General features: G+C 45.3%; 3 protein-coding genes and 1 non-coding gene across 8 annotated transcripts; 2 read left to right on the top strand and 2 right to left on the bottom strand.

Moving 5' to 3' along the window:
• Positions 1-5,146: 5,146 nt before the first annotated feature.
• ube2j2 (ubiquitin-conjugating enzyme E2, J2 (UBC6 homolog, yeast)) lies at positions 5,147-17,965 on the top strand. The gene is made up of 7 exons (XM_072451488.1): positions 5,147-5,301; positions 6,614-6,744; positions 9,437-9,477; positions 9,930-10,032; positions 13,861-13,999; positions 14,694-14,774; positions 15,280-17,965. The coding sequence occupies exons 2-7, from the start codon at positions 6,614-6,616 to the stop codon at positions 15,577-15,579; spliced, it is 795 nt and encodes a 264-aa protein (XP_072307589.1). The 5' UTR covers positions 5,147-5,301; the 3' UTR covers positions 15,580-17,965.
• Positions 17,966-23,686: 5,721 nt separating this feature from the next.
• LOC140366262 (uncharacterized) lies at positions 23,687-26,178 on the top strand. Its single transcript, XM_072452928.1, has 4 exons — positions 23,687-23,696; positions 23,817-24,706; positions 25,426-25,799; positions 25,984-26,178. Exons 1-4 carry the CDS (start codon positions 23,687-23,689, stop codon positions 26,057-26,059), a joined length of 1,350 nt encoding a protein of 449 aa, XP_072309029.1. The 3' UTR covers positions 26,060-26,178.
• A 21,556-nt stretch (positions 26,179-47,734) lies between these two features.
• On the bottom strand, positions 47,735-66,535 carry LOC140365197 (homeodomain-interacting protein kinase 1-like). Of its 5 annotated transcripts, XM_072451474.1 has the most exons (20): positions 66,185-66,535; positions 61,133-61,463; positions 59,886-60,261; positions 58,532-58,723; positions 57,768-57,949; positions 57,558-57,681; positions 57,364-57,483; positions 57,207-57,293; positions 56,456-56,640; positions 56,213-56,360; positions 55,582-55,765; positions 55,026-55,144; positions 52,541-52,654; positions 50,427-50,581; positions 49,882-49,950; positions 49,434-49,598; positions 49,166-49,291; positions 48,981-49,114; positions 48,794-48,897; positions 47,735-48,174 (listed from the first exon to the last, which is right to left on the bottom strand). In XM_072451474.1, exons 2-20 carry the CDS (start codon positions 61,459-61,461, stop codon positions 47,767-47,769), a joined length of 3,321 nt encoding a protein of 1,106 aa, XP_072307575.1. In that variant the 5' UTR covers positions 61,462-61,463; positions 66,185-66,535; the 3' UTR covers positions 47,735-47,766. The 5 variants fall into 5 exon arrangements, with proteins under 5 accessions (XP_072307575.1, XP_072307573.1, XP_072307574.1 ...); XM_072451472.1 differs by having other exon boundaries at positions 48,981-49,291; XM_072451473.1 differs by having other exon boundaries at positions 48,981-49,291; positions 50,427-50,578.
• Positions 55,280-55,407, bottom strand: LOC140366503 (small nucleolar RNA SNORA17). The gene has a single exon (XR_011928050.1). It is a non-coding gene; the product is annotated as a small nucleolar RNA SNORA17 (small nucleolar RNA).
• Positions 66,536-72,089: the final 5,554 nt, after the last annotated feature.

The raw sequence follows: 72,089 nt of genomic DNA, 5'->3' as shown, positions 1-72,089 counted from the left end.
TCTGTCCTGTACACTGAGAGAACTATATTATGATAGATCAATGTGCTTAGACACAGGGAAACGTAGACACAGGGAAACGTGCTGCTCTCATGGGGACGAGCCAGAACGAGGCTGCAGGTGAGCAGCCTCGTTCCATGATTGATATGTGGCAGGACTAATCGGCAGTCCACGCCACGAGGAAATGAGACTCAGATTTGGGCCAAAAAAATCATCCATTCCACCTTTAAACAAAAATATTGATCTGTAATTGAATAAAAATAATCTGTAATTTCATAAAATGAAAGAAAAAATCTGTAATTAAATAAAAATATTTAAAATTTGTAATTAAATTTAAAAAAAATAATTAAAAACACTGATTAAATGCAAATAATGTACGTTGAAAGGACGTTTGTGGAAGGATCCAGAGAAAAAGAGGTTTGAATTCTGTCAACTGGACTAAAGTGTTTAAGAGAGAACACGTTTCGACACTAATTTCTTAATTTTTACACAGATGTGGTTCCGACTTAAACAACTTGTATGTAGACGATGTGGCTAATGCTAAACTGTTGGCTAAAGTTGTGCTTAAAGTCCATGTAACACATTAAACGACTTTACAGTAAAACAAAGGGAAACGCGATAATGTTTATAATGTCACTTCCTGGTTTGACATGAGCACAAACATGACATAAAGATAATTCCACTGTTTGCAGTCTGGTTGCTAAATGTTACTTAGCAACCAGACTGTAAACACGGGCCAAAGACCATAGAAATCCAACAAGATTTATGATTTGATTAGACCTGACAATTTGATTATCACTGTCTTAATTACCTGTGTGGGAGGAGCTAACATCATGTGATCATCAGTGTAGTGAAAACAACACACGGGTGAACTTCCTGACCCCTGTGTGAACTTAGCCTGCTGACCACTCCAGGACAGTGACGGGTCAGATCCTGCGTTTTGAGAAGCAAGCGTTCAGTCAAGCTGCTCCCACAGCTTGGAATACTTTTCCGTCTGAACTGAAACTTTGTGAGCTGTTTTTTTGGTTTATATATTTGAAAACATATATAAACCAGCTAACTGAGCTGGTGGGCACAACTTGAGCTCTGTGTTGTAAGGTTCTGATCACACCCAGCTTGTGCTGTAGTGGGTGGTTGGAACCAAAGAGCAGATACTGGTATCTGCTCAATCTTCCTGGTATCTATACTGGTATACTGAACCCCTGGAAAGGTAGAGGACCAGGACCAGGACATTTAGATGCTAATCAGGTACTCAGGGTGGTTGAGCCAGGGTCTCACAAAGACAAAGAGGATTCTAATAGCCCATTAAAAATTCTGAATATGCTAGCTCGGTAGATACAAGGGGGGAGTTTCTGTTGAAACAAACAACTCTTTCTACTTCAGGAAGGCTCCGCCCAATGGGCGGGTCTTACCACAGAATAGTACAAATATCGGAGTTCCCAACCTAAATTCTGTTATTGACAATGACTCTTGGATGAGAGTCGTATAAAGGTTAATAAATAAATTGGGGTGTAAAATGTGACTGTGTAGTTTCGACAACTTTACGGACAAGAGGGTGTATTTTGAGTATCGCTTGAGTTTCATTAGCCCCTCCTTAAGGTCAGGGCCGGCCCAGCCTATAAGCGAACTAAGCAGCCGCGTAGGGCCCCGAGGCGTTAATAGGGCCCCCAATCTGGCAACCCGTCTTATGCGAAGTGCAAGCGCAGCGTGCGCCACTAGTGTAGTGGCGCTGCTGGCGCGGCAGCGCACACAGCGGTAACATAACGCACAAACCGCGTTTATTTGTAATGACAATCTGGCAACCAAGACACCAAACCTGCGCTGATTGGGCAACTTCATTGTGCGCGAGCAGAACGAGAGCAAAACATAAACACAACAGAACGTGGTCCTCATGTCCAGAGGAATATATCCCCTCGATGCCGAAAAACGAAAGAAGAAACTTCTTGACGATGTAAAGAAACTGCAAACTCAACAACACTCTCCAGGTATTGAACTTCTCTTACAAAGAGACAGTTAATGCTGCTGTTTGAAACAACACGATTCTGTCACGTTCGCTCAGGCTGGAGGCGACGAGACCTCTGCCCCGCGCATAATAATATGTCTGAATGAAAGATAATAAGCTTAACATTTACACCAGCCCCGTAGTGTTAGCTGCAGGTGAGGCCGGGGAGGGGCGTCTATGGCCCGGGTCACTAAGAGGCGGAGATCCGGTCCGGACGAGCGCCGTCCAGAACCTCTGATGTGAGACTTTGGAGTGTACAGTGTGCGGCCCCTGTCCCCTGTCCCGGGCCCCTGTGCAGCCTCAGTTAGAGATGAGCTGGTTTGAGTTTGCGTCCCTCTCTCACACATCACCATGTGTGAGATCAATCGTGACTCGTGATGTCTGTTTGACTTCTTAAAGTGCAATGAGAGGAACGTAAAGGTTTATGCACGTAAGGTCCATCAGCCAATCACATCGCAGCATTGTTTCATGCAGGAGTCCAGTGTGTGATGTTCTGATCAGAACAAACATTTATATTGTAATTAACTTAATTGCAATAATACATTTAAATTTATTTAAAAAGCATCATTAGACTATTTGTTATAAATTATAATAAATTGATAGTGAAAAATAACCAGACATATTAAAATTACGTCTGTTATAGAATAATACTATATATTTTTATACAAAAGTGGCAAAGTTGCAGAAACGCAGTCTCTTCACTAAAGCGAGGTTTGGACCTTCACTTCTCGTTCTGTTCATTCTCTGGGAATAACATGTTTGCACTGTTTTATCAGTGTTAATTGTTAATCAAGCAACGCTTATGCCATTTGTTTAATTTAATATAACTTGTTTTGTCACTTTGGCAAGAAGGAACAGTTGGGAGCTGTAAAAGATAAATTAGTAAGGATAACTATTACTTTTACATTTTCAGTTAAAATGAATCAATTTGACCATAATTATTTTTCATAGCCAATATTGTATTGAGTAATAAAGTACACTAATGTATTAATAACTGGCTTCAGTCATTTTCTCCTGGCACACTTTCATCACATCATCATTTTATAGCATTACAACCTCAACATTTTACTCTTACTTTAGCCGGTTGGACCACATTAAAATGCACCAGAAGACCCAAAAAAGGTCTGAAAATTTCTGGGGGAGGGCCCCCAGACCCCCCTGTTTATTAATTTAAACTAATACTAATGTGCTAATGTGGCTGTCGACCCTTAACGCCCACAAATACACCCAAAAACATAACTGGGACGTGTGTTATTTGTACAGGGAGTAGAGGTGATGTCAGCGGAATACCAAGTTGCATTGTGGGATTTAAGTTATCAATATTTGAGTTTGTGAGGTGTTGAGAATAAACTAACTGGCAAACGGATGCCCTGGAGTTTTGGTGCGCTTTGTTTGCGTTGAAGAAAGTTCCCAAATGTGAATTGTTTACTGACAATGGCAATAAAACTGATTCTGATGACGTGGTGAGGGGCCCCCAAAAATGTTTTCGCTTAGGGCCCCCTGAAGGCTTGGGCCGGCCCTGCTTAAGGTATAAAGCACTGACTCACTTTCTCTGGAATTGAGTGTCGAAACAGAATTAATTTCCGTTAATCATCCATAAGAGTCACGTTGTGCAAAGAGGGAGGGAGCTCAAGGTGATTGTTTGTGCGTTTCCGACTGTAAATGTCAAGTTTTCACTCCTCTTCACGTCAAACGTTTTAAATGTGTTTTTCCTCACATTTAGGGCCGACTTCTCCCACCGGAAGAGTCAAAGTCAAGGATCGAGTGAGTTTGCTTTTGGGAACAAGCGTTTTTATGGCGTTTTTTTTGGAGTGTTTCTGTTTCTCTTTTATTAAGTTTGTGGATTGCGGATTTTCTGATGGTTTTCTGATGGTTTTTCTGATGTTTTTTTCTGATGGTGCCTGGGTTTTACACTCTGAAACTCCGGATTGGGGGAATCCCTTGGGTCCTGTCCATTGAAAATAGTGAATATGTCAAGCTTTTAGACGTTTATTCAAAGTGATTCATTTCAACTTTCTAACCACATCAGTGCAAGTCACTTTCAATCTAAAGGAAGTGGAGTTGTATCTGTCCAAAGCGCTTCTTTTGTCCCGTCGTCTCTTAATATGGTACAAACCTTTCTGTTCCTTCCTTGTCCTTGTCCGTCTGTCGTTTGTGAACATCTTAAACTCCAGTTGTGTTTGTTGCAGACGACTTCTCCCGTCCTGACGACTTTCACCAGTTTCCTGTCCAATCGACTGTCCAGCCATAAAAACTGACCTTAACATTCAAATAAACTCATAAATAAATAAATAATTATGATGTGTAATAAAGCTGCTGCACTTTCAACATCGCCGTGACGACCTGTCCTTGACCGTGGTTTGGGGCGTCTTGTTCTTTTGCACTAAATAGTCTGTTATTGCCTGTGAAATGTTGAAAGGAGCACTTAATTACGTGTTGATTGAAATTATTTGTTTTTTTAATTGCTTTATGGATGGTTGGGGGGGAAAAGAACATTAAAAGCAATTCTGAATCCAGTGTATGGTGTTTTCATTTAGTTGGATGTTTCTGAATCTTTTCCTTTTAAAGCCGCTCTAAATAAAAATACACCTCTCGAATAATAATGTGTGATTAAAATGTAATTGCGACTGTAATTAGTATTAATATTACATGTCATTGATGTGATTATGAGCTTTTGTGTCGTGTTCGTTAGTGGTTTATTTTAGCGAGACTGCTAATTCCCTGTGGATGAAACAGGAAGTGGAGCTCCGCATTTTTAAGGAAACAGGAACTATACCGTATCAAATGCACGAAAACGCAAAATAAACCAAAATAAAATCTACACCAACTTAAATAGCTTTTAATTCATGTTTTTCATTGAGGTGATATTAAATGAAGATGACCTACTATCTACTACCCACTGTCCTCGCTGTGTAACCTGTCCTCTTGTGCGTCCCGTCCTTCATTGTGTCCTGTTCTCCCCGTGTGACCTGTCCTCCCGTGTGTCCTGTCCTCTTGCGTCACCTGTCCTCCCGTGTGTCCTTTCCTCCCTTGTGACCTGTCCTCCCGCATGTCCTGTCCTGCCAGTCCCGTCCTCCCGCATGTCCTGTCCTTCCGCGTGTCCTGTCCTCCCGTGTGACCTGTCCTGCTTTGACCCCGGCGCAGAGGAAGAGAAAGCGGAAGTGGCGCAGATCCGGCAACGAGGGCAGCTCATTCTCGGGGCTTCGAGTTGTTTTCTCTTCAGTTTTGGCCTTTAACATCCACGACATCTGCCCCACACCCACCCGCACGCGTGTATCCCCTCCTTTGTGATCTCCCCAGAGGTATTTATACACGTTTTGTGCTGTTTCATCGGCGTAGCGTTCTATTATGTAGCCAAACATAGCAGTTAGCCGTAGCATAGCCTGGGCTAGCATCCGGTTGCTAGCGGCTTTGCACAAAAACAAGCCACGAACAAAACGCTTAAACGTCATTTAAACGACATTAACGTTGAACTACAATCACGTGTCATCAGCCCAACCCGTCTGTTCATCACAAATACCGCAAAGTATTTGTCTATTTGTGACTTTTGAAACTGTGACCGCTCCGATGCTAAACGAGGATGCTAACGGAGATTAGCCACTGACGCTAACGCAGTTTGGCACGCGACCGGATTAGCCGCTGTTAAACGTGACGAAATCCAGTAATGCCAATTAGTCGCGGTCACCGAGGCCGTTTCTGCTAATTACGGACTTAATAATAATGTCACGTGATCGCTGCGGACGACGTGACATGGGCGTAAAACTGTACAAAGCCCCGGTGTTTTATGACGTGTTCCTGTGACTTTGAGCTCTGACGCGTTCTGTGGGAACAACGGGAGTCGAGCCCGGTTTGAAACGAGCGCGTGACGTTTCCCCCCCCACATCGACTGAAGACCCCCTAAAAATGTAAGGGTAAGACCCCCCAAGTCTGGCCCATTTTTACCCAGATTTCTAACTCGATTTACGGGTTTAAGAGGGAAAGATCCATCGTAAGTCGAGCTCAGGAGTGACACGATGATCACACTTTATCTACATTTTATTTTATTACGGCTCTTCTGAAATAACGTGTGTTTTTAAATGGACGACTTTGTGTTTTCTTGAGGTTTACGCCGAGACCGCTGAGACCGATTTGTAAACCGAGCCGGGCTGAAAAGATCCATTAAATCACAGTAAATCTTTATTCATTCACCTTTATCCATTTTTACACAGATTTAAAGTGATGCTACGTTTATCGGACGCGGCCGTTGCAGTTGGCCGTTAAATGCTGCGCTAACGACGACGTAACAAAGTGTTTTGACTTATATTTTGACAGGATCGTTTCAGCTCCGTGAAATTAAAACTCGAGAGACAAATCCGAGACTAAATCGAGGGTGATTAAGGCTTTAAAAGGACGTTTCGAACACAATCGCTCCCTCGGTTGTGATATCGGTCGATACTTTTGCGATATATCGTCCTGATGGTGTTGGCTGCGTGTCGTTTTCTGCGTGACTCTGTCTGGGGCCTAAACCCGTCGCTTGGCACGCGCACTGGCGGCAGTGTTTTTTTGGGTTTCGGGTTCCTCTGTGGTTCCCGCCTTACGAACGTCAAACACGAGCTCTGTTACTTGGTTTGTCAGATGAACAACGCCGGGAACAAGCGCGCTCCGACCACCGCCACCCAGAGACTGAAGCAGGACTATCTCCGGATCAAGAAAGACCCAGTGCCTTACATCTGCGCCGAGCCGCTGCCCTCCAACATCCTCGAATGGTAAGCTAACACTTAAAACGGAGGAAAGAGAGCTGTGCAAGCCCTGTCCTCTCTCACACACACATCAGGCCCCGCCCCCTCACACATACAGTAGCATCAGGTCCCGCCCCCTCACACGCGCAGGAGCATCAGGCCCCGCCCCCTCACACATACAGTAGCATCAGGCCCCGCCCCCTCACACACGCAGGAGCATCAGACCCCGCCAGGTTTTTAGCTAGGATTTGAAAACACCCCGTCCAACCGGGGGCTTAAAAAATGTTCGCTCGCGGGAAGACTATGGAAAGTCAATATGTGTATCACGACCTTTTTTCGGCTCTTTTACAAAATAAAACGGCGCTTTTAACGCGGAGGCGACTACACAGCGATCTAGAGCAGCGCCCGCACGCCTCTCGTATCATACTGACTTTCCGTACTCTCGCGCAGCCTGCGCCTCTCGGCCGTGCAGATCACACTCTGCCACTTAGGAGCGGCTATCGCGCCGTATTTTACATGGTATTTGGCCGTGAAGGTTCGGCAAACGTGGAGCTTCGGCATTTTCCAGACTACGGCTCGGCAGCCAATCAGAGCCAAGCACACAAACTTTGTCGACCAATTAGCGCGCAGCATGCAAATTTTCACTTGTAAAAAGTAAACTGTCATAGAGTGGACCGTGGCGGACTATCGTCAAACGCTTCCCGGCCCGATTTAATAATGATATTCCCTTTTCTAAAATGTATTAATAAAAATTACACCGTCCTTGCCCTCGAAAATGTCCACATGTCGAGATACCCCGTCCAAAAAATGGGAAGACGGCCCTCTAGCTAAAAGCCTGGGCCTCGCCCCATCACCTCACACACACACACTCACACCGGAGCAGCAGGCCCCGCCCCCTCACACACACGGGAGCAGCAGGCCCCGCCCCCCCTTAGCGCTTGTAACGATCAAATATATGACAAACGCAATCGACAAAATTAAGATCAGAATTGCACATTCATCCACACCTCAAATGTTTTGTCATGAGACATTTGTTATTTTAATGTCGGTATAAAAAGGTTTTGTCTTTGGCACCGACATCGAGTTGAAGCGCAGTTCAGAGCGCGTTTGTCGAGGCGGAAACTACCTGTTTTTTCCAGAGCTTCAAGAGCGACAGACGCAGGGCAAACGTACGAGTCAGATCTTAGTCTGTGGCTCTGGCCGGTCGACTCGTGTGGTCCGGATTCCCTCCCACGTTCTTGCCCCCCGCCCCACTGTGTAAAGTGTGCAGTGTTCTCACTGAGGGGTTTTAGCATGGCGGGCCGCCTTGCTTCGGCTGGCCACCACCATGCCCAAAAGATGCCGCCAGATATTAAAGGCGGTATGGACGATTTTTCGGCGATTTGAGAACACAGGCGGAAGTGCACATGCGCACTCCCCCGTGTGGACTGATACAACACACACGTGCGTTTGTTTATTAGCACAACGGAGCGCATCGCATCTCTCGTCTCCCGTAGATTTCTGTCCACTTCTGCGTCAGCTCGAACTGTCTTTCTCCATCTTCATTTTGCCCCGTACACTGAGGGAACTATATTATGATAGATTCATGCGCTTAGGCACGCGGAAACGTGGGCATGAACCGCACGCGGCTGCAGGTGAGCGATAGGTGTGTTTTATGATTGATACGTGGCAGGACAAATGATTTATCCACGCCACGAGGAAATATGATAAAGAAAATTTGCTGAAAAAAATCTTCCATACCACCTTTAAGATCACCACGCGACGCGAGCGAAAAGCACCACAGTCTCGCGCCGCTCCTAAATTGCGACGCCCGCACGGCGATCCCAGTACCATGTTAAGATGACCGAAAAAAATGTAAGCACTTCTCGCCCACGGCGCCGGCATGGTTTGTCCCACGGCCATCCTTCAACCTCAGCCCAGCGAGAACACGGAGTGTGTGCTCCTCATGCTCCTCACATCTTCGTCAATAGGATCACGACAGAAAATACCGTATATTGCAACGTATACTTACATTTATACTTATACTCCAGTGTGACTTATATGTGTTTTTTTTCTTCTCTATTATGCATTTTTTGACTGGTGCTACTTATACTCCGGAAAGTACGGTACTCTTTGACGGAGATGACGTGCAGGGAAATGTTCTGGCTCGAGTGAAGCCCTGGTCAAGAGAACGTTCTACACAGATAATACATAAATAAAGAATAGTACGTGGAGACTGGAGGGTTCAGAGGATGTTGGAGAACCTTCTTTTTTCTGTCCATATGATCTGTATCTACACTCTCTTCATCGTAGTTCCAAGAGGAGGTCGTTTCTCACGCAGAATACCAGTGTCACGTGGTCATTACCTCTGACATGTCTGATTCCTGTTGTGGTTTTGGCTCAGTCTCTGGTTTGTCGAGTCTTCTGTGTTTGAACAAGTCAAAACATTTTCTAGCTCTGACACGGTTCCTCGTGGTTCTACAGGTTTGAGTGACGGTTTCACTTCATTTCTACTGTACTTCTGTAGAAATATGTGCCTGGATCTTCTGGAGAGACGATATGTAAAGTGTTATCGAGGAAAATCATGTTTTTTATGTAATCTGCTGCTGTCTTTGTTATAGAAGGTGTTTTGAGTCTGTGAAATCCATAATTTACTTAAACAACGATGATCAGGATTAATCTTACACTTAATGTTCTTCTGTGTGTAAACTTAATCCATGTGCTGGTTTTGTCTCGTCAGGCATTATGTGGTCAGAGGCCCCGAGAAGACGCCGTACGAAGGTAAACGTGAAAAGATGCACTTTTCTGTCAAGGTCAATGTGAATATTAAAATCACCCGACAGCATCTGATTATCACAGAAACACCATAAACCAGAGAAAGATCTTTAAAACTTCACTTTGTATTATGATAAAAACCATGGTCACATGTTCACGGTCACATGCTACCACATGTTCACGGTCACATGCTACCACATGTTCACGGTCACATGCTACCATGCTCATGGTCACATGTTCACGGTCACATGCTACCACATGTTCACGGTCACATGCTACCACATGTTCACGGTCACATGCTACCATGTGGGTGACTAAAAAGTAGTCACCCACCAACAAAAAACAACACTAAAAGAATTTAAGAATGCACTTCCTTTAAAGGCTTTTGTTGTGCAGTGAAGCGTCTGGGGAGAGCTTCGAGTGAAGCCGAGTGACAGATCTGATCTTTGTTTGTACAGGAGGATATTATCACGGAAAACTCATCTTCCCACGAGAGTTCCCCTTTAAACCACCGAGTATCTACATGACCACACCTAATGGCAGGTTCAAGTGCAACACCAGGTCAGATGCTCACACACAGACTCGCACACACAGACTCGCGCACACAGACTCGCGCACACAGACTCGCGCACACACACACAGACTCGCGCACACACAGACTCGCGCGCGCGCACACACACACAGACTCGCGCGCGCACACACACACAGACTCGCACAGACTCGCACAGACACACACAGACTCGCACAGACACACACAGACACACACAGACTCGCACAGACACACACAGACTCGCGCACAGACACACAGACTCACGCACACACACACAGACTCGCGCACACACACACAGACTCGCACACACACACATAGACTCACACACACACAGACTCGCGCACACACACATAGACTCGCGCACACACAAGGACTCGCTCACACACACACACTCGCACACACACACAGACTCGCACACACACACACAGACTCGCACACACACACACAGACTCGCTCACACACACACAGACTCGCGCGCACACACACACAGACTCGCGCGCGCACACACACAGACTCGCGCGCGCACACACACAGACTCGCGCGCGCACACACACAGACTCGCGCGCACACACACACAGACTCGCGCGCGCACACACACAGACTCGCGCGCGCACACACACAGACTCGCGCGCGCACACACACAGACTCGCGCGCGCACACACACAGACTCGCGCGCGCACACACACAGACTCGCGCGCGCACACACACAGACTCGCGCGCGCACACACACAGACTCGCGCGCGCACACACACAGACTCGCGCGCACACACACACAGACTCGCGCGCACACACACACAGACTCGCGCGCACACACACACAGACTCGCACACACACACACACAGACTCACAGACTCGCACACACACACATAGACTCACACACACAAGGACTCGCGCACACACACACACAGACTCGCGCACACACACACAGACTCGCGCACACACACAGACTCGCGCACACACACACAGACCCGCGCACACACACACAGACTCGCGCACACACACACAGACTCGCACACACACAGACTCGCGCGCACACACACACAGACTCGCGCGCACACACACACAGACTCGCGCGCACACACACACAGACTCGCGCACACACACACAGACTCGCGCACACACACACAGACTCGCGCACACACACACAGACTCGCGCACACACACACAGACTCGCGCACACACACACAGACTCGCGCACACACACACAGACTCGCGCACACACACAGACTCGCTCACACACACACAGACTCGCACACACACACACAGACTCGCACATACACACAGACTTGCACACACACAGACTCGCGCACACACACACACACACACACACACACACACACACAGACTCACACACACAGACTCGCTCACACACACACAGACTTGCTCACACACACACAGACTTGCTCACACACACACAGACTTGCTCACACACACAAGGACTCGCGCGCGCACACACACACACACAGACTCGCGCGCACACACACACAGACTCGCGCGCACACACACACAGACTCACACACACACAGACTCACACACACACAAGGACTCGCGCACACACAAGGACTCGCGCACACACAAGGACTCGCGCACACACACACAGACTCGCGCACACACACACAGACTCGCACACACACACAGACTCGCACACACAGACTCGCGCACACACACATAGACTCGCGCACACACACATAGACTCGCGCACACACACAGACTCGCGCGCACACACACAGACTCGCGCGCACACACACACACTCGCGCGCACACACACACTCGCGCGCACACACACACAGACTCGCGCGCACACACACAGAGACTCGCGCGCACACACACAGAGACTCGCGCGCACACACACAGAGACTCGCGCGCACACACACAGAGACTCGCGCGCACACACACAGACTCGCGCGCACACACAGACTCGCGCGCGCACACACACAGACTTGCTCGCACACACACACAGACTTGCTCACACACACAAGGACTCGCGCACACACACAAGGACTCGCGCACACACACACACAGACTCGCGCACACACACACAGACTCGCACACACACACACAGACTCGCACACACACACATACTCACACACACAGACTCGCGCACACACACACAGACTCGCGCACACACACACAGACTCGCGCACACACACAGACTCGCTCACACACACACAGACTCGCTCACACACACACAGACTCGCACACACACAGACTCGCACACACACAGACTCGCACACACACACACAGACTCGCGCACACACACACAGACTCGCGCACACACACACAGACTCGCGCACACACACACAGACTCGCGCACACACACACAGACTCGCGCACACACACACAGACTCGCGCACACACACACAGACTCGCGCACACACACACAGACTCGCGCACACACACACAGACTCGCACACACACACATAGACTCACACACACAAGGACTCGCGCACACACACACACACAGACTCGCGCACACACACACAGACTCGCGCACACACACACAGACTCGCTCACACACACACAGACTCGCTCACACACACACAGACTCGCACACACACAGACTCGCTCACACACACACAGACTCGCGCGCACACACACACAGACTCGCACACACACACACATAGACTCACACACACAAGGACTCGCGCACACACACACACAGACTCGCGCACACACACACAGACTCGCTCACACACACACAGACTCGCGCACACACACACAGACTCGCGCACACACACACAGACTCGCGCACACACACACAGACTCGCGCACACACACACAGACTCGCTCACACACACACAGACTCGCGCGCGCGCACACACACACAGACTCGCGCGCGCGCACACAGACTCGCGCACACACACACAGACTTGCGCACACACACACAGACTCGCGCACACACACACAGACTCGCGCACACACACACAGACTCGCGCACACACACACAGACTCGCTCACACACACACAGACTCGCTCACACACACACAGACTCGCTCACACACACAGACTCGCACACACACACACAGACTCGCACACACACACACAGACTTGCACACACACAGACTCACACACACACACACAGACTCACACACACACACACACACAGACTCGCGCACACACACACACAGACTCGCGCACACACACACAGACTCGCTCACACACACACAGACTCGCGCGCGCTCACACACACACAGACTCGCGCGCGCGCACACACACACACAGACTCGCGCGCGCGCACACAGACTCGCGCACACACACACAGACTCGCGCACACACACACAGACTCGCGCACACACACACAGACTCGCTCACACACACACACAGACTCGCGCACACACACACAGACTTGCTCACACACACACAGACTCGCACACACACACACAGACTCGCACACACACACACAGACTTGCACACACACAGACTCACACACACACACACACACAGACTCGCGCACACACACACACACAGACTCGCTCACACACACACACAGACTTGCTCACACACACACAGACTTGCTCACACACACACAGACTTGCTCACACACACACAGACTCGCGCACACACACACACAGACTCGCGCGCACACACACACACAGACTCACACACACACACACAGACTCGCGCACACACACACAGACTCGCGCACACACACACACAGACTCGCGCGCACACACACACACAGACTCACACACACACAGACTCGCACACACACACACACAGACTTAAACACACAGACTTAAACACACACACACACAGACTCGCGCGCACACACACACACAGACTTAAACACACACACACACGCATTTAAGTTTCTAAAATGTGGTTTCTCTGTGTTGCAGGTTGTGTTTGTCCATCACAGACTTTCATCCCGACACGTGGAACCCGGCCTGGTCCGTGTCCACCATTCTGACAGGGCTCCTGAGCTTCATGGTGGAGAAGGGGCCCACTCTGGGGAGCATCGAGACCTCCGACTTCACTGTGAGCCCCTGACACTCCATAACACACAGTCATCATCATAATAATAAATATAGCCACAAGCGGCAATGATCGGCCCTCGCCCCCCGACAACGCAAGAGAATTTTCCTTTTATTACACCTCCTGCTGAATCCGAGACGCTATCGCGTCTTCTTCCCTTTGCCTTGAATATAAAGGGACTATTCCGTGACTCTCGGAATAAGGTTAATCGGGCGTTAGAGTGTCGGCATGTTCACATTTCAGAGATTTGGCGATTTCCCCATTGGAATAACATGGGAGGCTTCTGTCATCGCTACGGCAAAGCTGTAACAAATATGACATGAGTCTCATTGACTTTTTTGATCAGAATGTCAAAATGGAATTTTTTGTCAAATTTCATACAATTTTAAAAAATACCCAACTTTTTACTCACCATCACTCTATAGGGGGCGCTATCGTGCCAAATGAATTTGTTTCACTTGAAGTAGGTTCAGTGCAAAGGGCTTAACAATTGATTCAATATTTGACAATTCAAATACAATTTGGGAGTTTTCTTAAATTTTACCTAGTTTGTGGCTTCACCGCACAGAGACCATGAAAGTTATCAAAATAATTTGGATAACTTCTGAGCGCTTTTTTAGGCCATGTAAAGCGCTCGTTTACAACTGTGATGATGATGATGATGATGATGATGATGGTTTTGGTTTGTGTGTTGTAGAAACGACAGCTCTCGGCTCAGAGTCTGGCCTTCAACCTCAAGGACAAAGTGTTCTGTGAGCTGTTTCCAGACGTGGTTGAAGTGAGTTACACATCATCCTAGACTCATCCTAGTCTCACCCCAGTCTCATCCCAGTCTCACCCCAGTCTCACCCCAGTCTCACCCCAGTCTCACCCCAGTCTCACCCCAGTCTCACCCCAGTCTCACCCCAGTCTCACCCCAGTCTCACCCCAGTCTCACCCCAGTCTCGGAATCGGACGTCACCTCCCGTTCACTGATCGGATATAAATGACTCTGATATATTTTACTCTTATTTGTTTGATCAGCTCTAGGGTTCCCACATAGTAACATGAGATACTTTCATATATTTGAGTTCAGCCCAGTGGTGGAGTGGTTAAGGCGGCAGCACATGCGCCAGGCTCCATGCGCCAGGGCTCCATGCGCCAGGCTCCATGCGCCAGGCTCCATGCGCCAGGGCTCCATGCGCCAGGCTCCATGCGCCAGGCTCCATGCGCCAGGCTCCATGCGCCAGGCTCCATGCGCCAGGCTCCATGCGCCAGGCTCTAAGGCTGTGGTGTGTTTGCAGGAGATGAAGCAGAAGCAGAAGGCGCAGGAGGAGCTGACGTGTCGCGCTCAGCCTCTGCCGCTGCCCGACGTCGTCCCGGACGGCGACCCGCAGCAGGCGCACTACCTCCCGGCCCTCAACGGAGCGGCGGCGGCCCCTGTGCCCGGAGTCGCCAACAACAACAACCACGCGCTCCACAACCAGGCCAACCGCAACCACGGACTGCTCGGCGGCGCGCTGGCCAACCTCTTCGTCATCGTAGGCTTCGCCGCGTTCGCCTACACGGTCAAGTACGTCCTGCGGAGCATAGCACAGGAGTGAGTGACCACGAGCAACGAGACACGGACACTTCCTCCTTCAAACGCACCACTCGGACTTTGGAAAACGCCAACAGAAGCCGAGGAACGAGGGAGGAACAGGCTGTACTCGTGAGAGGACTTTGTGATCATGTTTGAAGGTCATTTCGGTTGTTTTGGGCTCATTTCCCGCTTCGCTTCCTGGTTCACTTCCTGGTTCACTTCTCAGATCACACGTCCAGGATCCAGAGGAACGAAGACAAAGTCCAGCTTTGGTTTAACGTCGCAGAGCACTTTTTTTATCCACGACTCGTTCGATCGCCTCACGAACTCCAGAACGGCGAGCGGACGAACCGAGCGCCGGCGGGCGGACGAACCGAGCGCCGGCGGGCGGACGAACCGAGCGCCGGCGGGCGGACGAACCGAGCGCCGGCGGGCGGACGAACCGAGCGCCGGCGGGCGGACGAACCGAGCGCCGGCGGGCGGACGAACCGAGCGCCGGCGGGCGGACGAACCGAGCGCCGGCGGGCGGACGAACCGAGCGCCGGCGGGCGGACGAACCGAGCGCCGGCGGGCGAGCGGACGAACCGAGCGCGGGCGAGCGGACGAACCGAGCGCCGGCGAGCGGACGAACCGAGCGCCGGCGAGCGGACGAACCGAGCGCCGGCGGGCGAGCGGACGAACCGAGCGCCGGCGGGCGAGCGGACGAACCGAGCGCCGGCGAGCGGACGAACCGAGCGCCGGCGAGCGGGCGGACGAACCGAGCGCCGGCGAGCGGGCGGACGAACCGAGCGCCGGCGAGCGGGCGGACGAACCGAGCGCCGGCGAGCGGGCGGACGAACCGAGCGCCGGCGGGCGGGCGGACGAACCGAGCGCCGGCGGGCGAGCGGACGAACCGAGCGCCGGCGAGCGGACGAACCGAGCGCCGGCGAGCGGACGGACGAACCGAGCACGTTCCTCTGCGTTTAAACCGTCGCCGCGTAACTTTCAACCGACGCGTTCGCTCAAACCTTGTGAACCTTTCAGATTTCTCTAAACGTTTTGCCCGTTTCCCCCAGTTTTGGTGAAGTTTATAATGTTACTTCCTGGCCGATCATAAGTCCACGACCGTTACCTAGCAACCAGACCTCAAACGATACCACAAATCTATAGAAATGACACCATATTATGATTAGACGCACAAAACTAACTGACGACGCCTCCAATTTAAACGGTCAGTAAACGGTGTCGGTCGCGCGTGAATCGCCTCCGGGGGCGTCGCTCGTCGATGACATCACAGAGGGATTCGGCCTCGGCTCAACTTCCTGTCATTTTCCGCTTTTGTTTTATCAGTTTTCCCCTTCTTCTTGACCGACGTAAAATCACGATAAACGGCGGGAGCGACTAAACAGAGTCGTAATCAGAGACGCCTCAGAACCCGTCGTTAATACTTGAATTAACGATCTGCCGCCGGTTTTATTTGTTTATTTCTACAAACGGAGGAACTCGCTTTGGTGATATATTCGCGCACACGTTACCGCAGCGACGAAACACTAAAACATGTCAAACTCTCCAGAGCTTTAAAATGTCAGTACTTGAAGTTTGTGTTCTGAAAATGGCTTAACAGAGTATCGGATCAGTATCGGTATCGGCGGACAGGGAGTCGATACTCTGAGTTTCTATCGTCATTGATTGATCTTGATTTGGTTTCGTCGGGTTCAAACAACATCGACTCAAACACAAACACGTCAGCGCCACCGAAGAGCAAAGGCGTCGCTCGGTCCGGCGCTCTACGGCGGGACGTTCCAGGCGAGCGCCAGGCGAGGGGAAAGTGACGCAGCGCTCGTTTAACGCAGCCGGATCCGACCAATCACAGCAAAGTGGGCGGGGCGAGACGCTAAAGACGCAAATGTGGAAAACATTTTTTTAAAATTGTGGAGGAAATATCCAAAATCGTGCATATTTGTGACGTTTAAATCTGGAAAAAGTGGAAAAAGACAGATTTATCAAAAATTCCAGAGGGAATTTTGGGACATTTTTTAGTATTCATACTAAATCTATCAAATCAAATTTGGCCTCATGTTTTTGGAGTTGAAAGGTTAATAATCCGTCTGCGCGTGACCTTTAGTGTCTTGTCTCTACTCGACGGCTTTGTGACATTTACTATGAATTCTGACAAACTACAGAAAAATATTTGCCTCGAGAATGATCCAAAAAGGGCGGGGCTTATGGACTGCTCTGGCTCTGATTGGCTGAAGCTCAGTGGATTGTTTCCTGGTTCATTCAGAAGTCGTCCTGATCAAAGCCTCTTCTTCTTTTATTATTATTATTATTATTATGACGGTTTTGAATTTGAAATTGTCGCTTCAAAATCATCACTTTTTGTGTTATAAATATAAAACATAACATTATTCAATAAATATTTTTAAAACAATTCAGAACGAGCAGTTTATTTTGTGGACGCTGAAGATGAAGGAAAATGTTCAATCTGAAGAAATAAAAGTTAAACTTGTGCGTTTGTTTTCAGTGGAGATGATCACGTGATCAGAAATCAGGCCCGATCACGTGGTTTTAGACTCTCTCGGAATCGGACGACACTTCCCGGTCACGATCACATATACATTTTACTCTTATTAGTTTGATCAGCTCTACATTTCAAGCTTATTATTAGTCTGCCGCCTCCGTATGCCGCATGAACGGATCGCGACATTTTAGTTTTGCGCCGCGCGTGCGGATCGTGTGTGCTGAGGTATTACTCGTGTACTTTAATTGATGAGAAATGGCTCCCACGGGACTCCGATGTAGAAATAGTTTAATCCAGTTTGGTGACACTTCTTACAGGAGTAATCAAATACAGCAATTCTCAAAAAATAGAATAAGAAAACCATTTGGCTCTGTATTTTGCGCCGTCTCTGCGCGTGTTCCTTGTACGCCCCGCCCCCTTAGCGCTATCGCTCTTAAAGTGACAGTAACATATTTACTTTATCAGAGGAGGCAGAAGACTACAAATAAACAAATGTAATCAACTTAATTTAACTTATTCAAACAACCAAATTATTTATACATGAAACATAAAATTACACATTTATAGCTAAATATTAACACTGTAGATTTCCATTCGAGCTTTTACATAAACTAAACTTGGCTCTCAAACAGATGGAAAATGCTCAAACTGTGGCATGTTTGAATGTGTTCTGAAAGTATCGGATCCGATGACTCAGAATCGCATCAAAGACAAAACAACCTGATCGGGACAAACCTAATTTTCAGGTTTATGTTTCTTGAGTCATTTTGTTGACGTATTTGATTAAAAAATATATGTTTTAAATGTCTTATTTTGTTGAGTAAACTTGATCTGGCAAAAATTCAAATTTGGCCAAATTGTCAAAACTTGAATAAATCAAGCTCAGAATTAGACGTCAACAAATCCTATAATTTATCAGAGTTTAAAGTTTGTAAGAACAATTGGACTAAACCAGGTCTAAACCAGGTCTAAACCTGGACTAAACCTGGACTAAACCAGGTCTAAACCTGGACTAAACCAGGTCTAAACCTGGACTAAACCTGGACTAAACCAGGTCTAAACCTGGACTAAACCAGGTCTAAACCAGGTCTAAACCTGGACTAAACCAGGTCTAAACCAGGTCTAAACCTGGACTAAACCAGGACTAAACCAGGACTAAACCAGGTCTAAACCAGGACTAAACCAAGACTAAACCAGGTCTAAACCAGGACTAAACCAAGACTAAACCAAGACTAAACCAGGACTAAACCAGATCTAAACAAGGACTAAACCAGGACTAAACCAGGACTAAACCAGGTCTAAACCAGGTCTAAACCAGGACTAAACCAGATCTAAACCAGATCTAAACCAGATCTAAACCAGGACTAAACCTGGACTAAACCAGGTCTAAACCAGGACTAAACCAGGACAAAACCAGGTCTTAACCAAGACTAAACCTGGACAAAACCAGATCTAAACCTGGACCAAACCAGGTCTAAACCAGGACTAAACCAGGACTAAACCAGGTCTAAACCAGGACTAAACCAGGTCTAAGCCAAGACTAAACCAGGACTAAACCTGGACCAAACCAGGTCTAAACCAGGACTAAACCAGGACTAAACCAGGACTAAACCAAGACTAAACCATGATTAAACCAAGACTAAACCAAGACTAAACCAAGACTAAACCAGGACTAAACCAGGACTAAACCAAGACTAAACCAAGACTAAACCAAGACTAAACCAAGACTAAACCAAGACTAAACCAAGACTACATCTGGACTAAACCTGGACTTCCTCCTTGTTTTATTCTTTAGCCCTGAACTCGTTTTTCTCGTTCCAGGTCTAAACCAGGACTAAACCAGGACTAAACCAGGACTAAACCAAGACTAAACCATGATTAAACCAAGACTAAACCAAGACTAAACCAAGACTAAACCAGGACTAAACCAGGACTAAACCAAGACTAAACCAAGACTAAACCAAGACTAAACCAAGACTAAACCAAGACTAAACCAAGACTACATCTGGACTAAACCTGGACTTCCTCCTTGTTTTATTCTTTAGCCCTGAACTCGTTTTTCTCGTTCGCTCTGTTAAACTTTGATCTGGTTCAACAGGCTTTTTACATAAAACACAAACGTTGGCCTGAATCCAAAAGATGTAATATGCAAATTTATGGCTCAAGAGTCAAGTTCAGCTTCAGGTTTGTTTCCACTGCACAAATATGTTTGAGTTTCATGTATTTACTGTTGAGTAAAGGTTTCTTAAGACGTCCATCTTTGAGAAACAAACATGTGAAATTATGTTTCAATCATTTAATGTGACACATTTTAATCTTTTTCAGGTTTAAAATTTTATTTTTTGTTTGAATTCTTATTTTTCCACGTTTTTTCCCCAGCTCCTAACCCTAAACCCCTAACCCCTAACCCTAAACCCCTAAACCCCTAACTCCTAAACCCTAAACCCCTAACCATAACCCCTAACTCCTAAACCCTAACCCTAACCCCTAACCCCTAACTCCTAAACCCTAACCCTAACCCCTAACCCTAAACCTAACCCCTAACCCTAAACCTAACCCCTAACCCTAAACCCCTAACCCATAACTCCTAAACCCTAACCCTAAACCCCTAATCCTAACCCTAACCCTAACCCTAAACCCCTAACCCCTAACTCCTAAACCCCTAACCATAACCCCTAACTCCTAAACCCTAACCCCTAACCCCTAAACCTAACCCCTAACCCATAACTCCTAAACCCTAACCCCTAACCCTAAACCCCTAACCCTAACCCCTAACCCTAACCCCTAACCCCTAAACCCTAACCCCTAACTCCTAAACCCTAACCCCTAACCCCTAACCCCTAACTCCTAAACCCTAACCCCTAAACCCTAACCCCTAACTCCTAAACCCTAACCCCTAACCCCTAACCCCTAAACCCTAAACCCTAACCCCTAACCCCTAACACCTAACACCTAAACCCTAACCTTAAGTCTTTGTAGTAGTTAGGAGACGAGGGGAGAAATTAACAAACTAGACTGTGCAATCTATAAGTTAAGACTTCCCTCTCTGCAGGACCTGAACGTCTCCAGGGCTCTGGGACGAGCAGGTCCGGATCAGTCCATCCGGACATGAACCCTCAGGCAGGAGGCCACTCCCCTCAGGCAGGAGGCCACTCCTCTCCAGCAGGAGGCCACTCCTCTCAAGCAGGAGGCCACTCCCCTCAGGCAGGAGGCCACTCCTCTCAAGCAGGAGGCCACTCCCCTCAGGCAGGAGGCCACTCCTCTCCGGCAGGAGGCCACTCCTCTCAGGCAGGAGGCCACTCCTCTCAGGCAGGAGGCCACTCCCCTCAGGCATGAGGCCACTCCTCTCCGGCAGGAGGCCACTCCTCTCAGGCAGGAGGCCACTCCCCTCAGGCAGGAGGCCACTCCTCTCCGGCTGGAGGCCACTCCTCTCAGGCAGGAGGCCACTCCCCTCAGGCAGGAGGCCACTCCTCTCAAGCAGGAGGCCACTCCTCTCAAGCAGGAGGCCACTCCCCTCAGGCAGGAGGCCACTCCCCTCAGGCAGGAGGCCACTCCTCTCAGGCAGGAGGCCACTCCTCTCCGGCAGGAGGCCACTCCTTTCAGGCAGAAGGCCACTCCTTTCAGGCAGGAGGCCACTCCCCTCAGGCAGGAGGCCACTCCTCTCAGGCAGGAGGCCACTCCTCTCAGGCAGAAGGCCACTCCCCTCAGGCAGGAGGCCACTCCTTTCAGGCAGGAGGCCACTCCCCTCAGGCAGGAGGCCACTCCTTTCAGGCAGGAGGCCACTCCTTTCAGGCAGGAGGCTACTCCCCTCAGGCAGGAGGCCACTCCTCTCAGGCAGGAGGCCACTCCTTTCAGGCACAAGGCCACTCCTCTCAGGCAGGAGGCCACTCCTCTCAGGCAGAAGGCCACTCCCCTCAGGCAGGAGGCCACTCCTTTCAGGCAGGAGGCCACTCCCCTCAGGCAGGAGGCCACTCCTTTCAGGCAGGAGGCCACTCCTTTCAGGCACAAGGCCACTCCTCTCAGGCAGGAGGCCACTCCCCTCAGGCAGGAGGCCACTCCCCTCAGGCAGGAGGCATCCGGACCAGAACCTCCCGCCACAAGAACAGTTTATTTCCTGGGCTGTGCTCTGGACTCGGTGCAGGAGGTGGGGGACAGAAGGGTCCTGGCTAAACTCACATCTATGCTGGACCATGAGTGCCACCCCCTGCAGGACACTCTGTCCCCTGCAGGACACTCTGTCCCCTGCAGGACAGTCCCCTGCAGGACACTGTCCGCTCTGGAGAGCAGCTTCAATGAGAGACTGATCCACCCTCGCTGTGTGAAGGAGACGTTTCACAGGTCTGCTGCTGTCAGACTCTATAAAAAAACACTATCATACCCATGTGCAATACTGACTTAATCATGTGCAATACTGACTTAATCATATGCAATACTGACTTAATCATGTGCAATACTGTCATACCCATGTGCAATACCGACTCAATCATGTGCAATACTGACAATCATGTGCAATACTGTCATACCCATGTGCAATACCGACTCAATCATGTGCAATACTGACAATCATGTGCAATACTGACATACCCATGTGCAATACTGACTTAATCATGTGCAATACTGTCATACCCATGTGCAATACTGACATACCCATGTGCAATACTGACTTAATCATGTGCAATACTGTCATACCCATGTGCAATACTGACTTAATCATGTGCAATACTGACTTAATCATGAACAATACTGACTTAATCATGTGCAATACTGACATTCATGTGCATATAACTGCTGTAAATAAGAGTGTTATTTTTTATTTAATTGAATTGAATTTTCTTTCTATTCCTTATTAAGAATATAAGAGGTTTTGTCTATAAGAGTTTTCTTTATAAGAGCTTTTCTATTAGAGTGTTTTTTTTAAAGCTTTTTATAAGTTATCTGTTCTTTTACTTCTGAACCTACTTTGTGTTGCAACACTGACATTTCCCCATTGTGGGACAAATAAAGGCTAATTATCTTTTCCTCTGTGTTGGACTCATGAACACTTCTTAAACACTGTCACTTTAACCATCATTTAATCACTCTAAATTCACTGTACATTTGTGAACATAATAAGGCCATTTTTATTTATTTTTTAATCTATAGCCTTTTTTTTTATCCTATTGCATATTCAAATTGTTTCTATTTTTGGCTTATACATGTTGTTTTAACTTTGTTCATTGTTCAATGTTTAATCAACAAAACAGGTTTTTATGTTTGTGAATCATGTTCAATAACAATGGCAATAAATATTTTGTGATTCTCAAGTATAAATAACACGCATAACTTCCTTGTCAGTGAGACTTGTTTTTTGCAGCGGAAATAACAGCTCGCGCTTCCACAGAACGCGCTTTCATCTCTTTTACAGACGGAAGGAGTTAAACACTTTGAACAGTATTTAAACACTTTGAACAGTATTTAAACACTTTGAACAGTATTTAAACACTTTGAACAGTTGGCACCAAAACCCCAATAAAAGCAACGCCGCAAACACCATTGTTCTTGTGATAAGCGCCATTAATGATGTTTTTCTTGCACATCATAATTTTCCTTATCATTACCTTCTGAGGAAGCGCGAACTTCCACAAAACTCATGACGTCAGGTGAGGCCCGTCACGCGGCTTTAAGAGGCGCGCGCTCACCTGACGCTCTGCAGATCTCAGCGCGTTTATGAAGCTGCACCAGCCCCAGCCTGAGAGCACCGCCTGAGAGCACCGCCTGAGAGCACCGCCTGAGAGCACCGCACACTCGGCCTGAAAGCGGCTCCATCACACCGCGCTCTGCCTCCACTCTGAGCCCCGAAAACAGCGCTCTATCCCCGGGTCACGAACCAGCCGCGCACCGCTCCAGTCACCGGACACTCCACATCCCGGACCGGACGCTCCACATCCCGGGCCGGACGCTCCACATCCCGGACCGGACGCTCCACATCCCGGGCCAGACGCTCCACATCCCGGACCGGACGCTCCACATCCCGGACCGGACGCTCCACATCCCGGGCCAGACGCTCCACATCCCGGACACTCCACATCCCGGACCGGACGCTCCACATCCCGGGCCGGACGCTCCACATCCCGGACCGGACGCTCCACATCCCGGGCCAGACGCTCCACATCCCGGACACTCCACATCCCGGGCCGGACGCTCCACATCCCGGACAGTCCACATCCCGGACACTCCACATCCCGGACCGGACGCTCCACATCCCGGGCCGGACGCTCCACATCCCGGGCCAGACGCTCCACATCCCGGACACTCCACATCCCGGACCGGACACTCCACATCCCGGACCGGACGCTCCACATCCCGGGCCGGACGCTCCACATCCCGGGCCAGACGCTCCACATCCCGGACCCTCCACATCCCGGGCCAGACGCTCCACATCCCGGACACTCCACATCCCGGGCCGGACGCTCCACATCCCGGACAGTCCACATCCCGGACGCTCCACATCCCGGACAGTCCACATCCCGGACACTCCACATCCCGGGCCGGACGCTCCACATCCCGGGCCGGACACGCTGCGTTTGGGGGAAGAGGACCTCCACGGACCCTCTTCACACGGACTCATTTCCCCGTAAATCGCGCTCGTTTCTCGGGTCTCTCGCTTCGCGTAAGTGGCACGTGGCATTTCAAACACTTGTATTATTTTTAATTTAGCAAAATCAAACACCATTTTCAGACTTGATGACATGTTTGGACTCTTCATTATAAACTTAATCTCAGAGTTACTTTCTGTCCAGGACTAAAACTGTTCAAACACGTCTTTCACTGAAGTGCAGAAATATCACAAAAACACCATCTGCATCTTCCAAAACAATATTATTATATTATCTGAATGTCACATATTTAACCGCTGCTCGTTCTCCCTGTTTTTTATTGCTCAAAAATACCTCAAATGCCTTAATTATTACTATAATTACAACAAGAAATGTCTGTGTTAAAAAGTACAGAATTCAAAAGTTCTTTACAAAAAACATGGACCGGCCTCCTGCTGGTGCCAGAGTCAGGACTGAACATGGACCGGCCTCGTGCTGGTGCCAGAGTCAGGACTAAACATGGACCAGCCTCCTGCTGGTGCCAGAGTCAGGACTAAACATGGACCGGCCTCCTGCTGGTGCCAGAGTCAGGACTAAACATGGACCAGCCTCCTGCTGGTGCCAGAGTCAGGACTAAACATGGACCAGCCTCCTGCTGGTGCCAGAGTCAGGACTAAACATGGACCAGCCTCCTGCTGGTGCCATATGACTGAAGGGATTTTCTTCTCCATTTATGTCTTAAACTGTTTTGTGATTTGAATGCATTTACATAATAAACCCTTTCCTCCTGCAGGTTCACACTCCGGGCCCCTGCGTCCCCCCTGCGTCCCCCTTTGGCCCCCGCACCATGGGCCCTCTGCCCTGTGAGGAGCTGGAGTGCGTGGTGTGCTGCTGCGTGTACTCGCGCTCACAGCGGGTCCCTCGGGTGCTTCACTGCAGTCACACCTTCTGCGCCATGTGTCTGGAGAAGCTGGCGTGTCTGAAGGGCGTGCTCAGGACGGTCACGTGCCCGCTCTGCCGCTGGATCACCTGCACTGACGCCGCCCTCAGCCTGCCGGGGGCGCTATGGGTCAACACCACCATCTGGGACCAGATCTCTGAGGAGCAGCTGAAGGAGCGCGGCATCGACCTAGAGCTGGACCAGCAGGAGACCATGAAGGCCGACAAGTAAGACCTGGTGTAGACCCGTGTAGACCCGGTTTAGACCTGTGTAGACCCGGTTTAGACCCGTGTAGACCCGTGTAGACCCGTGTAGACCCGGTTTAGACCCGTGTAGACCCGGTTTAGACCTGTGTAGACCCGGTTTAGACCCGTTTCAGTTCATAACAGTTTTGTGTCTTTTCTCTTTCAGACCGAGCCCTAAAGTTTCTTCGTTCAAATCGACTTTTGGCCAATTGTTCAGCTGCGTTCAGCACCAAATCTGCTGACACAACAATACTACAAATACTACAAATACTACTACACAACAATACTACAAATACTACAAATACTACTACACAACAATACTACAAATACTACAAATACTACTACACAACAATACTACAAATACTACAAATACTACTACACAACAATACTACAAATACTACAAATACTACTACACAACAATACTACAAATACTACAAATACTACTACACAACAATACTACAAATACTACTACACAACAATACTACAAATGCTACTACACAACTATACTACAAATACTACTACACAACAATACTACAAATACTACAAATACTGCTACACAACAATACTACAAATACTACAAATACTACTACACAACAATACTACAAATACTACTACACAACAATACTACAAATGCTACTACACAACAATACTACAAATACTACTACACAACAATACTACAAATACTACAAATACTGCTACACAACAATACTACAAATACTACTACACAACAATACTACAAATACTACTACACAACAATACTACAAATACTACTACAGAACAATACTACAAATACTACTACACAACAATACTACAAATACTACAAATACTACTACACAACAATACTACAAATACTACTACACAACAATACTACAAATACTACTACACAACAATACTACAAATACTACAAATACTACTACACAACAATACTACAAATACTACAAATACTACTACAGAACAATACTACAAATACTACTACACAACAATACTACAAATACTACTACACAACAATACTACAAATACTACTACACAACAATACTACAAATACTACTACAGAACAATACTACAAATACCACCACAGAACAATACTACAAATACTACACACTTGTATTTAGTTTTCAATGTTGATAAAATGATCTGTACTTTTAAATCAGAGTAGGATTAATCAATCACTTTAAACATAAAATATGTAGAATTTCACTGAATATTTCAGTGTACATTTCAGAATGTTGATAAATTCCATACGTTATAAGGAACATTCAGATGAAACTGGGACTAATGTGAAAACTTTTTATACTTTTGTGAACGTCGACTGTGAAATCAATGTTGAAATCACGCATTCTGATGAAACGTGTGAAGAACAGACTCTTTCAAATGTGTTCGTTGTATATTATTTGTACAAATGTATTTATCAAATTTCTGTCACTTTTGATCATATTTAATCAAGTTTTTCAAAGTGAAAGTGTTACAGTCTTTGGAATCGCTGAGCGGCTTAAAGATGCACCATGTAACTTTTCCACTCGTCTCCATGGAGATATTGTTTTGGTTGGAAGGTTCCGCAGCGTGGCATTAAAGGAATAATAAGAGGATTTTTTGCCGATTTGAGAACTCAAGCGACTGTTAGTCCCTTTTTGAAAAGCACACTTACCCTCGTGCAGAAGCACACAACAGCCCCGCCTCTACAGCCCCGCCTCTACACGTGTTTGTTTATTAGCTCGATCGCATCATCTGTCGTCTTCGCAGATTTCCGTCTCTTCTGAGCTCGTCTTTCTCTGTGTCATGTTTGTGCTGTAACTGAAGGAACTCACTAAACACACACACCGGCAGATCAACCACGCATGTGCAGCCATGGAAACGTCCTGCTATCCTGGGGACGAGGCTGCAGGTGTGCAGCAGCACGCAGGGAATGATTGACATGTGGGAGAACTACTGAGCTGTGCACGCCACCAGGAAATGAGACTCAGATTGCTCGCCAAAAATCCTCTATTATTCCTTTAAACCATCTTGTATTTAGTATATTACATGTTTTATTGCTCAAAAGTACATCGTCTCCACGGAGACCGATTTATGTTCACGAGAAATAAACGTCACAAATGAGATCAAACTGGCTCTTATTTTAATCTGGGTTTTTATGACGTCTGCAGCTTTTATCTCATCATAATAACTCTCATCATGACTCTCATCATCATGACTCATCATGACTCTCATCATCATAACTCATCATGACTCTCATCATAATAACTCTCATCATGACTCTCATCATGACTCATTATAATAACGCTCATCATGACTCTCATCATGACTCTCATTATAATAACGCTCATCATGACTCTCATCGTGACTCTCATCATAATAACTCTCATCATGACTCTCATTATAATAACGCTCATCATGACTCTCATCATAATAACTGTCATCATAATAACTCTCATCATGACTCTCATCATGACTCTCATCATAATAACTCTCATCATAATAACTCTCATCATGACTCTCATCATAATAACTCTCATCATGACTCTCATCATAATAACTCTCATCATGACTCTCATCGTGACTCTCATCATAATAACTCTCATCATGACTCTCATCGTGACTCTCGTCATAATAACTCATCATGACTCTCATCATGACTCTCGCCATAATAACTCTCATCATGACTCTCATCATAATAACTCTCATCATGACTCATCATGACTCTCGTCATAATAACTCTCATCATGACTCTCATCATAATAACTCTCATCATGACTCTCATCATAAAAACTCTCATCATGACTCTCATCGTGACTCTCATCATAATAACTCTCATCATGACTCTCATCATAACTCTCATCATGACTCTCATCATAATAACTCTCATCATGACTCTCATCGTGACTCTCATCATAATAACTCTCATCATGACTCTCATCATAATAACACTCATCATGACTCTCATCGTGACTCTCATCATAATAACTCTCATCATGACTCTCATCGTGACTCTCATCATAATAACTCTCATCATGACTCTCATCATGACTCTCGTCATAATAACTCATCATGACTCTCATCATGACTCTCGTCATAATAACTCTCATCATGACTCTCATCATAATAACTCTCATCATGACTCATCATGACTCTCGTCATAATAACTCTCATCATGACTCTCATCATAATAACTCTCATCATGACTCTCATCATAATAACTCTCATCATGACTCTCATCGTGACTCTCATCATAATAACTCTCATCATGACTCTCATCATAACTCTCATCATGACTCTCATCATAACTCTCATCATGACTCTCGTCATAATAACTCTCATCATGACTCTCATCATGACTCTCGTCATAATAACTCTCATCATAACTCTCATCATGACTCTCATCATGACTCTCGTCATAATAACTCTCATCATGACTCTCCTAATAACTCTCATCATAATAACTCATAACTCACATCATGACTCTCATCATCATGACTCATCATGACCCTCATCATAATAACTCTCATCATGACTCTCATCATAATAACTCTCATCATGACTCTCATCATAACTCATAACTCTCATAACTCACATAACAACTCTCATTATCATAACTTTCATCATGACTCATAACTCTCAACATAACTCTCCTAATAACTCTCATCATAATAACTCATAACTCACATCATGACTCTCATCATCATGACTCATCATGACCCTCATCATAATAACTCTCATCATGACTCTCATCATAATAACTCTCATCATGACTCTCATCATAATAACTCTCATCATAACTCTCATCATAATAACTCTCATCATGACTCTCATCATAATAACTCTCATCATGACTCTCATGACTCTCATCGTGACTCTCATCGTGACTCTCATCATAATAACTCTCATCATGACTCTCATCGTGACTCTCATCATAATAACTCTCATCGTGACTCTCATCATAACTCTCATCATGACTCTCATCATAATAACTCTCATCGTGACTCTCATCATAATAACTCTCATCATGACTCTCATCATAATAACTCTCATCGTGACTCTCATCATAACTCTCATCATGACTCTCATCATAATAACTCTCATCGTGACTCTCATCATAATAACTCTCATCATGACTCTCATAATAATAACTCTCATCATGACTCTCGTCATAATAACTCTCATCATGACTCTCGTCATAATAACTCTCATCATGACTCTCATCATAATAACTCTCATCATGACTCGTCATAATAACTCTCATCATGACTCTCGTCATAATAACTCTCATCATGACTCTCATCATAACTCATAACTCTCATAACAACTCTCATTATCATAACTTTCATCATGACTCATAACTCTCAACATAACTCTCCTAATAACTCTCATCATAATAACTCATAACTCACATCATGACTCTCATCATCATGACTCATCATGACCCTCATCATAATAACTCTCATCATGACTCTCATAATAACTCTCATCATGACTCTCATCATAATAACTCTCATCATAACTCTCATCATAATAACTCTCATCATGACTCTCATCATAATAACTCTCATCATGACTCTCATGACTCTCATCATAATAACTCTCATCATGACTCTCATCATAATAACTCTCATCATGACTCTCATGACTCTCATCGTGACTCTCATCATAATAACTCTCATCGTGACTCTCATCATAATAACTCTCATCATGACTCTCATCGTGACTCTCATCATAATAACTCTCATCATGACTCTCATCATAATAACTCTCATCGTGACTCTCATCATAATAACTCTCATCGTGACTCTCATCATAATAACTCTCATCATGACTCTCATAATAACTCTCATCATGACTCTCATCATAATAACTCTCATCATAATAACTCTCATCATGACTCTCATCATAATAACTCTCATCATAATAACTCTCATCATAATAACTCATAACTCACATCATGACTCTCATCATCATGACTCATCATGACCCTCATCATAATAACTCTCATCATGACTCTCATCATAACTCATAACTCTCATAACTCACATAACAACTCTCATTATCATAACTTTCATCATGACTCATAACTCTCAACATAACTCTCCTAATAACTCTCATCATAATAACTCATAACTCACATCATGACTCTCATCATCATGACTCATCATGACCCTCATCATAATAACTCTCATCATGACTCTCATCATAATAACTCTCATCATGACTCTCATCATAATAACTCTCATCATAACTCTCATCATAATAACTCTCATCATGACTCTCATCATAATAACTCTCATCATGACTCTCATGACTCTCATCATAATAACTCTCATCATGACTCTCATCGTGACTCTCATCATAATAACTCTCATCGTGACTCTCATCATAACTCTCATCATGACTCTCATCATAATAACTCTCATCGTGACTCTCATCATAATAACTCTCATCATGACTCTCATCATAATAACTCTCATCATAACTCTCATCATGACTCTCATCATAATAACTCTCATCGTGACTCTCATCATAATATCTCTCATCATGACTCTCATAATAATAACTCTCATCATGACTCTCGTCATAATAACTCTCATCATGACTCTCATCATAATAACTCTCATCATGACTCTCATCATAATAACTCTCATCATGACTCTCATCGTGACTCTCATCATAATAACTCTCATCATGACTCTCATCATAACTCTCATCATGACTCTCATCATAATAACTCTCATCATGACTCTCATCGTGACTCTCATCATAATAACTCTCATCATGACTCTCATCATAATAACTCTCATCATGACTCTCATCGTGACTCTCATCATAATAACTCTCATCATGACTCTCATCGTGACTCTCATCATAATAACTCTCATCATGACTCTCATCATGACTCTCGTCATAATAACTCATCATGACTCTCATCATGACTCTCATCATAATAACTCTCATCATGACTCATCATGACTCTCGTCATAATAACTCTCATCATGACTCTCATCATAATAACTCTCATCATGACTCTCATCATAATAACTCTCATCATGACTCTCATCGTGACTCTCATCATAATAACTCTCATCATGACTCTCATCATAACTCTCATCATGACTCTCATCATAACTCTCATCATGACTCTCGTCATAATAACTCTCATCATGACTCTCATCATGACTCTCGTCATAATAACTCTCATCATAACTCTCATCATGACTCTCATCATGACTCTCGTCATAATAACTCTCATCATGACTCTCCTAATAACTCTCATCATAATAACTCATAACTCACATCATGACTCTCATCATCATGACTCATCATGACCCTCATCATAATAACTCTCATCATGACTCTCATCATAATAACTCTCATCATGACTCTCATCATAACTCATAACTCTCATAACTCACATAACAACTCTCATTATCATAACTTTCATCATGACTCATAACTCTCAACATAACTCTCCTAATAACTCTCATCATAATAACTCATAACTCACATCATGACTCTCATCATCATGACTCATCATGACCCTCATCATAATAACTCTCATCATGACTCTCATCATAATAACTCTCATCATGACTCTCATCATAATAACTCTCATCATAACTCTCATCATAATAACTCTCATCATGACTCTCATCATAACAACTCTCATCATGACTCTCATGACTCTCATCGTGACTCTCATCGTGACTCTCATCATAATAACTCTCATCATGACTCTCATCGTGACTCTCATCATAATAACTCTCATCGTGACTCTCATCATAACTCTCATCATGACTCTCATCATAATAACTCTCATCGTGACTCTCATCATAATAACTCTCATCATGACTCTCATCATAATAACTCTCATCATAACTCTCATCATGACTCTCATCATAATAACTCTCATCGTGACTCTCATCATAATAACTCTCATCATGACTCTCATAATAATAACTCTCATCATGACTCTCGTCATAATAACTCTCATCATGACTCTCGTCATAATAACTCTCATCGTGACTCTCATCATAATAACTCTCATCATGACTCTCATAATAATAACTCTCATCATGACTCTCGTCATAATAACTCTCATCATGACTCTCATCATAATAACTCTCATCATGACTCTCATCATAATAACTCTCATCATGACTCTCATCGTGACTCTCATCATAATAACTCTCATCATGACTCTCATCATAACTCTCATCATGACTCTCATCATAATAACTCTCATCATGACTCTCATCGTGACTCTCATCATAATAACTCTCATCATGACTCTCATCATAATAACTCTCATCATGACTCTCATCGTGACTCTCATCATAATAACTCTCATCATGACTCTCATCGTGACTCTCATCATAATAACTCTCATCATGACTCTCATCATGACTCTCGTCATAATAACTCATCATGACTCTCATCATGACTCTCGTCATAATAACTCTCATCATGACTCTCATCATAATAACTCTCATCATGACTCATCATGACTCTCGTCATAATAACTCTCATCATGACTCTCATCATAATAACTCTCATCATGACTCTCATCATAATAACTCTCATCATGACTCTCATCGTGACTCTCATCATAATAACTCTCATCATGACTCTCATCATAACTCTCATCATGACTCTCATCATGACTCTCGTCATAATAACTCTCATCATAACTCTCATCATGACTCTCATCATGACTCTCGTCATAATAACTTTCATCATGACTCTCCTAATAACTCTCATCATAATAACTCATAACTCACATCATGACTCTCATCATCATGACTCATCATGACCCTCATCATAATAACTCTCATCATGACTCTCATCATAATAACTCTCATCATGACTCTCATCATAACTCATAACTCTCATAACTCACATAACAACTCTCATTATCATAACTTTCATCATGACTCATAACTCTCAACATAACTCTCCTAATAACTCTCATCATAATAACTCATAACTCACAACATGACTCTCATCATCATGACTCATCATGACCCTCATCATAATAACTCTCATCATGACTCTCATCATAATAACTCTCATCATGACTCTCATCGTGACTCTCATCATAATAACTCTCATCATGACTCTCATCATAACTCTCATCATGACTCTCATCATAATAACTCTCATCATGACTCTCATCGTGACTCTCATCATAATAACTCTCATCATGACTCTCATCATAATAACTCTCATCATGACTCTCATCGTGACTCTCATCATAATAACTCTCATCATGACTCTCATCGTGACTCTCATCATAATAACTCTCATCATGACTCTCATCATGACTCTCGTCATAATAACTCATCATGACTCTCATCATGACTCTCGTCTAATAACTCTCATCATGACTCTCATCATAATAACTCTCATCATGACTCATCATGACTCTCGTCATAATAACTCTCATCATGACTCTCATCATAATAACTCTCATCATGACTCTCATCATAATAACTCTCATCATGACTCTCATCGGGACTCTCATCATAATAACTCTCATCATGACTCTCATCATAACTCTCATCATGACTCTCATCATGACTCTCGTCATAATAACTCTCATCATAACTCTCATCATGACTCTCATCATGACTCTCGTCATAATAACTCTCATCATGACTCTCCTAATAACTCTCATCATAATAACTCATAACTCACATCATGACTCTCATCATCATGACTCATCATGACCCTCATCATAATAACTCTCATCATGACTCTCATCATAATAACTCTCATCATGACTCTCATCATAACTCATAACTCTCATAACTCACATAACAACTCTCATTATCATAACTTTCATCATGACTCATAACTCTCAACATAACTCTCCTAATAACTCTCATCATAATAACTCATAACTCACATCATGACTCTCATCATCATGACTCATCATGACCCTCATCATAATAACTCTCATCATGACTCTCATCATAATAACTCTCATCATGACTCTCATCATAATAACTCTCATCATAACTCTCATCATAATAACTCTCATCATGACTCTCATCATAATAACTCTCATCATGACTCTCATGACTCTCATCGTGACTCTCATCGTGACTCTCATCATAATAACTCTCATCATGACTCTCATCGTGACTCTCATCATAATAACTCTCATCGTGACTCTCATCATAACTCTCATCATGACTCTCATCATAATAACTCTCATCGTGACTCTCATCATAATAACTCTCATCATGACTCTCATCATAATAACTCTCATCATAACTCTCATCATGACTCTCATCATAATAACTCTCATCGTGACTCTCATCATAATAACTCTCATCATGACTCTCATAATAATAACTCTCATCATGACTCTCGTCATAATAACTCTCATCATGACTCTCGTCATAATAACTCTCATCGTGACTCTCATCATAATAACTCTCATCATGACTCGTCATAATAACTCTCATCATGACTCTCGTCATAATAACTCTCATCATGACTCTCATCATAATAACTCTCATCATGACTCTCATCATAATAACTCTCATCATGACTCTCATCGTGACTCTCATCATAATAACTCTCATCATGACTCTCATCATAACTCTCATCATGACTCTCATCATAATAACTCTCATCATGACTCTCATTGTGACTCTCATCATAATAACTCTCATCATGACTCTCATCATAATAACTCTCATCATGACTCTCATCGTGACTCTCATCATAATAACTCTCATCATGACTCTCATCGTGACTCTCATCATAATAACTCTCATCATGACTCTCATCATGACTCTCGTCATAATAACTCATCATGACTCTCATCATGACTCTCGTCATAATAACTCTCATCATGACTCTCATCATAATAACTCTCATCATGACTCATCATGACTCTCGTCATAATAACTCTCATCATGACTCTCATCATAATAACTCTCATCATGACTCTCATCATAATAACTCTCATCATGACTCTCATCGTGACTCTCATCATAATAACTCTCATCATGACTCTCATCATAACTCTCATCATGACTCTCATCATAACTCTCATCATGACTCTCGTCATAATAACTCTCATCATGACTCTCATCATGACTCTCATCATAATAACTCTCATCATAACTCTCATCATGACTCTCATCATGACTCTCGTCATAATAACTCTCATCATGACTCTCCTAATAACTCTCATCATAATAACTCATAACTCACATCATGACTCTCATCATCATGACTCATCATGACCCTCATCATAATAACTCTCATCATGACTCTCATCATAATAACTCTCATCATGACTCTCATCATAACTCATAACTCTCATAACTCACATAACAACTCTCATTATCATAACTTTCATCATGACTCATAACTCTCAACATAACTCTCCTAATAACTCTCATCATAATAACTCATAACTCACATCATGACTCTCATCATCATGACTCATCATGACCCTCATCATAATAACTCTCATCATGACTCTCATCATAATAACTCTCATCATGACTCTCATCATAATAACTCTCATCATAACTCTCATCATAATAACTCTCATCATGACTCTCATCATAATAACTCTCATCATGACTCTCATGACTCTCATCGTGACTCTCATCGTGACTCTCATCATAATAACTCTCATCATGACTCTCATCGTGACTCTCATCATAATAACTCTCATCGTGACTCTCATCATAACTCTCATCATGACTCTCATCATAATAACTCTCATCGTGACTCTCATCATAATAACTCTCATCATAACTCTCATCATGACTCTCATCATAATAACTCTCATCGTGACTCTCATCATAATAACTCTCATCATGACTCTCATAATAATAACTCTCATCATGACTCTCGTCATAATAACTCTCATCATGACTCTCGTCATAATAACTCTCATCATGACTCTCATCATAATAACTCTCATCATGACTCGTCATAATAACTCTCATCATGACTCTCGTCATAATAACTCTCATCATGACTCTCATCATAACTCATAACTCTCATAACAACTCTCATTATCATAACTTTCATCATGACTCATAACTCTCAACATAACTCTCCTAATAACTCTCATCATAATAACTCATAACTCACATCATGACTCTCATCATCATGACTCATCATGACCCTCATCATAATAACTCTCATCAAGACTCTCATAATAACTCTCATCATGACTCTCATCATAATAACTCTCATCATAACTCTCATCATAATAACTCTCATCATGACTCTCATCATAATAACTCTCATCATGACTCTCATGACTCTCATCATAATAACTCTCATCATGACTCTCATGACTCTCATCGTGACTCTCATCATAATAACTCTCATCGTGACTCTCATCATAATAACTCTCATCATGACTCTCATCGTGACTCTCATCATAATAACTCTCATCATGACTCTCATCATAATAACTCTCATCGTGACTCTCATCATAATAACTCTCATCGTGACTCTCATCATAATAACTCTCATCATGACTCTCATAATAACTCTCATCATAATAACTCTCATCATAATAACTCTCATCATGAGTCTCATCATAATAACTCTCATCATAATAACTCTCATCATAATAACTCATAACTCACATCATGACTCTCATCATCATGACTCATCATGAGTCTCATCATAATAACTCTCATCATAATAACTCTCATCATAATAACTCTCATCATGAGTCTCATCATAATAACTCTCATCATAATAACTCTCATCATAATAACTCTCATCATGAGTCTCATCATAATAACTCTCATCATAATAACTCTCATCATGTTATGAAAAACCAAAAAGGAGTTTTGTTCATAGTTATCTACCGACCTCCTGGTCCCTACTCAGAGTTTTTAACAGAGTTTTCTGACTTTATATCAAACTTAGTGTTAGCCTGGGATAAAATAGTTATAGTTGGAGACTTTAATATCCACATGAACATGAGTGATGACGCTCTCAGTAATGCCTTCAGCGCCTTGTTAGACAGCATTGGTTTCACTCAGAATGTAAATAAACCGACTCACACTCACAAGAACACTCTGGATCTTGTCCTAACGTATGGAACAGAGATTAGTGACCTCATTGTCCTCCCTCAAACCCCTATATTGTCAGATCATTTCCTAATTACCTTTCAGTTTATTCTTAAAGATCATCCAGTCCCACAAAATAAAGTTATAATGAAAAGGACAATATCTGAAAAATCTATCTCAAAATTCAAAGAAATAATAGAGCCAATATTCAGTGACATGTCATGTGATCCTGCTGAGAACAGCTTTAGTCCCAGTTTAAGTGATCAATGTGTCGACTTGACCATGAATTCTCTGAAGTCTGCTCTTGACGTTGTCGCGCCGTTAAAACAGAAGGACATTAGGCCAAAGCGCGCCTCCCCATGGTACAACCAAGAACTGCGTTCACATAAACAAAGAGTTAGAAAGTTAGAGGGATTATTTCGTCGCTCTCACACCGAAGAATCCCTAAAAGCATGGAAAAGTTGCCTGCTGTCCTATAAGCAGGCTCTGCGTAAGGCCCAAACCAGATATTATTCAAATCTAATAGAAGTCAACAAAAGTAACACTAAATTCCTTTTCAGCACTGTAGCTAGGCTAACAAACTGTCACAGTGCAGTAGAGCCCTCAATCCCAGCTACACTTAGCTCTGATGATTTCCTCCTATTTTTTAATAATAAAATAAAAACAATCAGAGATAAATTAGATGAAATTACCCCCGCTATTAGCCCTGAACTAGCCCAAGCTGTAAATCTAACGTCCCATATAAATCCACCTGTAAACCTAGAAAGGTTCACAGCTGTTGATCAAGCAGAGATAACTTCAGCCATTATGTCCTCTAAAAGCTCAACTTGTGTCCTAGACCCCATTCCAAGCAGACTCCTCAAAGACATTCTCCCCCTAATTATAGACCCTATTCTTAGTATAATAAATACTTCACTCGAAAGTGGCTATGTTCCACAGTCCTTCAAACATGCAGTCATTAAACCTCTTCTGAAAAAGCCTAATCTAGACCCCGACCTATTGGTAAACTACAGACCTATTTCAAATCTTCCCTTCGTCTCTAAAATCCTTGAAAAAGTTGTAGTAAAACAGCTTTGTCGCCACCTGCAGGACAATAACTTATTTGAAGTTTTCCAGTCAGGGTTCAGAGCCCACCACAGCACTGAAACTGCACTAGTTAAAGTCACAAATGATTTGTTATTAGCCGCTGACGATGGACTGGTCTCAATCCTGGTTCTGTTGGACCTCAGCGCAGCGTTTGACACCATTGACCACAACATTCTACTGCAGAGGTTAGAATGTGATGTAGGTGTTGGAGGAACAGCCCTCAGCTGGTTTAAATCCTATCTATCTGATAGGTTCCAATTTGTTAATGTAAACCAGAGCTCCTCACCAAGCTCTAAAGTAATTTACGGTGTGCCACAGGGTTCGGTACTCGGTCCAATTCTGTTTACTCTTTATATGCTACCATTAGGCAACATTATCAGAAAGCATGACATTAACTTCCACTGCTATGCAGACGACACTCAGCTGTATTTATCATTGAAACCTGATCAGAGCGATCAAGTAGACAGACTTAGTACTTGTGTGAAGGAGATAAAAACCTGGATGACACTAAACTACCTGCTTCTTAACCCTGAAAAAACCGAGGTCATTGTGCTTGGCCCTAAGCATCTACGAGACGCTCTATCTGAGCAGATAGTCACACTGGACAATGTCAGTGTAGCCTCCAGTTCTACTGTAAGAAACCTTGGAGTCTTATTTGACCAGGAGCTCTCATTTAAAGCTCATATAAATCAAGCTTGTAAAACAGCCTATTTCCATTTGCGCAACATCGCCAAAATCAGAAGAATCCTGCCTAAAAGTGATGCCGAAAAACTTATCCATGCATTTGTAACGACTAGATTAGACTACTGTAACTCCCTGCTTGCAGCGTGTCCTAAAAGCTCCATAAAAAGCTTTCAACTGGTTCAAAATGCAGCAGCAAGATTACTAACAGGAACAAAAAGAAGAGAGCACATTACGCCAGTGCTGAAGTCTCTTCACTGGCTCCCCGTCGAGTCCAGAATCAAATTCAAAATTCTACTCTTGACCTACAAAGCCATAAATGACATGGCCCCATCCTACCTCAAAGATGCTATAGAACCATATCATCCAAACAGAGCTCTTCACTCTCAGAATGCCGGCCTTCTGGTGGTGCCAAGAGTCTCTAAAAGTACTGTAGGAGGTAGAGCGTTTAGCTACCAAGCTCCTGTGTTATGGAATCAGCTCCCGACCCATGTTAAATATGCTGACACAGTCTCTTCATTTAAGTCCAGGCTTAAAACGTTCCTCTTCGAAATCGCTTATGGTCAGAGTAGTTAGGAACAGAAAGATAAACCCACAGCTTCAGCTACGCTGCCCTAGGAGTAACTGTGCTGGGGGAAGTATGACAGCTTGAGCACTATCCTCTTCTTCTTCTGACTACTTATGCTATCAAACAATATTTATTTTTTGATTCCACTTGCAAACTGTTCACCGCCTTCTTTTCTTTCTCTCACTCCTGAGGACCTGTGGACCCAGATGCCCCTCCCCTGGTGAAGTGGTCCCTGCCCTGTGTGGACGGTCCCTCATCTGCCTGAAGAGTGGCTCCAGTTCGCCTCAGTCGGTCCCTCATCTGCCTGAAGAGTGGCTCCAGTTCGCCTCAGTCGGTCCCTCTTCTGCCTGAAGAGTGGGTCCAGCTCGCCTCCGACGGTCCCTCTTCTGCCTGAAGAGTGGGTCCAGCTCGCCTCCGACGGTCCCTCTTCTGCCTGAAGAGTGGGTCCAGCTCGACTCAGACGGTCCCTCTTCTGCCTGAAGAGTGGGTCCAGCTCGACTCAGACGGTCCCTCTTCTGCCTGAAGAGTGGGTCCAGCTCGACTCAGACGGTCCCTCATCTGCCTGAAGAGTGGGTCCAGCTCGACTCAGACGGTCCCTCTTCTGCCTGAAGAGTGGGTCCAGCTCGACTCAGACGGTCCCTCATCTGCCTGAAGAGTGGGTCCAGCTCGACTCAGACGGTCCCTCTTCTGCCTGAAGAGTGGGTCCAGCTCCAGTCTCCTCGTGTCCGTCTGTCCGTCTGTGAGAGTCGGATCTCTCCTTCACTGGAACTCCTCCAGGTTTCTACGCTTTTTTCCCAAAGAGGTTTTTTTTTGTAGTTTTTCCTGGCCGAGAAGGAGAGTCTAAGGACAGAGGACCCTGGGACATCGTCCCTCGCCACCACAGACATTGTCTGACTTCATCGCCACCACAGACATTGTCTGACTCCATCGCCACCACAGACATTGTTGATTCATTTCTCCCTGTGGCCCTCAGAGGCAACTGTTGTTGTGATTTTGGGCCTTACAAAAATAAATTGATTTGATTTGATTTGATGACTCTCATCATAACTCATAACTCTCATAACTCACATAACAACTCTCATTATCATAACTTTCATCATGACTCATAACTCTCAACATAACTCTCCTAATAACTCTCATCATAATAACTCATAACTCACATCATGACTCTCATCATCATGACTCATCATGACCCTCATCATAATAACTCTCATCATGACTCTCATCATAATAACTCTCATCATGACTCTCATCATAATAACTCTCATCATGACTCTCATGACTCTCATCGTGACTCTCATCATGACTCTCATCATAATAACTCTCATCATGACTCTCATCGTGACTCTCATCATAATAACTCTCATCGTGACTCTCATCATAACTCTCATCATGACTCTCATCATAATAACTCTCATCGTGACTCTCATCATAATAACTCTCATCATGACTCTCATCATAATAACTCTCATCATAACTCTCATCATGACTCTCATCATAATAACTCTCATCGTGACTCTCATCATAATAACTCTCATCATGACTCTCATAATAATAACTCTCATCATGACTCTCGTCATAATAACTCTCATCATGACTCTCATCATAATAACTCTCATCATGACTCTCATCATAATAACTCTCATCATGACTCTCATCGTGACTCTCATCATAATAACTCTCATCATGACTCTCATCATAACTCTCATCATGACTCTCATCATAATAACTCTCATCATGACTCTCATCGTGACTCTCATCATAATAACTCTCATCATGACTCTCATCATAATAACTCTCATCATGACTCTCATCGTGACTCTCATCATAATAACTCTCATCATGACTCTCATCATGACTCTCGTCATAATAACTCATCATGACTCTCATCATGACTCTCGTCATAATAACTCTCATCATGACTCTCATCATAATAACTCTCATCATGACTCATCATGACTCTCGTCATAATAACTCTCATCATGACTCTCATCATAATAACTCTCATCATGACTCTCATCATAATAACTCTCATCATGACTCTCATCGTGACTCTCATCATAATAACTCTCATCATGACTCTCATCATAACTCTCATCATGACTCTCATCATAACTCTCATCATGACTCTCGTCATAATAACTCTCATCATGACTCTCATCATGACTCTCGTCATAATAACTCTCATCATAACTCTCATCATGACTCTCATCATGACTCTCGTCATAATAACTCTCATCATGACTCTCCTAATAACTCTCATCATAATAACTCATAACTCACATCATGACTCTCATCATCATGACTCATCATGACCCTCATCATAATAACTCTCATCATGACTCTCATCATAACTCATAACTCTCATAACTCACATAACAACTCTCATTATCATAACTTTCATCATGACTCATAACTCTCAACATAACTCTCCTAATAACTCTCATCATAATAACTCATAACTCACATCATGACTCTCATCATCATGACTCATCATGACCCTCATCATAATAACTCTCATCATAACTCTCATCATAATAACTCTCATCATGACTCTCATCATAATAACTCTCATCATGACTCTCATCATAATAACTCTCATCATGACTCTCATGACTCTCATCGTGACTCTCATCGTGACTCTCATCATAATAACTCTCATCATGACTCTCATCGTGACTCTCATCATAATAACTCTCATCATGACTCTCATCGTGACTCTCATCATAATAACTCTCATCGTGACTCTCATCATAATAACTCTCATCATGACTCTCATCATAATAACTCTCATCGTGACTCTCATCATAACTCTCATCATGACTCTCATCATAATAACTCTCATCGTGACTCTCATCATAATAACTCTCATCATGACTCGTCATAATAACTCTCATCATGACTCTCGTCATAATAACTCTCATCATAACTCATAACTCTCATAACAACTCTCATTATCATAACTTTCATCATGACTCATAACTCTCAACATAACTCTCCTAATAACTCTCATCATAATAACTCATAACTCACATCATGACTCTCATCATCATGACTCATCATGACCCTCATCATAATAACTCTCATCATAACTCTCATCATAATAACTCTCATCATAATAACTCTCATCATGACTCTCATGGTGACTCTCATCATAACTCTCATCATGACTCTCATCGTGACTCTCATCATAATAACTCTCATCATGACTCTCATCATAATAACTCTCATCATAACTCTCATCATAATAACTCTCATCATGACTCTCATCATAATAACTCTCATCATGACTCTCATGGTGACTCTCATCATAATAACTCTCATCATGACTCTCATCGTGACTCTCATCATAATAACTCTCATCGTGACTCTCATCATAACTCTCATCATGACTCTCATCATAATAACTCTCATCGTGACTCTCATCATAATAACTCTCATCGTGACTCTCATCATAATAACTCTCATCATGACTCTCATAACTCTCATCATAATAACTCTCATCATGACTCTCATCATAATAACTCTCATCATAATAACTCTCATCATGACTCTCGTCATAATAACTCATCAGGACTCTCATCATAACTCATAACTCTCAACATAACTCTCCTAATAACTCTCATCATAATAACTCATAACTCACATCATGACTCTCATAACTCATCATAAATCTCTCATCATAACGCTTCAGTTGTAGTCATCTGGACTCAGTTAGAAAAAATAGACGTTTCGACTCTCATCCAAGTCATTGTAAATAAAAGAATTTAGGTCGAGAACTCTGATATTTGTACTATTCTGTGGTAAGTCCAGCCCATTGGGAGGAGCCTTCCTGAAGTGGAAAGAGTTGTTTCAACAGAAACTTACCCTCTTTGTATCTACCGAGCCTATTCAACCCTTTAATGGGCTATTAGTCTCCCCTTTGTCCCCTTTGTCCCCCTGAGTACCTGATTAACATCTAAATGGCCTGGTCCTCTACCTCTCCAGGGGTTCAGAATACCATTGTAGATATCAGGAAATTGAATCTTAGCCCTCCAATCCTGTTAAAGGTCTTTTTTTAACAAAAATAGCTTCCTTGACTCCTCTTTCAAACCATCTTTTCTCCCTGCTTAAAACCTTCACCTCACCGTCTTCAAACGAGTGATTAGAGGCTTCAAGATGGAGATGCACGGCGCTCTGTGGTCCTGAACTTGTATTTCTCCTGTGCTGATAGAGATAGAGCTGATAGACTTACCACAGAATAGTACAAATATCGGAGTTCTCGACCTAAATTCTTTTATTGACAATGAATCTTGGATGAGAGTCGAAACGTCTAATTTTTCTAACTGAGTCCAGATGAAACTGAAGCTTTTTCTACAATGGAACACGCCTGGACGAAGGAGGGATTACACTCACATACTCGCATCATAACACTCATAACTAACACACATCACAACTCTCATCATAGCTCTCATGACGCTCATTACTCTCTCATCATAATGCTCATCACAACTCTAATGCTCTCACCATAAATCTCTCATAACTACCTCTTATAACTCATAACTCTCTCATAGCTCATAACTCGCTCATCGTAACTCATAACTCATCCTAACGCTCTTAACGACTCATGACTCTCAACTCTATGATGAGATATAAGTCATAACTCTCTTCATAACTGAAAGAGAAAAGGAAACGAGGCGTTCTGTGTGTTTTTATTGAAAAGTCATCTTTCCCTGAAGTTGAACCGTTTGTGACTAAACGTGACGGAAGAACGTGAAGTGTGAGAAATCAGCACAAAACAGACACTTTCAACCCCAAACTGACCTTTGACGGGTCTAGGTTCTTTCACATGAACATTTCAGACGAGATCCATAAATATTCTGACCATCGTTTGAGCACAAACTGGACCGGACATATTAGGTACAGCTACAATACACCAGAACCTGGACATGGACTAGATCCAGAACCCGGTCCAGAACCGGTTGAAGTCAGGATTGAGGACTTTAGACCCACAATGGTCCAGGTCCAGGTCCAGTCCAGGTCCGATGTAAACTTGCCCGTCACAATAATTACGACATCAAAAAATAATATAAACAAGATCGTTGTTTTTCGGGGAGATTTTTCTAGTGCAACAGATAATTCAGATTTTATATTTCTATTGTAAATCCATAATCGAGTGAATAAAACAGAAACAGAATGTTTTACAAATAAAGACACAAAAAAGGGATGAAAATCAGAACATTTTGACATTATGCCACGTTCTGGAAGGTTCTAGAGTCGGATTATTAGTTCCAGTTCCAGTTCCCATTACGCCTCAGAAAATGTCCCATGATGCTCTGGTGCTTTGCAAAGAACCTCCCATGATGCTCTGCAGCTTTGCAAAGAACCTGCCATGATGCTCTGCTGCTTTGCAAAGAACCTCCCATGATGCTCTGCTGCTTTGAAAAGAACCTCCCATGATGCTCTGGTGCTTTGCAGAGAACCTCCCATGATGCTCTGGTGCTTTGCAGAGAACCTCCCATGATGCTCTGGTGCTTTGCAGAGAACCTCCCATGATGCTCTGGTGCTTTGCAGAGAACCTCCCATGATGCTCTGGTGCTTTGCAGAGAACCTCCCATGATGCTCTGGTGCATCTCATGATTCTACTCAAACCTACAAACTACACACTCGAAAACGACAGTCACAGTTTCATACGTTTGCAACTCGAAACAAACAGAAAAATACAGAAAAAACACCATTTAAATTAAGTTAACTAAAGGTAAGAGAAGGTCCAGGAGCTAAAAGACAGAAGAACACGCGGGTTAAACAGCCCTTTACTCGTTTAAATAGAACAAACCTTCTGAAGACCATCACTTTGTGTCACGAGGGTTTGGACACGTTTAATCCAACATTTAAAACACTTCTTCACCATCGACTTTCTCTTCACGACGTTTGTTCAGTTCGAGAACGAGACGCCAAGACTGACGATCGCTCTTCCAACGAAACGACGGTAAATACGAGGATTCGAGTGCGTTTCACCCGGACGAAAGCTCGGTCTCTGGGTGGCAAACCCTCTCCTCTCTAGGGTTCTCTCGTCGCTACGGAAACGCGCGCCACGTTTCGGCTCGTCGTCGGGAGCGTTTACGTCGGAGGTCAGACTCTGAGCAGCTTTTAGAGACTCTGAGCAGCTTTTAGAGACTCTGCTCAGCTTTTAGAGACTCTGCTCAGCTTTTAGAGACTCTGCTCAGCTTTTAGAGACTCTGAGCAGCTTTTAGAGACTCTGCTCAGCTTTTAGAGACTCTGCTCAGCTTTTAGAGACTCTGCTCAGCTTTTAGAGACTCTGCTCAGCTTTTAGAGAGACTCTGCTCAGCTTTTAGAGACTCTGCTCAGCTTTTAGAGACTCCGAGCGCGTTCATCAGGAGAACTACGAGCTACGAACGTGGTACAAAACAGACTTCGGGTTTTACCGTCGCGTCTCGAAATGCGCGCCACTTTTCAGCCACAGCGACGAAAAGCGGTTGGATTATCACGCAGTTTTTCCGACGTTTCCGCGGAAATAAAAGAGCGAGCTGAGATAAAGTGAAGGTCTGGAGTTGCGCGTGCGGCAGGAGGATTCTCTCTGCACGCGGCGCTTCGTAAAACACGGAACGGACTCAGGATGAGCGACGACCACGAGCGTTTAAACGGCTCCAAACTAAAGTCCGGTCCAGATTCGACACGTTCTCTTTGCACCTTATTTTACATGGATTACGGTAAAAGGAGCGTTCCTCTGGATTAAAAAAAATATTTCTTCCTTTCAATTCTCACATTTCACAAAACAATATATTGTAAAAATGATCGTTACAAAGAGATTCACAGATTCGATTTCTCGTTTCAAGCTTTGATGAGTTTATTTTTTAATTTAAATTTTGGGGAAAAACTTGGCTTGAATTCTAAAAACGACAAATTGTGAGAAATAAGTCGCATGATATTTAAAGAAGTCAATCGAGCGTTTTCAGGTTTTTATTCTCGTTTCAAGATGGATTTGATGTCACTTTTTTATCTAAATGAGTCAAATAATTTAGCACTAAAAGAGGTGTATTTATTTAATAGTTTTTCTTTCTTTTACATTTCAAGCTCAATTTTTTAAGCTCGATTTTTTTCCATTGGGTGACAAACTGAAGATAAAAAATACATATTGTAAAAACTGTTTTGGTACATACTTATTTAAAACTGATCATTTTTAGACAAAACAGTAAATCTAAGCTTTTTATTCTCATTAAAATAAAATAAAATTTTGTTATTTTGACATTTTTACAATTCAAGCCAAGTTCAAATTATTGATCACTTTTTAGACTTAAAACCAGCGAGAAAAAAAGTGTTAAATGGAGCTTTTCATTCTCTTTTGCTGCTAGAATTTCTCTTTTTTCCCCCCCATTTTGGTGCAAACGCCAGGCTCCACCCACAAAGACGACGCATGAACTTCAAACGGGTCAAATGCTTCAAGTCGAATGAACTCCAGACAGACATTTAGAACGGCGGCCATTTTAAAAGCGGACGTGCTTCCTCGATTCTTCTGTGAGCGTTCAGGTTTTCCTCGCTCTTCCTCTTTCCTCCTCCTCCCTCGCTCCTCTCAAAGGTACGGATACTGCGCGATGCGTCGGGGGCTGAGCTGAAACGCGGCGTAGGCGTCGGCGCTCACGTAGGAGGAGCCGGCGGCGGCGCGGGGGAACTGGTGCTGGTACTGGGGCAGGGCGTGGTGCAGCAGCCCGCCCACGCACTCCTTCCTCTGGGCGGAGTCTCTCCGGGCGGAGGCGGAGCCGGACGACGACGTGGCGAGCAGGTGGTCGAGCGCGTGCGAGGCCGACGACAGGGCGCTGGAGGCCGGGAATGAGTAGAGCGACGCCCCCGACGCCGTGGAGGTCAGCGCGGAGACATCGGGGAAGGCGAAGTGGGCGGAGGGAGCGAAGGAGCGCAGCAGGGAGGCGTCGGAGAGGGAGGAGGAGGAGGAGTCCTGCGAGGAAGAGACCACGGACTGAGCCTGGAGGCGGAGACAAAGGGGGGAGGGAGAGACAGACAGGTTAATACAACAGTTTCCATGACGACGTGACACTAGTTCTACTCTGGCCCGTTAGACTGAATGATTGTATTATGTATTCTAAATGTGTCAGTGTCAGTGTCTGTCTGTGTGTGTGTGTGTGTGTGTGTGTGTGTCTGTCTGTGTGTGTGTGTGTGTGTGTGTGTCTGTGTCTGTCTGTGTGTGTGTGTCTGTGTGTGTCTGTGTCTGTCTGTGTGTGTGTGTCTGTGTGTGTCTGTGTCTGTCTGTGTGTGTGTGTCTGTGTGTGTCTGTGTCTGTCTGTGTGTGTGTGTCTGTGTGCGCGCGTGTCAGTGTGTGCGCGCGTGTCAGTGTGTGCACGTCTGTCTGTCTGTGCCTGTATGTGTGTGTGCGCGTGCGTGCGTGCGCGTGTCTGTGCGCGTGTCTGTGTGTGCGTGTGTGCGCGCGTGTGTGCGCGTGTCTGTGTGTGTGTGTGTGTGCGCGCGTGCGCGTGTGTCTGTGTGCGCGTGTCTGTGTGTGTGTGTGTGTGTGTGCGCGCGTGCGTGTGTGCGCGTGTCTGTGTGTGACCCGAGCTTCACACGGTCAGACTGTGCAGCGTGCTGACCTGGCTGAGGTTGAGCGGGTGCGACTGGCTGGACATGGCTCGGTGGCGCTCGGACTCGGCGCTGCACGGCTGGCGACTCGAGCGCTTCGTCTTCACCGCGTTTCCTGAAGGAACAGACACGCAAACGCAGTCAGATCGATTCTGGACGAGAACGGTTCTTTCCCCTGAACGTAAAAGCGGCGCTCACCCGTGTCCAGCCGGGCGCGGGTCACGGCGCTCTCCGTCGCCTGGGTTTTAACGGCGGCGGGCGCGAGCAGAGCCGGGCCTTTGTGCTGTCTGGAGGAGAGGGAGGGCAGGGCGGAGCGGGCGAGGGAGGGCAGGGTGGAGCGGGTGAGGGAGGGCAGGGCGGAGCGGGCGAGGGCGGAGGGCAAGGTCGAGCGGGCGAGGGCGGAGGGCAAGGTCGAGCGGGCGAGGGGCGTCAGAGGGCTGGTGTTGGAAGAGTCAGAGTCGTGCACCGTCACACAGCTGATGACGTTTGCCCTCTGGCTCAGGCTCACACTGGAAGAGAGAGACTAGTTAGACTAGTTAGACTAAACCAGGCCGAAACCAGGCCTAAACCAAGCCTAAACCAGGCCTAAACCAAGCCTAAACCAGGCCTAAACCAGGACTAAACCAGGCCTAAACCAGGACTAAACCAGACCTGGCCGGGTGGAACTTCCGCTCGTCCTCAGTGTCCGTGTCGCTGTGGATGGTGATGATGCTGACGGCAGGACTGGGCGTGTCTGAGATGATGATTGGCTGAGACAGAGCGGAGGAGGCGGGAGAAATGACACTGGAGCCGAGGAAGGAGGCAGCCACCAGACCCCTGAAAACAGGACACATGAGGGCGTAGCAGTAGCAGTAGCAGTAGCAGTAGCAGTAGCAGTAGCAGTAGCAGTAGCAGTAGCAGTAGCAGTAGCAGTAGCAGTAGCAGTAGCAGTAGCAGTAGCAGTAGCAGTAGCAGTAGCAGTAGCAGTAGCAGTAGCAGTAGTAGTAGTAGTAGTAGTAGTAGTAGTAGTAGTAGTAGTAGTAGTAGTAGTAGTAGTAGTAGTAGTAGTAGTAGTAGTAGTAGTAGTAGTAGTAGTAGTAGTAGCATTAGCAGCACAAACCTGTTCCTGGTCTCTGCTCGTCTGGCCTTCACCTTCTTCCTCTCCTGAGTCTTTGTTTGGGTCGTGTTTCTGGAAAATTAAAACCAATGATCAGAAAAGGCCATAAAATCATGATAAACATAATAATGATTCCAATTGTAGCAGTAGAATGTAGTACACATGAGGGTAAGTACACATGAGGGTAAGTACACAAGAGAGTAAGTACACACGAGAGTAAGAACACACGAGAGTAAGAACACACGAGAGTAAGAACACAGGAGAGTAAGAACACAGGAGAGTAAGAACACAGGAGAGTAAGAACACAGGAGAGTAAGAACACAGGAGAGTAAGAACACAGGAGAGTAAGTACACACGAGAGTAAGAACACACGAGAGTAAGTACACACGAGAGTAAGTACACACGAGAGTAAGAACACACGAGAGTAAGAACACACGAGAGTAAGAACACAGGAGAGTAAGAACACAGGAGAGTAAGAACACAGGAGAGTAAGTGCACACGAGAGTAAGTGCACAGTAAGTACACATGAGAGTAGCGTGAGCCCTCACCTCCAGCGGTGAACCTGTGCTGCCCCCTGCTGGTGCAGAGGTGAGTGGTCCTGGCTCAGGCTGCTCTGGTGTGAGGCTCCGTGGAGGGCCATCCCCGAAACCTGCTGCCATGACGATGGAATGAGGATCTGCTGTGCCCCCGACGGCCACGCCTGCTGCACACACACACAAACGCACGCCGTGAACACAACGCGGCGGGTGCTGAGCCGAGCGGGCGCCGAGCCGAGCGGGCGCCGAGCCGAGCGGGCGCCGAGCCGAGCGGGCGAGAGGAGGGGCCAGCTGCACAGCCAAAGCACACTCGCAAAAGCACTTAAACTGATCCACGAGGAGAACATGCAAAGTTCAGGCGCTGTGGGAGAGCGCGGAGGGCGCAGAGGGGCGCAAAGGAGGGCACAGAGGAATGGTTTGGTGCGGGTTTTAGAAATCAAGACATTTTTACTGCTGCTTGTCATTTTCAATCTGAAGGTCCAGGTCTGAGCTAGAGTTTATGTTCCCTAAACTTGCTCTGGAGCTCAGGCTTTAGTCCACAATAAAGACAGAGCTCAGATTAGACTCTGCTTTGGCCTGAAGGGGGCGAGGAGCCTGAAGGGGCGTGAAGGGGGCGAGGGGCCTGAAGGGGACGTGAAGGGGGCGAGGGGCCTGAAGGGGACGTGAAGGGGGCGAGGAGCCTGAAGGGGGCGAGGAGCCTGAAGGGGGCGAGGAGCCTGAAGGGGCGTGAAGGGGGCGAGGGGCCTGAAGGGGGCGAGGGGCCTGAAGGGGACGTGAAGGGGGCGAGGAGCCTGAAGGGGGCGAGGAGCCTGAAGGGGGCGAGGAGCCTGAAGGGGGCGGGGAGCCTGAAGGGGCGAGGGGCCTGAAGGGGGCAGGGGGCCTGAAGGGGGCGAGGAGCTTGAAGGGGGCGTGAAGGGGGCGAGGGGCCTGAATGGGGCGGGGAGCCTGAAGGGGGCGGGGAGCCTGAAGGGGGCGGGGAGCCTGAAGGGGGCGGGGAGCCTGAAGGGGGCGGGGAGCCTGAAGGGGGCGTGAAGGGGGTGAGGGGCCTGTAGGGGGCGAGGGGCCTGTAGGGGGCGAGGGCCCCCCCAGAGAGTCACCCCCCCATGTGTCTCTCATATCGGCTGTGAAGAGTCAAGAACCAAACCATTCAAAAATAAGACTAAGGCCTTTGAGCAGGTTTTAATCAGGCCGTGGGAGGAAGAAAAGTGTGGAAATAAAACATTTGAGCCACATTTAGGTTTCATGAGGAAAGTGTTGCCCTAAAACGTTGAAGCTGAAGTACCGTATTTTCCGGACTATAAGTTACACTTTTTCTCATAGTTTTGGCCGGGGAGCGACTTAAATGTGATATTATTCATTATTTTCACACTGACAAACACAAGAGGGCGCTCTAGACTCTAAGCGACGCAGAAGAAGAATCTTCACTTCCTCCGGAGTTTGTGGAGTTGTTTAGAAGTGACACAGAGGAAGAAGAATTCAATGGATTTAGTGATTTGGGGTAAAACTGATGCTTTGGTAAACTTGTTAGCATGTTCTTTATGCTATAGTTATCTGAATAACTGTTCATATGTTACGTTAACATACCAGACACTTACCACAGTTCTGTCTGTGCCTCATGTAGCTGAAGGTGTTAGCGTTAGCATACGTACACCTATTCACCATGTTCTCTCATCTGTTATTATTTTTGCACTTATACTCCAGTGAGACTTATATATGTTTTTTTCTTCTCTGTTATGCATTTTTTGGCTGGTGCGACTTATAGTCTGGAAAATGCGGTACTTGAGTTTAAGTGTTTGTGGCTCCAGCGTTAAGAGTGGTTCAGTCACTACAAAGTGTTCATTAAGTGCAAAGGGTCAAAGCGATGAGGCTGCGAGAGGAAGTGACCAGTGAGGTTCTGACCAGAGCGCATTCCATTATCAATCATTTGTTTTATTTTGAAATTACTTTAGTTTTTCCAATAACGCCACAGATTTGATTGAATGTTTTTTAGCCGTGTTGAAGTGGCCAAAGCGTCACTGGACCCTCAGACTCTCGGGCCGGTCACAGCAGAAGCAGACGGACGACGGAGGAGGTGCGGTCAGTGAGGGGAGAGAGAGCGTCTTGGCTGTAGACCGTCGAGGCTTTACCAGCACTGTGGCTGTGTGCTCCAGTAGAGGGCGCCCCAGAGGCAGAGAGTACTGGGGGCCCAGGCCTGCGGAGGGAGGGTGGAGTGTGGCTACCATCAGAGGAGTGCACGAGCCCTAGGACGCAGGAGCCAGGGGTTAGGAGCCGGAGCGAGGAGAGGTCACACACACACAAACACACACACGCACACAAACATATGACCACACGACATCTGACCTCCTCAACACGTCTGATCTAAACACGACGTCTGACCTCAACACGACGTCTGACCTCAACACGACGTCTGACCTCCTCAACACGTCTGACCTCCTCAACACGTCTGACCTCAACACGACGTCTGACCTCCTCAACACGACGTCTGACCTCCTCAACACGTCTGACCTCCTCAACACGTCTGACCTCCTCAACACGTCTGACCTCAACACGACGTCTGACCTCAACACGACATCTGACCTACTCAACACGACATCTGACCTACTCAACACAACGTCTGACCTCAACACGACGTCTGACCTCCTCAACACGACGTCTGACCTCCTCAACACGACGTCTGACCTCCTCAACACGACATCTGACCTCCTCAACACGACATCTGACCTCCTCAACACGACATCTGACCTCAACACGACATCTGACCTCAACACGACATCTGACCTCAACACAACTTCTGACCTCAACACAACATTGATTCACTATTGCCGCCGTCTTTGTTATAAAAGCTCTTTTTGTGTGTTTTAGAGTCTGTTTAGTCCAGAAAACCATCATCAAAATACATTTTCATAATCGGCTCATCACGATGAGTAGGGCTGGGTATCATGGCAAATTTCCTAAATCGTTTCGATTTTGATTCATAACGTCCTGAATCGATTAATCACGATTCGATTCAATACGATTCGATTGAATTGTGTTACAAAATACAAATGTACTTTATTTTTTCTTTTCACCATAAACAGGTTTTTAGTGCAAACTTGTAAATTGGACAGTTTAAACTTCAGCTGTAACAAAACGGTGTCAAGTCTCAAAAGTACAATTTTGAAACATAAAGTAGTTTTTAGACCTGTTTGTGAGGCTCAGTTGTCAGTTCAGTGTGACGTGCATCAGCTGCAGCATCTCCACTGCACCAACCATTATTTGCAGCGTTGTCCGTCACGACTGCTGGGTCTTTGCTGGTCAGACTCCTGTGTGGCCCCCCCACTCCTGTATTGGCACCCATTCCTGTATGGCCCCCGTCAAAATATTAGCTATATTATTAGCGTTGTGGCTCGTCAGGTCACTGTCAGGCACGACTGCGTTGACCGTGATGTCCAGGTGTCACAAGTTATGCTGACTCTCTCTGCAGACTGCATTTTCGTTAGGATGGCGTCTTTCACACACACGTGTACATCATGGGGAGAACTTTGTCAGATGTTTACGTAGCACCATAACGTAGTGTGGATCTAGCGCATGAACAAGCCGCTTGAAGCGTTCGTTTTGCACTAACGAGTACGGGCGTAAATCTTTGCAGACAAAAGTTGCGATGGCTTCGGTTATCTTTTTGACCAGCGGAGAATCGGTTGGTAATGTTAGTGATTCCCTGAGTTTCATTTTGTTTTTCTCCGGACGGCTTGTAGTTGGAGGCTAACGTTAGCGTAGTGTGATACCTGGTCAAGTGGTTTCTGAGGTTTGTAAGTCCGCTTCGCAGATTTTACAAACCACTTTGGTATTATCCGGCTTTGCCGTTTTAAATCCGAAATGGTTCCAGACGTCAGACTTGAGTTGGGACGGCTGCTGACGCTTGACAAGCGGACGTAAACGCGCCACTGCTGCGCCGCTCACAAGACTACTGAGGTAAACTTCATGGGGGGAAAATCGATCTCATGCCTTATGAATCGATACTGCAAAATTTTGATTACATAGATCCAAAATCGATTAAATAGATTTTTTTACCCAGCCCTAACGATGAGTCAATTAATCGATATCGGTAAATATCAGTTATCAGCAGCACGACAAATAATACTACTCATAAACTAATCCATCTTAGCATTTATTCAATTAGAGCCGTCTTCACTGCTGAAAAACACCACCTGCTGGTCTCCATGGAGATAGACCAGTTTAATGCCACTGTGGATTATTCTAGGCAAAGCAACAACAAGAAGAAAAGTGACAGAGTGCACCTTTAAAACAAGAGATGGATTAAAACGTAAAACCATTCCAACGCCACGATTACAATGTTAAGTATTGTATTTGCTAACGAGACAAAGTTGACCACAATTTAAGCTGTGCAAGTTTAAACGCGTTAGCTTCTTATTAACTTCCTGTTAGCTTCTCATTAGCGTCTCTTCAGCCTCTCGTTAAACCAGGTCCTACCCCACTGTAAACACGAGTCGAGGGCCTTTAGCTCGTGCACACGTTAGACAGGTTTGGTGGAATGTGGTGATATGCAAACGAGTGGCGTGGATGTGCAAACGAAGCGTTGGCGTGCGGGCGTGGGTGGCTCCTCGCTCTCACCTGGGCGAGCATGCTGGGCTGGAGCTGCAGAGACTGGGCCGACTGGTTCTGAGGTACTAAAGGGACAGAGTTCTCCATGCGCACGGGGAAGCTGGAGCTCTTGGAGGACGACTGCAGCCCTGAGGAAGAGGCACAAAGAGGAGCCGTGAGAGAAGGACGAGCGGAAAGGGACAAACAAACGGGTGCAGACAAAAGGCTCTGTCACTTTCAGGATAAAAACACTCATATCTTCTGTGTATTGTGAGTAGAAACATCTTGTTGGTGGTGATTTGACCTCTGAACTCTCCACAAACAGAGTCCCAGTTAAAGCTCCACCTTCACTCTTTGCTCCTAATGACACAGCACCTCCACAAGGGGGGGCTGCAACGCCTCAAGGAGCAGGAAGTAGTACCTTGTATCGAGGAGGGCGGGCTCAGTAGTAGTAGGTAGTAGTAGTAGTAGGTAGTAGTAGTAGTAGTAGGTAGTAGTAGTAGTAGTAGGTAGTAGTAGTAGTAGTAGTAGGTAGTAGTAGTAGTAGTAGTAGTAGTAGTAAGTAGTAAGTAGTAAGTAGTAGTACCTTGTATCGAGGAGGGCGGGCAGACGATGAGCGTTTGCTGGAAAGGCTCTGATTGGCCACACAGTCCGCTGGGCCGCGTCGCCATGGGAACGCTCTGCTGCAGACCTGGGATGTTTATAGTGGCCTGCTGATACAGAGCCGGCTGGTAGTTCAGCAAAGGCACAGCGCCCCCTGCTGTAGGCACCTGGAACACATCACACTTGTTTCTCTATATGTTTACAGCAGTGCACAGGGTCAAAGGTCATCTGAGATCTCCCATTCCTGCTCAATCATATGTACCAGTAATATGTATATGTATGTGCAATGTGTATATGTATGTGTAATATGTATGTGCAATAAGTATGTATGTGCAATGTGTATATGTATGTGCAATGTGTATATGTACCTGGTGATTACCTGGTTATGCTGGTTGAGTTAGTGTACCTGGTTATACTGGTGATTACCTGGTTATGCTGGTTGAGTTAGTGTACCTGGTTATACTGGTGATTACCTGGTTATGCTGGTTGAGTTAGTGTACCTGGTTATACTGGTGATTACCTGGTTATGCTGGTTGAGTTAGTGTACCTGGTTATACTGGTGATTACCTGGTTATGCTGGTTGAGTTAGTGTACCTGGTTATACTGGTGATTACCTGGTTATGCTGGTTGAGTTGGCTGCTGAAGGTCACAGTGAGGTTTCCCGCTGCAGCGCTGGGCACATTAGTGGAATATAAAGATTTACTGCTGTCGTAGGAGGTTCTTCTTTTACAGATCTCCATGTTCTGGAAGCACGACTTTACGCTGTGGAGGGAAAGGACAACGTTCAAACTCACTGATCATGTCCATGCATCTGCTCCATCCTGCATGTCGGCGTGTGAACGCGAGCGTGTACTGACTGTGAGCTGTGCGGATAGTCCATGAGGTGGCTCATCGTGACGAACGGGTGTCCCAGAGTTTTGGTCGGAGTGATCCTCTTGTCGGCGTCGAGTCGGAGCATCCTCTTCAGAAGATCGATGAACTCCCTCCTGTCGGCCTTCTCCGCCAGCATGTCCGTGCCCTCCAGGTGAGACGACAGGTTCACCTGCCAAAAGCACACGACGCTCTAAAACACCTCGGCTCAGACTTTTGGCTAGTGGCTACGGCTAACGGCCAGAGCATCGTAAATAAGGACTGAAGCGGCTCGGCAGACATGTGTGCCTTCATTTAGCCTTTGAAGTGGTGAGACGCAAAACATCAGCGCTTACTAACCCGCGTGATCACGAGCCGTGTGCAGCGCTTTTCACAGGCCTCACTATACTTTTTATCCATCACACAGAGTAAAAGTACTTAAACCAGCACCATCGAGATCTTAAAGCAGAACCAAGTAACATTTTCACCTTGTTAAACGTCTTTGTAGGTCCCTATGACGGTTAAGTATGTATTTTCAGTGGGTTTGAAGTGTCTGTCGTCGCCCCCTGGTGTCTCGGGGCGGAAAATCAGCCTTCTAACATTTTCTGACTTCGACCTGAAGACAACTCTCCTGAGAAACCCTGGCTGTGTGATTCTACCTCATCTTATTATGATAACGAAACAAAGAAAAGCTTTTACGTCTATTTTGGGACCATGTGTTTGTCAAAGTTATTTAGTTTTTATTTTAAAAGTTCGTACCTGCATCATGTCGTCGAGGCAGTTGAAGATGTACTTCCTGGCTTCTTTGGATTTGATGCCCATCTCCATCTCGGACTCTGCTGGAGTCTGAAAAAAGAAGGGACGATGGACCTGGGTCGGACGGAGCATAAGCAGGAAGTCCGAACGCTTGCCTCACCTTGAGTCTCCACAGAGGGAAGCTGGAGTCTGGTCCTCTGTTGAAGAAGTGGCTAGTTTTGGAGCCGGCGCTGAGCAGATACTCGGCTGGAAGGCCCTGGGTCTGAGAAATGTAACGGATCTGCCGAGGGAAGACAAACGGCTTTTAAAACTGACAAACCATCTTCTTCTGGCGTTGCGTTAGATCGGACGGACCTGGTCGTACTCCGAGGCGCCCGGATACAGAGGCCAGCCCAGGAACAGCTCGGCGATGACGCAGCCCAACGACCACATGTCAATGGCCTCGCAGAACGGCAGGCCGAGGATGATCTCCGGAGCTCTGGCGAAACACACGCGGTTACAGCCACGGCCGTCCGGCGGATGGGGAACCGTGAACCCCGGTAGAACGCGAGCGCCCGTACTGACCTGTAGTACCGCGACTGCAGGTAGGTGGAGCACACGGCTTTGGACACGTGGCTCGCCGATCCAAAGTCGATGACCTTCACTCTGTACGGCTGCCGCAGAGGGTCCACGAGCATGATGTTCTCCGGCTTCAGGTCGGCGTGGATCAGACCCAGGCTCTTGAGCTTCATGAGCGCCGTGGCGACCTGAGCAAAGAGGGGCCGAAAAGAGGTTCAGAGGGAGAAGATCGACCGTTCGCCAATAAATGAAGCGGGGGACAAGAATATGATATTTCCAGGTCATAATGCATCTAAAATTAGCATTAGCATGACATAAAGAGAGGTTCAAAAGCGGCGTAGAGGCTTTGAGAGAAGTCAAAGAAATGAGACAAAACTGTTCCCGTTCACGCTAGCTTTAGCCACGCCCCTCACAGAGTCTCCGGGAAACTTGGAACTATCAAATTATTTTTATGACTCGCTGCCATCGGCCTCAGGAATAAAAACTATAACTCAGGAATTAAGACACATTCAAAAATTAAACTTAATTTGGAAAAGGACTAATTTGATCGACTCTGGACTCGTTCTTGATCATGTGCATCTTTTCTTTGCACTAGAGAAACTTATAGAACTGATATATTAACATATTCAGCTGTAGGTGGTTGAAAGATTAGCATATACGACTCATAAATGACACTAACTACTCATTTGGGGTGTAAAACGGTTTCAAACACGATTGCGTGCGGCGGTGTTTTCGGCGGGTCAGACGGAGTGTTCCCGAGTGTCTCTGACCTGCTGGAGGATCGGCCGGATGTGGCGCAGCGGCAGAGGACTGAACTTGCTGTGTTTGAGGAAGTCGTAGAGGTTCTGCTCGAGCATCTCGAACACGAGGCAGGTGTGGCCTTTGTGTTGGAAGCACTCGTACGAACGCACAAAGTTGTACTCGTCGGCGTTCTCCGCGCTCAGTCGGTTCAGGATGCCCACCTGCAGAGGAGGAAAACAGCGGGTTGGGTTTGTACGCGAGAACATTCTAAAGAGCTTCTAGTGACAGCCGTTTTCACCCACAAAAGTATTAAAGGATAACTGTAGATCCATTCGTGTATCACTTTACTCTTTATCTGTGGTCAACTGATGTCGCCGACAGTTATGCATTTATTCAAATAAAGTAGAACTAGAACAGCACGATGCTAATAATTCAGCTTATTGGACATTCCCTGTTCTCTGGGCACAGCAGAGTGTGTTTAGGACAGTTTCTGAACACATTTATCACGAAATGTGTCACTCCAGAGTAATACTTTAACTCGCTCCAGACCAACACTTTAACTCACTCCAGAGTAACACTTTAACTCACTCCAGAGTAACACTTTAACTCACTCCAGAGTAACACTTTAACTCACTCCAGACCAACACTTTAACTCACTCCAGAGTAACACTTTAACTCACTCCAGAGTAACACTTTAACTCACTCCAGAGTAACACTTTAACTCACTCCAGAGTAACACTTTAACTCACTCCAGAGTAACACTTTAACTCGCTCCAGAGTAACACTTTAACTCGCTCCAGAGTAACACTTTAACTCGCTCCAGAGTAACAGTTCAACTCGCTCCAGAGTAACAGTTCAACTCACTCCAGAGTAACAGTTCAACTCACTCCAGAGTAACACTTTAACTCACTCCAGAGTAACACTTTTACTCGCTCCAGAGTAACAGTTCAACTCACTCCAGAGTAACAGTTCAACTCACTCCAGAGTAACAGTTCAACTCACTCCAGAGTAACAGTTTAACTCACTCCAGAGTAACAGTTTAACTCACTCCAGAGTAACACTTTAACTCACTCCAGAGTAACACTTTTACTCGCTCCAGAGTAACAGTTTAACTTGCTCCAGAGTAACACTATTAACTGGGTCGTATGTGTCTGGAACGTGCAGCATAAACGAGCCTAAAGAAAATGTCCACCAGGGGGCAGTCTAATCCAGAACACAAACACTTCAGACTCCACCAGGGGGCAGTCTAATCCAGAACACAAACACTTCAGACTCCACCAGGGGGCAGTCTAAGCCCCTCGTTATCCACTTAAAGCCGTCTTCAGCGGACGAGGAAATGAAGTGTAAAGAAGCTAACGGAGTGTGTTGGCGTCCGACTCTTACCTCAATCTGTCCCTGGCGAGCGTACGACGGGTGGTTCTTCAGGATCTTTATGGCCACGATCTCGTTGGTTCCCCGTTTCCAGCACTTGGCCACCTGTCCGAACGTGCCCCGGCCCAGGAACTCCAGCACCTCGTAGGAGCAGGACACGGAGCACAGGATCTCATGCTGGACCAGCTGGTAGTCGCCCTCGCCGCTCGAGCTACTGCTCTTGGTGGTCGTCGCGGAGTGCGGGATGGACTGGCCCGCGGCGGTGCCCCTGTTCCCGGCCCGCGTGGAGAAGGTCGCCGCCGGGGCAGAGAGCTCCTCCAGGATCTGCACGCTGCCACACCCGCTGCCGCCGTCCTGAGAGTCCTCGTGCTTGCGCTTGTGGGCGTGTCTGCGAGTAGCGGGGAAATGTCACGTTACTATCGAATTGATTGTAAAAGAAAGTTCAGTGAAACATTTCTTAACAGTTTTAGTGCTGGTTCATGGCTAATCAATTCTCATTATGGTGAACAACGGATCAACTTTTTAAATATATAGTTTACTTTATGAGTCTCATCTAGTCCAGAATCTGTCAAAGGTTTCAGTGTGTTGTCATTTTATAAAAACTCATTGATTGTTGGTGCATAAGTGATACACTTGTTATTAATGGCCTTCTTTCTCTCTGCCAGGAGTTTGCGCCAAAGGTATCCATTCATTGTGTCCATGGCAAGAGTTTAAGGCCCAGAAATACAGGCTTTAAGATGGGATTTGAAAACACCCAGTCCAAATAATTTTAACAAGGAGCTTTAACAAGGCGAAAAAACGAGTAGCTTCAGCGCTCAGTATGCAAATTTTCACTTGTAAACAGTAGACTGTAATGACGGACTATTGTCAAACGCTTCCCGGTCAGATTTAATGATAATGTTCTCTTTTTTCTTAAGATTTATTAATAAAATGGCCGTCCCTGCACTCGAAAATGCCCGTCCACATTTTAAAATACCCCGTCCAAACTATGGGAAAACTGGTCTCTATCTAAAAATCTGAAGATACATAGTTCTGAAGAGATGGTGGTGACAAAGACGGTCTGTAGTACTTTATTGAGCAGTCTAATGTTTCTGAGCAGCAAGACGGTTCTACATCACATGGTCTTGTCGTCATCTAGTCAAAAAAAAAACCCTGAATCACATTTAGACAAACTGCAGTTTATATAATATTAGTCAAATAAATGTATACAGAATGCACTAATACTGCTGTAACCGCAAGTGAGAGAGTAAAGGTCCCACCTGTGGCTGCGCGTGTCCGAGCTGGACTCCACGTGGCTGTACTGCTCCGTGACTCTTCTGCTGGAGCCGCGGTGCAAACTCCCGGTGCTGTCGGCCGCCCTCACCACCACCTGCGCCCGGGTCCCGGCCGCGCTCGGGGCAAACACCAGCGACGGGCCGAACGTCGGGATCGCCAAGGCCGCCGCCGCTCCGGAGGTGAAGGGGTACGCGGCGTACGCCTCGCTGCTAGACACGTCCCACGCGCCGCTCTCCACCTTCAGCTTCTTCACTCGACAAAAGGCACTGGAGGAGATGGAGGGCGGCGAGAAGACCTGCAGCTGAGAGCTCATCTCTGCAGGAGGAAGACCAGTTTAAGAACAAGAGTCTCAGAGGTGCTCTAACGGAGCAGCCCAGTAAAGGAAGTCCATTCATCAGCCGAGTGTGCAAAATCAACCAAAATCTGTTGTCCAGTTATTCTAATGGGAATTTTTATTAATTGGGAACAGCATAAAGGAGGCGGGAGTTAAGTGTGCTCAGTGTTCTGGGGGGGGAATTATGAATTTATTCAGCCCTGTCCTAAAAAACAAGCACATTATAAGTACTTCTCTTGTCTTTGAAGTCCACTTTGGTCAAATAAGGTTGAATCATAAATAGATATTGTTCAGAGCGACATTTTAATAGACTAATCGATGCACAGGCCAAATCCACTACAAATCTAGAGTTGATTAAAGCTCTATTCAGGAGATTTGCAAAATCAGAATAGTGAGCACATTCTAGTTTTAAAAATGCCTGAATAAGAGACAGAACGTTCTAGGTGTCATCTCTCAACAAGGATAGAAATAGACCTGTCACAATAACAACTATGTTGACTTATATTTTAGGTTCAACCTTTAAAGTGTGCATGTTTATGCCATTTATTTATTTCATCTCATGTCTTTTAACAATACTATGCATTTTAAAAAGTGATCCTGCTTAATGGTTATTGTGTTAGTGGCCTTAAGTGTCAACATTCTTGTTTTTCAGGATCTTTTCTGTTGCAGTGCATCGTGACATTTCTGTCTTTTTGGGATTGTTTTATGATTTTATGCGATACTTGAGCCTCAACAAGACATTTACAGACACATTTTAGCTCATTCTGATGCTTTTTTCATGCTAAATTTACAATTCTTCCTTTCTGTCAATACTGCTCCAAAAGATAGATCCTGAACAATAAAAATGATCCTAGTCCCGTCCTAAATCTAAAGTGCTAATTCAAGAACCCCATGCGTTTCAGAACATGTTTGTGATGGTCTAAACGACGGGTTAACGGCAGCTTTTACAGCCACAACACAATAAGGGATGTTTTGATCTCTGCAGAACTCTTTAAATGACCTACATGATGACAGCCTTTACACGGGCAGTGTCCGGTCATTGATTAGCCTGAACTCGTCACATCTACAGGTGAAAACAGGAAAAGGCTGCATTATCAGGCCCAGTAAGATAAGATATTCCTTTATTGTCCCACATGGGGAAATTTCATTGGTGCAACGCAGGTAGATACAGAGGTAGATACAGAAGAACAGATCACTTATAGGAAGTCTGAAAAACACTTTCAGTAGAAGATCTCCTATAAATAAATAAAAACTCCCATAGACAAATAAATAAATAAATACATAAATACCATTGCATGTGATCACGACAGTAATTGCACATGAATATGTGTCACGACAGCACATAGGTTGCACATGAATTGCACATGAATTCCAACAGCAATTGCACATATGACAGAATTGCACATGGTTAGGTCAGTATTGCGAGTGTTCAGTACTAACAGTTTTTGTTATAAAGTCTGACAGCAGCAGGAAGGAAAGACCTACGGAACCTTTCCTTCACACATCGAGGGTGGATCAGTCTCTCACTGAAGCTGCTCTCCAGAGCGGAGAGAGTGTCCTGCAGGGGGTGACACTCATGGTCCAGCATAGATGTGAATCTAGCCAGGACCCTCCTGTCCCCCACCTCCTGCACCGAGTCCAGAGCACAGCCCAGGACGGAGCTGGACTTCTTGATGACTCTGTCCAGCTTCTTCCTCTCCCTCTCTGTGATGCTGCTGCTCCAGCAGGCCACACCGTACAGGAGGGCTGATGCCACCACAGAGTCGTAGAAGGTCTTCAGGAGTGGCCCTGTCACTCCAAAAGACCTGAGTCTCCTCAGGAGGTAGAGCCGACTCTGGCTCTTCCTGTACAGTGCGTCCGTGTTATGAGTCCAGTCCAGTTTGTGGTTCAGATGAACACCCAGGTACTTGTATGAGTCCACTCTCTCAATGTCCCGTCCCTGGATGTTCACTGGTGAGGGGGCAGTGGGGTGGCGTCTGCGGAAATCCACCACCATCTCCTTGGTCTTCCCCGCGTTGATGAGGAGGTGGTTCCGCTGACACCAGTCCACAAAGTCCTGCGCCAGTCCTCTGTACTCCGCGTCATCGTCGTCCGTGATGAGTCCGATGATAGCAGAGTCGTCAGAGAACTTCTGCAGGACACAGCTGTCCGTGTCATGTCTGAAGTCTGCAGTGTAAAGGGTGAAGAGAAAGGGCGCGAGGACAGTGCCCTGGGGCGCCCCCACACTGCAGGTCCGAGTGTCAGACACACAGTTCCGGGCTCTCACAAACTGGGGTCGGTCTGTGAGGTAGTCCAGGATCCACTCTGCCAGGTCATACTCCACACCAGCCGTCTCCAGCTTGTCCCTCAGGAGCAGCGGCTGGATGGTGTTGAAGGCGCTGGAAAGATCGAAGAACAGAATCCTCACAGAGCTGCCAGGCTTTTCCAGGTGAGAGAGAGAGCGGTGCAGCAGGGAGATGACGGCGTCCTCCACTCCGATGCCAGACCGATATGCAAACTGCAGCGGGTCCATGGCTGAGCTCACGGTGGAGCGGAGGTGGTCCAGGACCAGCCGCTCCAGTGTCTTCATCAGGTGGGACGTGAGAGCCACTGGCCTGAAGCTGTTGAGGTCTTTGGGGCGCGGTGTCTTAGGCACAGGTACCAGACAGGAGGTCTTCCAGACCTGTGGTACCACCCTCAGCTTCAGGCTCATGTTGAAGACATGCTCCACAACTCCACACAGTTCATCTGCGCAGGACTTAAGGAGCCTGGGGCTGATGCCATCAGGTCCTGCTGCCTTCCTCACTTTAATCCTCTTCAGCTCACTCCTCACCTGTGCTGCTGTGACAGTCAGTGGTTGGCAGGGGGACTGTGTGCTGGGGGGATGGGTGAGTCCAGGCGAAGTGGGGAGCTGATGGTCCGGGGCAGATAAGCGAAGAGGAGCAGATGCAGGGCATTGTCCAGCTGTGGAAGAGGGAGCATGCAGCTGTGCAGGGGGAGGGGCGGGTGACCGATCAAACCTCAAGAAGTGAGCATTTAAATCATTCACCCACTGTAGATCCCCCTCTGTCTGGGCAGGGGGGATTTTGAAGCCCGAGATGGTTTTCAGGCTCCTCCACACTCCCTGAATGTTCTTTTGCTGCAGCTGCTCCTCCATCCTCCTCTTGTAGCCGGCCTCAGCCTGCCTGATCTTCCTCCTCAGCTCCTTCTGCACAGTCCTCAGCTCCTCCTTGTTCCCTGACCTGAAGGCTCTCTTCTTCTCCTTCAGCAGAGCCTTCTGCTGAAGGAGCATCACGTAAAAAGACCAATAGCAGAAGTTTAGGTCTTAACATCACAAATCTATTAAATGTATTCTATGTTTACTCACGGTAGATTTACAGAAATACTGTTTCAACAATCTACTCCACCTGCACAAAGTTATATACTGTGTAGTTTTAGTTAGACAGATTAAATCCCCACAAAGTGCTCCAAAATATGTAAAAAAGTAAAACAAAAACAAACAAAAAAATCGTGGAAAAAGCTTCCTCTGAACGTGACAGTTTTATGGGGGATTATGAGTATTAGTAACAAGAACAAGGAAAAACTAAACGATCAAAAACATAAAACACGGTGAAATACTAGAGTAAAAATGCCTGCAATTTACACATTAGCTTAGCATTAGCTTAGCATTAGCGACTGAGGACAGGCCAAAGCCACCACTTTGAAACCACGAATTTGGCTGAAAATCATCAAATTTAATATAGAAATAAATAATTTGAACCCTATTGTGCAATGATTCACATTTAGAACTTGTGTGATTATACATTTTATATTATTACAGTACGATTGAGTTTTGACATTTGACATAATCCAGGCACACCTTTTAGGTACAAAGGCAGCAGCAAAAACATCCTTATCAAGCGGAAAGTAGGTCAAATGAAGCTCTGAAAACTAAAGTAAATGAATCTGAAACGTTTAACTCACACATTATATCAGTCAGTGCAGATTAAATATGAACAATGTCAGATTTATGCATTTAAAACGATCATTTACACGTTTTCCTCACCGGCATTTCATGTATTAAACCAAAAACGTGCATTTTATCATCACTATGTTATTACTACGTTTGATATTTGACATTATTCCAGCACATATATGTATCCCGAGCAACCACGGCTGCAGAAAACATCCTTACATAATTTATAAAAGCCGATTAAACAAAAAGCAGGCCTGGTCTGACATAATGCAATACTGTGAACACGTCTGACATGTTTTTTACCCTCAATATTACAACAAAATATCAGCGAATGCGGCACGAACATGATCGAAACGAGATTCTGCTTTTAAAAGTGATAAATGACAAGTTTATCCGTTGTTTATTGAGCCAGGACATTGCGACACTGCGTAATGGAAACTGCCACAGCCCTAAAAAGTCCGAACCGCTTCAAAACATCAACACACGCCGACATTTGAGCACGTTTTATAACTTTACACACAATAATTAGCACGGAATCAACCGTTTTCGCGAGCCAGACTTCCACAGGTAAACAGCAGACTGACAGATTTAACGCCAAGTCTCTTTATGGACATGTTACCTAACTCAGATGCTAACACTAAGAGGCTAGCACATCAAAACTTTCGAAAATATCTCGCTTTGCTTGACGTTTTTCCTGCACAAAAACGAGTGCCAAGGGTCGGTACGCGCGTGCACACCGCGGGAGACGGTCCGAACGTGGGAACTTACCGGATTTGGCGTTGACACAGCAGAGAAAAACAATCCAGGTCCGAGGTTTAAATCCCCACTCTGCACCAGCGCTGCGTGATTAGCCGCTGCTAGCCGCCGTTAGCCGTGGAGCTACACCGAAGCTAGGCCCGCATTGTTTCTTGAGTCCAGTGGAACCAAAGCCGCTCGCAGAGGCGTTACAGCGCAGAGTATATAAAATAATATGCAGTGTGTATCATCATTATGATACTTTAAAGGATATCGCCATAAAAATATCTACAGATGAGGCGTAAAATCCAGGGAAAACCCCAAAATAAAAGCGGTGGCAGAAGGAGCAAAGCCCGAGACACCGGAAGAAGCCTCGTCGTTTATCAGCTGCGTCGTCTACGTCACATCCGGTAAACAGAGCGAGTGGAATTTTTTACAGTAAATAAACGAGAAAAACGAGAGAACTGCGTTGCCAGAGGGAAATGGTGCATTTACACGTCGATTTACGGGAAACGCGCGTTAAAAAGGCCCGTTCAAACAAACGAGTAAATAACTGCAGGTTTGGGTACATTTCTATGACGTAAACTTTCCTGGTTTAGCATTACGCACGGGGTCACGCACTGGAGAATTACCGTAAACACGCAGACTTTTCATAAATGAAACAGACACGGAACAGACACTGACGCAGGGAAAAGAACAGTTAAAAAGCACATTTCGGAACATTCTTTAAGATGATTATGCCATACTGTCGTAGAATATTATAGCTAAAGGATCAACATTTCCATGGAAACAAGCAGGAAGTGGTTTCTCCAGGAAAAGCACGAGTCAGGTTTGTGGAGTGTCAAGCCCACGAGTTTATACGTTAAACTTTTTTTTTTTTAAATAATGTTTTATTTTAGTATATTTGTTGGCTAGAAAGTTACACGGTGGGGCTTTTATTTCCTAAAATCAAAGGAATACATGGTGGTTTCACATAAATACTGAGGTGATGATTGTACAATTATTCCTTTTCTAACCAGTTATAAATGAATGCATAATAAACAATGAAACATATAAAGTTGTCTTAATCTGACGTCATGTTCAACACTTATATGATGCAACTCACTGTGAAAGTATTCATAGTACAGTATTCAGAGTACAGTCCTCCTGGAACAGTCCTGGAGAGTAAATGAGACCAGGAAAAATAAGATAAAGTGCAAATTTTCATTTTTTATTCTGATTTCATTTTACAGCAGAAATTATGTAAAGCATTCAGAAGACATTTTCCACATATAAGGGCAATATTCAAAACACATTGCATGGCCTCAGCAACAAAATATCAGTTTAAAAACATCAACAATTTAGTGATGCCTGTGCATGCACAATTTCCCGAAAACAGAAAACAGGGGATTCTTAAAAACTATTAATAGGCTACGAAAAAAAAAAGAAAAAGAAATCAAATGTGTTAGACAGAGAGAGTAGAGGCATGGAGAGTTAACACAACCGCAGGCAAAGTTGGTTCACAGTTCATGGATAATACGGGGCAGACAATGAGAGGAGGAGGGGAAGTCTAGCCGTAAGTTTCTAAAAAAGAGTCTATCATTCTAGCATGCAATGTGGTCGTTTTTCCACGCCTTCTGCAGAACAAGGCCCGAAAGAGCGCGCCGTCGCTTCTACGGGCGGACGCTCTCCCGTCCGCCAGCGGCCTAACGTTTGTGTCGTTGTGTTTTTACTTTACGTCTACGTCTTTACATTTACCCTCCTCTGCGGATATATCGCTAATCTCGGCGTTGTATGCGTTCGTTTACCGCCGAGGTCTATTACTGAAGTGTGAGCGGCGAGCGTTTACCTAAGTCCACTATGGCACTATAAAGAGCGTTTACGTCCGGTTCTGTGGCGGATGGAAGATGGATGAGTTTGACGGGGGGGGGAAAAGTCCACGAGTTTTCCCGACTTTTATTAGGTCCACCTGTTGTAAAGCGGCGAACGGCGACGAAGTGTTACGACGGCTAAAAGTTGTGATAATCTTACAAAAAGTTGATGTTCCTTTACTACTTTACTACGCCGCGAATCCACGTGTTTTGCGCAGATTATAATGAACAAATGACTGAAACGATTACACGAAAGACCATTTTAGAAGCAAAATTAAACGGGTTCAATGGAATCTATGCTCCACAAAAGTCAACCTGAAGGCAAATTAGAGCTGCTCAATTATAATTCTTTTGGCTCATAATTGAAATAAGTTTGGACGATTCCGGATGAACCTGTGGAGAAAGCGAAGGCCTGATCTACATTTTATTCGTCATGTTTGTGTTGTTGTGAGTTCCCTTCTAAACCTCCTTAAATCAACTTGACTTTCATTTATTGTATGTTTTGCATTTGTTGTATAGGTTTAATCGTCAGTTTAAATGATTGATTTGAGTTAATTTAAAAACACAATAGACGAGCGAGCGGCTTTTTCATTTTCACATGTAAAAACGCTCAAACGCTTCATTGGAGTTGTGTCTTTGCTCCAGGTTTTTAACGTCAACTTTGAAGAGAAATTATCGAACCAAACAGACCCAAAGGCACAAGCTGTTTGTTCAGGAACGGTCGGTGGCGCGTTTTGCCCGAGGAACTGAACCACGGACCTCGGCGTAACAGGTGGACCTAACAAAGTGACGACGGAAAGACAAAACGCAACGTATTTGTTCTCCTAATTTTCCTTCCATTCCCTCGATCGATCGTACCTTCTTTTTTTTTTGTTATATAAACGAGGCGTGACGCGGCCGCGGCCTGTTTTTGCATCCACGACAACCTTGTGCGTTTAAGACAGTAGTATTCTAATTAGTACCACTCTAAAGTACACAGAGAATTCAAGTAGCGAGTGCTGTGAAACAACAAGTTCTGGTTTTCTGATATATACGTTCGTCTGTAACAAAAAGTCCAAAATACCTGAAGCGAGAAGGTGACGAGCTGCTTCGTAGATACGCTCAGGGTGATTTCAATGTAAATGTGGATACTCTGCATGGTCGTCGTACACAAATATATGCCATGAATACAGTAGCAGTAATAGTAGGAGTACATGCAGTCTCTCCATTCTTCAACCCTGAGTAAAATCAATGGGAAAGATTGAATAGTTCCCAAAGACGAGAGAGGTGCGTGTGTCGATAAGTACGTGTATTATTCTGATATATTTGTGTACAAAAACAGGGGAAATACTGTGGTAAAAACGGTGTACTTTCATATACGATAATACTCGTTTCAACAGTGTCAGGACATTTGCGCAAACTGATGCTCGGCTGGTGGATCGTGGGACCCCGAGATCACATTTCAAAGTTGAATTAAAATCGAGGCGAGTGTTTTTGCTCAGGTACAGAGCGGTCGTCATGACGACAACTGCCATGTTTCTGGGCAGCAGTGCAAACGTCTAGAAGGACCTGATAAAGTCACACATTTATCACTCTGGGGTTTTAGGCCTCTTTAGAGTCCCCTTTAGAGTCCCCTTTAGAGTCCTCCGTAAAGTCCCCTTTAGAGTCCTCCGTAAAGTCCCCTTTAGAGTCCTCCATAGAGTTCTCTGTAGAGTCCTCTGTAGAGCCTTCTTTAGAGTCCTCTGTAGAGTCCCCTTTAGAGTCCTCCGTAAAGTCCCCTTTAGAGTCCCCCATAGAGTTCTCTGTAGAGTCCTCTGTAGAGTCCCCTTTAGAGTCCTCTGTAGAGTCCCCTTTAGAGTCCTCTATAGAGTTCTCTGTAGAGTCCTCTGTAGAGTCCCCTTTAGAGTCCTCCATAGAGTTCTCTGTAGAGTCCCCTTTAGAGTCCTCCATAGAGTCCTCTGAAGAGTTCTCTGTAGAGTCCTCTGAAGAGTCCTCCATAGAGTCCTCTGAAGAGTCCTCCATAGAGTCCTCTGAAGAGTCCTCTGTAGATTCCCCTCTGTAGAGTCCTCTTCTGAGTCCTCCGTAAAGTCCTCTGTAGAGTCGCCTTCAGAGTCCTCTGTAGAGGCCTCTTTTAGACCTGTTTAGAGTCTATTCTTGTTTCTGGTTCAGATCTGGTGTTTGCATAGGTGTGAACATTTGGGTCCCAGATTGGTCCGAGTCCGAGTCACAGTTTAGAGATCACGCGCAAACACAAAGGCCATTCACTCACACACAGAGGACCTTTAACACACCGGAACCTTTAACACACCGGAACCTTTAACACACCGGAACCTTTAACACACGTTTAGGAAAAGAAAGAGCAAAAACAGAGAACTGGCATCTATTTTGGAGGACATACAATTCCTGAAATAATTTTGCACTTTTTAACGTTTATTGAGCAGGCACTTTCTAAATAATTTGAGCTTTCCGAGACTTTTGTGTTCGCGATGGCAGTGAGTGAGAAACGAGAGTCGAAACGGTGAAATGTCAGAGGTGTCGTTTGGTTTAGATCATGTTCAACTGTTTGCACTGGAGTGGTTCAGCCGCCGCCTCACAGCCACGAGCTCTCAGGTTCCATTCTGGACAGTGTGGGCCTTACTATGTGCAGTTTGTATGTTCTCCCTGCGTCTGGGCTTCTTAAACCTAAAACATGCAGAAGAATAATCCTCCTGACCAGGACCTGGATCAGGACCAGGGCCAGGACCAGGGCCAGGGCCAGGGCCAGGGCCAGGGCCAGATCTTGTCCACATTCACTCATTCTCATAATAAGTGCTGGAGCTGCAACGATTAATTGACGAATTGTAACTAGGAGAATATAAAATAATAATAATCATATATATATATAGACAAAATAATGTCATATTTTGTCATTGTTTTCTGGACTAGTTAACAGACTAAAAGCCGTTCATAACAAAGACAGTGACATTATTAAATCACATGTCCAAATAAATATATAAATAATACTACACTTTACTCTGATATTCACTCTCTAGAAGCCTTCAGGCCTCACATTTCAGCCTGTATTTGGTTGATAAAGTAGAGATGTTTGTGAGTCCGTTTGTGGTGGAAATTAAGTTGAGTTGTTGAGTTAAAGTGTCCTTTAGCTCCCTCTGCCGTTAGCAAACAAGCTAGCTAAGCTCTCCAAGCCACAGCAGTTCATTTGAGCGAAACAAAGACCAAAATGAGGCTAAACGAGGCACTAAACACGCGTTCCCACTCCAGTGCAACCTGCGATTGGCCTTTAGCTCCGCCCCTGCATTTCACCCGCGCCGAAACCACCCGTCAAAGAAGAAGCCGCCATCTTGGACGGGTCAAAAATACCATCTACACAATAATATTGGGGCTTTCGAATGTCTAAAGGAGGGTCTCGTGTCGAGCGGGATCTCTTCTTTCGCTGGCATGTTACGTGTGGCTTGTGGCGCCGCCGTAAACATGTCGCAAACGTGTTAATTTGACGATAGGCAAAAGTAGCATTCATAGTTATTGGCACAACCGGCGGGAAAAGGGGTTAATTGTTTTTGCGAGCCAACGAACCAAAGCACGTCGTTTTTGAATGAGCCAACTTCCCAGTCTAAATGTCTTTTTTTTATCATTTGCATGCTTTTGAAAGAAAACGTAATCTATATTTTTATAATGTGAAGCTTTGTAAAATCTCTCGCAGTCCGTAGCCACTAAATTATTTTCGCTTCATGCACGTTTTTCCATTTTTGGATTTTTATATCTACAATATTTACAAATACAGCCATCCTTTTGTAACGCAGATCATCTTCTTAATATCAATAATGGGCGTAAAATAATTTCTATTAATCTTAAATACAGTCTTCTTATGAAAAAGCTTCAAGGGTACCCCCCCAATACCTCGTCGTTTTATTTACAGTAGTCCAAAATATTGTGGGTTTGAATCGAAGGGGGAGCCAGCATTGGGACCGGTCAAGGCAATGGCCAGCCTCTGAAACGAGCAGAGGTATTCAACGAACAACATTTAAACTGGACATGTTCAGTCTGGACACAGAAGACAAGCAGTCACAGGGCCACTCAGGGCCACTCAGGACCACTCAGGGCCACTCAGG

This window comes from Eucyclogobius newberryi, unplaced genomic scaffold, assembly GCF_026437365.1.
Source record: "Eucyclogobius newberryi isolate DKJ021-1_F unplaced genomic scaffold, fEucNew1.0.hap1 SCAF_19, whole genome shotgun sequence".
Taxonomy (NCBI): domain Eukaryota; kingdom Metazoa; phylum Chordata; class Actinopteri; order Gobiiformes; family Gobiidae; genus Eucyclogobius; species Eucyclogobius newberryi.
The sequence above is the reverse complement of the archived record's forward strand: the minus strand, read 5'-3'. Positions and strand labels throughout refer to the sequence as shown.

Bases quoted from the DNA above. Each gene is read 5' to 3' on its own strand.
- ube2j2 (XM_072451488.1), top strand. From the start codon at position 6,614: ATGAACAACGCCGGGAACAAGCGCGCTCCGACCACCGCCACCCAGAGA. The intron at 6,745-9,436 runs GTAAGCTAACAC...TTGTCTCGTCAG, and splicing joins CCCTCCAACATCCTCGAATG to GCATTATGTGGTCAGAGGCC. The intron at 10,033-13,860 runs GTCAGATGCTCA...TCTGTGTTGCAG, and splicing joins AGGTTCAAGTGCAACACCAG to GTTGTGTTTGTCCATCACAG.
- LOC140366262 (XM_072452928.1), top strand. The intron at 24,707-25,425 runs GTAAGTGGCACG...TTCCTCCTGCAG, and splicing joins TCTCGGGTCTCTCGCTTCGC to GTTCACACTCCGGGCCCCTG. The intron at 25,800-25,983 runs GTAAGACCTGGT...TTTCTCTTTCAG, and splicing joins GAGACCATGAAGGCCGACAA to ACCGAGCCCTAAAGTTTCTT.
- LOC140365197 (XM_072451472.1), bottom strand. From the start codon at position 61,461: ATGAGCTCTCAGCTGCAGGTCTTCTCGCCGCCCTCCATCTCCTCCAGT. The intron at 57,484-57,557 runs GTCCGTCCGATC...TTCCCTCGGCAG, and splicing joins GCGCCTCGGAGTACGACCAG to ATCCGTTACATTTCTCAGAC. The intron at 49,292-49,433 runs GTCTGGTTTAGT...TCTCTCTTCCAG, and splicing joins CGGAAGTTCCACCCGGCCAG to TGTGAGCCTGAGCCAGAGGG.